General features: G+C 45.9%; 1 long non-coding RNA gene, 4 other non-coding genes and 1 pseudogene across 5 annotated transcripts; 2 read left to right on the top strand and 4 right to left on the bottom strand.

The window, feature by feature from the left end:
- The first annotated feature begins 2,632 nt into the window (after window positions 1–2,632).
- Window positions 2,633–2,804, top strand: LOC133147045 (U2 spliceosomal RNA; annotated as a pseudogene).
- A 30,502-nt stretch (window positions 2,805–33,306) lies between these two features.
- Window positions 33,307–33,379, bottom strand: trnat-ugu (transfer RNA threonine (anticodon UGU)). Its single transcript has one exon. It is a non-coding gene; the product is annotated as a tRNA-Thr (tRNA).
- An 8,548-nt stretch (window positions 33,380–41,927) lies between these two features.
- trnas-gcu (transfer RNA serine (anticodon GCU)) lies at window positions 41,928–42,009 on the bottom strand. The gene has a single exon. It is a non-coding gene; the product is annotated as a tRNA-Ser (tRNA).
- A 6,343-nt stretch (window positions 42,010–48,352) lies between these two features.
- LOC133147035 (uncharacterized) lies at window positions 48,353–49,555 on the bottom strand. The gene is made up of 3 exons (XR_009711488.1): window positions 49,283–49,555; window positions 48,827–49,175; window positions 48,353–48,666 (listed from the first exon to the last, which is right to left on the bottom strand). It is a non-coding gene; the product is annotated as an uncharacterized LOC133147035 (long non-coding RNA).
- A 3,420-nt stretch (window positions 49,556–52,975) lies between these two features.
- Window positions 52,976–53,057, bottom strand: trnas-gcu (transfer RNA serine (anticodon GCU)). Its single transcript has one exon. It is a non-coding gene; the product is annotated as a tRNA-Ser (tRNA).
- A 9,398-nt stretch (window positions 53,058–62,455) lies between these two features.
- On the top strand, window positions 62,456–62,527 carry trnaq-cug (transfer RNA glutamine (anticodon CUG)). Its single transcript has one exon. It is a non-coding gene; the product is annotated as a tRNA-Gln (tRNA).
- Window positions 62,528–72,089: the final 9,562 nt, after the last annotated feature.

Here is a 72,089-nt window from a genome sequence, read left to right as displayed (position 1 = left end):
AACCCCACTCTGTTTCTCTCAATAAATAAGCACCTGACGAGGCCTGAGTCAGACTTCATTCGACCATCGCTGTAAGCACAGCGACGAGTGAACTCTCCGCCTGCAGGTGTCTAAAATGACTTGCTTGACTCCAGTGTGGTTCTTGCAAAATAAGTTAGAGCGAGCAACACCCTAACATTTTGGTGCCGAAACCCGGGACCCTCATACCCGCCATCTGGCTGACGGAGGAGGACGTGCTGCATTGTCGACAAGCCAGCGTCCTTTAGGGGGACCTGGAAAAGAAAGTCCTGGGAAGAGAATTTCTTCGCTGGGCCAGCATCTTAGGTCTGCCTTCGTCTGCCAGAGGTGGATTGACGGGTTCCCGCAATGCAACGGACCAGGGGTCAGGTAAGTTAAAAAATTGTGAGGTTGTGAAACGCGTAAAAGGTGCACGGGAGACAGCTTGGGTTCAAGTCCCAGTGGAAGGAACGGGCTAAGAAAAAACAGAGCTTCTTTTTCTTAATTGAAGGAGGGCGTAGATTCTTTTTTTTTGTCCGTTCTTCCAAGCTGTGTTGGAAGGTTTTCTGGCTTGGGTTAGAGTCCCAGTGGAAGGAACGTGCTAAGAAACACGGAGCTTCTTTTTTGTTAATCAAAGAAGAGCGTAGATTTTTCTTTGTATGTTTTTCCGGCCAAAGAACAGCTTGGGTTCAAGTCCCAGTGGAAGGAACGGGCTAAGAAAAAACAGAGCTTCTTTTTCTTAATTGAAGAAGGGCGTAGATTATTTTTTTTGTCCGTTCTTCCAAGCTGTGTTGGAGGGTTTTGCACCCATCCTGGATAGGCTTAGGAATAAAAAGCGTTGGTGTTTGTGTGGTTGAGAGAGTGCGACTGGTAGGATAAATTGACTGCAAAGAGAATTTGGTGGAAGGTCAATTTAAACCTGCATCCTCAAAGAAAAGAAAAAAAAAATTGTAAAAATTGTATAAACCTAAAATACCAAATTAAGATGGGAAATAAGAACGGTAGATCTCTAGCTCTTGAAGAAGATGAGAAGTTCATGGCGAGTAAATGTCTTAATTGTATGCAATACATGCCGAACTGGAAGAAAAAGTATGGTGTAGAAGGTAGGGATGGGCGATACCAATGATTTTGGAATCGATCCGATACCAAGTATTTCCTACCCAAAATACCCGATATTCGATCCGATATCGATACCGGAAGTGTAATTTCCCGCCAAAAAAACAATTTAAATGCAGTGGCATTCTTGCTCTTGGAGAGTCATCTATTGAATTTTGTAGAAAAAAGTATTACGTCATGTACATGTATTATTTACCTTTTTAGACATTAGTGCATTAGTGGAAGATGCATATTAATAGTATAACTTTAATAAAAAGGAGCTATTCTTTACTTTTTTCTCTCTCTCTCTCTGTTGTTGGGAAAAAGTTTTGTCTTTTAGTATAATCTAAAAAGAGACATGGTACCAACAGAGATGCAGGGCTTAATCGTCATGAGCAGCAAAACTATCAATTTGTAAAGCCACTGGATACTTACATTTAATATTGTAATACTTTAGTGTTGTTTATAGAAAGTGGAGTTACAAATAAAACGTATGGCGTTCGACCACAAATTGAAAAGGGGAAAACTTTATTTATAAATGACTGACTAAAGCGTAGTAATTATTGCTTCAAATAGCACATCAACCACAAATGCTTACGATTTTTGGTTAGCACCTGATACCTGGATATGTCTTGCCTTTCTGAAACGCTGCTTCTAAGTTACTTTGGTACCTTAGATTTTCCGTCGCTGCCTTAGTGTCTGCGGCACGTTTCAACTGCAGCTCTTCATGAACCGTGGGGTGAATTTTGCTTAAATGTTTTGTCAAGTTTGTGGTGTTGCCACAATATTTAATTGTTTTGTGACATATTTCACATTTTGTTATTAAGTAAAATATAATATCCCCAAACCAGACTTCTCTTGCGTTCGGACTGGGCCGCCGCCGTCGCCATGCTTGTTTGTGTTTGTTTGGATTGGAACGGGGGGCGGAGGAGGAGGGCTTGGCTTGTGAGAAAATGAGTACGGTGAGTCGGTCTCAGGGGTTCAGCAGAGCCTCCACTGCGGAGGTCCGAACACACCTGATTTATAAATTTGTGATAACGCATATCTGAACTGGTCTCGCAAAGGCAACAGCAGAAGTCCTACTGATTTGCTGGTATGTCATTTGTCGTGAATTCATACATTGTGTTGGTTTTATTCTTTCAACAAGGTGGTGTTCATGCACTTCTGGATGAGTTCCGCTCTATTCTTCTGGCCCAACTCTTTCGGCGCAGCCGTTAGGTAGATATGATGACCATGGAAAGTTCTTTGTGAATGATCAATCTTTTCCTTTCATGTTCATCGGGACTACACTTTTAATAGGTACCTACACTGTGTATTTGGATAGAGACTGCTGAAAGGGGACACATATATGCCTTGTGAACTACATGCATTGCTGCGGGTGAAGAAGTGTGAACAAATAAGTCAGCAGACAAGTTTGGGGATTCATTAGTGCCCAGAAGAGAAGCACTCTGTTCCGTACTGTAACCTGTTAAGTTTGTTCCCAGTTCTTTACAGTTTACCAGTTCGTGACATGTAAGCGAATCCGTCACTCGTATACTCCATCGCTCCTCTGCCTTTTGGCTCAAATCAAGTGTAGTATCTGTTCTTGGGTTTGGGGGATTAAGAGAGCTGACCATAGAAGAGAAAAATGTAACAATAAAAGTGGTGATTTTACCCTTGCTTTTACTAATCAGTTCTGTTTTCATCCCAACAATGAAGGTGATTTTAAAATTGGAATGAGCCATTTTTTACTTCATCTGGAAATCCAAGTTGGAGAGACTGAAGAGGGACACCATGAAGAAAAACAAAAAAAAGGAGGAAAAGGAGTGCCGGACTTAAAGCTCTTCCTCGGAAGCAGATATGTTGCCCTGCACCTGCGAAGCGCGCTCCTTACACCAAATGTCACGTACCGGCGCCACCTGTGACAGGACCACGCCCCCCTATCAGCCGAATCGCCGCCACCTGCCACAGGCTCAGGGACAGCGCTATATCAACGCCGCCAGCGCAGACCCGAGTGTCCGTCTGTCGCATGATATTGCTTCGCTCTCCGGTCCACGATCCGGTCCATGAAGAATCGAAGAAACCGCAGAACAGCTTGTTCTTCCCAGCCTGATCGCCGATCCAGCGCTAGTTCCAGCTACTCCCACCGCAATAAAGTCTATCGCTACGCACTTGGCTGTACTGTCCAATCCCTTACACCAAATGCACCGAAAAGCCAAGCAATAACACGATTCTGGATGGGCTCATACCTCCGGAAACTAAAGCTAAAAACCATTGACCAAAGAATTCCTGTGTCTTTTAACCTGCCACCTTCTTTTTCCTTAATCAAGAAGTTTTTGAAGAACTTTAAATTACATAGAGCAAGAAAATAGTGAAATTTTAACAAATCACAGATCTATGATCTCTGTCCTACAGGAGCGGGAAGCGGTGTGTCCAGTGCGCGGCCTTGCAGTTTGGCGCAACGTCAACCACCCCGCCCTCTCGAAACAAACTTCGGGACCTGTCATGGATGGTGGCCCGTGATGTCCTCCCAGTCAGGTCGGTTATGCACTCTCGGGGCATGTCAGCGCTCTCAACGTGCCCCTGATCTGGCTGTGGCGCCCAGGAGTCAGTGTGGGACCTGCTCTGGTAGTGCAGGGCTGCCGTAGACCTGTGGGCGACCTGCAATTCCCCGCAAGGAAAGCGCTGAATGCAGACCTTGTACTCTATGGGGTGAGACCGTTGAAAATGAAGCAAGAAGACTTTACAAAGCAGTTGCTGACCTTTGCTGCCATCAATGACGCCATGTGGACTTCCAGAAACTAACTGGTAAGGAAGCACAGACAGATCCCCCCCCCAGCCCGTGGCTGTGCTCCAAATGGCTGCAGCAACTCTCACAGCTGCACACGGCAAGCCTAGGAGACATCGACCAGGTATTGCAGTACCTCCAGGAATGGTGCACCCCCTCTACTGGTTAAATCAATAGTTCAAAACCAAAACCATTTCAATCCGTTCGTTTCATTCTTACAGGATTAAGCAGTCAATTATGACTTGATGGGGTCTGATCTCAATGTAAGATGTTGGGATTCGAGGCTTTCCCACCAAACGGTTTGCAAATAGGTTCATTTCTCGAGGCTTCATGTGAACCCCCCCCCCCCCTTGCTGGTCAAAAAGAGTAATTTATTCCATGAATGAGAATTACATTCACCTTTATATTTTGCTTCATGTAGCCTGATCAAAATGAATAAAACTTCTCTCTGTATGTGCATTCACGTGTAACATTGAAGGAGGTGGACGTGTGTTTCAATATGTAAATAAATACCATCGTTGTCTATTAAGAAGCTAAAAGTTGATGGAACACATTTTTTTGTTGGGATGCTGTGTTTTAACAAGGAAAGACTGATGTGCTTATGGATGAAGATGACTTGTACTTGTGATTGTGCTTGTAAACAGTAAAGAGGAGTGCGTGTGTAATTGAGGGCGGTGGTTATTGGTTTTATTCAAAAACAATATTTTTTGCCAAATTACAATAGACTGACATGTGTCCATTCAAATGCAAACCACCAGAATTTAAACTGCATTGATAAACGAGGCCCCTCCGTTAGTCCTCACCTTACCGTGGTGGAGGGGTTTGCGCGCCCCAATGATCCTGGAGCCATGTTGTCTGGGGCTTCATGCCCCTGGTCGGGTCACCCATGGCAAACGGATCCTAGGTGAGGGGCCAGACAAAGCACAGCTCTCACAAGCCCCTTATGAAGAAAAACATATTTGGATTTCGTTTTTCCTCCCCCGGGCGCGGGTTACCGGGGCCCCCCTCTGGAGCCAGGCCTGGAGGTGGGGCTCGAAGGCGAGCGTCTGGTGGCCAGGCCTTCGCCCATGGGGCCCGGCCGGGCACAGCCCGAAAAGGAAACATGATTCCCCCTTCCCATGGGCTCACCACCTGTGGGAGGGGCCAAATGGGTCGGGTGCAGTGTAAGCTGGGCGGCGGCCAAATGCAGGGACCTTGGCGGACCGATCCCTGGCTGCAGAAGCTGGCTCTTGGGACATGGAATGTGACCTCTCTGGCTGAAAAGGAGCCCGAGCTGGTGTGCGAGGCAGAAAAGTTCCGACAAGACATAGTCGGACTTGCCTCCACACCCATTTGGGTTCCGGTACAAGCTGGCCCTGGACTCTCTTCCACTCTGGAGTTGCTCACGGTGAGAGGCGTTGAGCAGGTGTGGGTATACTTATTGCCCTCCAGCTGGGCGCCTGAACATTGGAGTTCACCCCAGTCAACGAGAGACAACCCTAACCTTAACGCCTTCGGGTGGGGAGATGGGTCCTGACTGTTGTTTGTGTCTATGCACCAAACGGCAGCTCAGAGTACCCACCCTTTTTGGAGTCCTTGGAAGAAGTGCTGGAGAGCGCTCCGTCTCGGGACTCTATCGTTTTACTGGGTGACTTCAATGCTCACGTGGGTAATGACAGTGAGACCTGGAAGAGCGTGATTGGGAGGAACGGCCCCCCCGAACTGAACCCGAGCAGTGTTCTATTATTGGACATCTGTTCTTGACCCAGATTGTCTGCAACAGGACACCCTAGGCCACAGTTCAATGATCGACTTTGTAGTCATGTCATCGCATTTGCGGCCGCATATTTTGGACAGGGGCGGAGCTGTCAACTGATCATCACCTGGTGGTGGGTTGGCTCCGACGGTGGGGGAAGATGCCGGTCCGACCTGGCAGACCCAAACGTATTGCTCCGGCAGAGCTTTTCCCACGTTCCGGAGGAGGCGGGGGATATTAAGTCCGAGTGGACCATGTTCCGTGCCTCCATTGTTGAGGCAGCCGACCGGAGCTGTGGCCGTAAGGTGGTTGGTGCCTGTCGTGGCGGAAATCCCCGAACCCACTGGTGGACACCGGCGTTAAGGCATGCCGTCAAGCTGAAGAAGGAGTCCTATCGGGCCATTTTGGCCTGCGGGACTCCGGAGGCAGCTGGCAGGTACCGGATGGCCAAGAGGTACGCGGCTTCGGCGGTAGCTGAGGCAAAAACTCGGGCGTGGGAGGAGTTTGGCGAGGCCATGGAGAACGACTTCCGGACAGCTTCGAGGAAATTCTGGTACACCATCCGGCGTCTCAGGAGGGGGAAGCAGTGCACCGTCAACACTGTTTATAGTGGAGATGGCGTGCTGCTGACCTCGACTCGGGACGTCGTGAGTCGGTGGGGAGAGTACTTCGAAGACCTCCTCAATTCCACGACACGCCTTCCATTGTGGAAGCAGGGCCTGGAGACTCTGAGGTGGACTCTCCAATCTCTGGGGTCGAACTCACTGAGGTAATTTGATGCAAGGCGCCGGGGGTAGATGAGATCCGCCCAGAGTTTTTAAAGGCTCTGGATGTTGTGGGACTGTCATGGCTGACACACCTCTACAGCACTGCATGGACATCGGGGATGGTGCCTCTGGATTGGCAGACTGGGGTGGTGGTTCCCCTCTTTAAGAAGGGGGACCGGAGGGTGAGTTCCAACCATAGGGGAATCACATTCCTCAGCCTCCCTGGTAAGGTCTATTCAGGGGTGCTGGAGAGGATGGTCCGTCGGGAGGTCGAACCTGTCACTGGCCAAGCAAGATACCTGGGCCAAGTTTGAGAACCAGTTAGTGTGCTCGAACCTCATAGCTGGTGTAAGTGCTGGTCTTGGAAAGCAGGATCGAGTCCTGATTTTGATTCTCCTTTATGTACAAGTTTGAATGTTGTCAGGGTTTTCCAAACTATCATGATCGTTATTTATTATTTTGGAATGTATGTAACCAGTAATAAATAACCTAGCTTGTCCCATCCTACACAATGTCGTAAAACATCCCCTGCTATGTTTTGACTAGAGGTCAAGGGCTTTCTCTCCATCCAGTCCACTCACACCCCCACCCTGTTTCTCTTAATAAAAATGCTCTTGCGGGAGGCGAGAGTCAGACGTCATTCGATCATTGCTGTACGCACAGTGACGAATGGACTCTCCGCCTGCAGGTGCCCAGAAAATGACTTAATTGTCTCCCATGCGGTTCTTGCAAAATAAGTTAGAGTGAGCACCACTCTAACATTCTGCTGCCGAAACCCGGGACCCTCATACCCGCCATCTGGCTGACGGAAGAGGACGTGCTGCATTGTCGACAAGCCAGGGTCCATTAGGAGGACCTAGAAAAGAAAGTCCTGGGAAGAGAATTTTTTGCTGGGCCAGCATCTTAAATCTGCCTTCGTCTGACAGAGGTGGATTGACGGGACCCGGCAGTGCAACGAACCAGGTGACAAGTAAGTTAAAACCCTAAAGTTGTGTGATTGTGTTGTTGTGAAACGCGTAAAAAGTTAAAGGTGCACGAGATATACGGCTTTGGTTTGTCCGAGCTATGAGATACGGCTTTGGTTTGTCCGAGCTATGAGATACGGCTTTGGTTTGTCCGAGTTATGAGATACAGCTTTGGTTTGTCCGAGCTATGAGATACGGCTTTGGTTTGTCCGAGTTATGAGATACGGCTTTGGTTTGTCCGAGCTATGAGGTACGGCTTTGTTTTTTCCGGGCTATGAAACAGCTGGGATTCTAGTCCCAGTGGAAGGAATGGGCTAAGAAAAAAACAGTTTATTTTTCCTAATTGAAGAAGGGCGTAGATTCTTTTTTTTCCGTTTTTCCAAGCTGTTTGGGAGGGTTTTACACCCATCCTGGATAGGCCTAAGAATAAAAAGCGCTAGAGTTTGTGTGAATGAGAAAGTGTGACTGGTAGAATAAATTGACTAGATAGCAGTTCTAGCATTGATCAACGGCAATAATACAGGCTAGTTATTGTTGAAAGGTCAATTTAAACCTGCATTGAGGATCCTCAAAGAAAAAAAGATTGAAAAAAAACTGGAAAAACTAAAATTAAGATGGGAAAAAGGAACGATAAATCTCTAGCTCTTGAAGGAGATGAGAAGTCCATGGCGAGTAGATTTCTTAATTGTATGCAATACATGCCGAAGTGGAAGAAAAAGTATGAAGTATAAGGAAAGTTGAAATGTAACAAAAGATAGAAAGTTGAAAAGTGATGAGGTTGCGACTATGTTTGTCAGGCTGGAAGACAATGAGGCCACAGTGCGCAGGCGCACTGTCCCGGTTGCAGCGCAAGCAGAGGAGCAAGGGAGGCATTCCGCTCGTGCGCAAAACTTGTATACAACAACTATGCAGTGGGCCAGACATGCTAAAAAAGTGATCCAAAAAGGCAAAAGTTCTGATGTATTTCATCTAGATGATGATGGTAATGATCTAGATGAAGATACAACGGTCTTCTTCCAAAGTTCCCAAAGGGGGAGAGGAAGAGTTAGAGACCAACAAGGCCGCAGGCCGCCATTCAATTCAAACTCCACATCAAATTTGGACTGTTGGAATTGTGGGGAACGGGGACACTTGGCAAGAGTGTGTCGTCGTTAAAAACAAAACCAATCAAAGGGCGGAGGAAGAGGCAGAGGAAAAGTAACGTTTTAAGTTAAAGTTAAAGTTAAAGTCCCAATGATCGTCACTCACACATCTGGGTGTGGTGAAATTTGTCCTCTGCATTTAACCCATCCCCATGTGATTTTGATCCATCCCCTGGGGGAGAGGGGAGCAGTGAGCAGCAGCGGTACCGCGCTCGGGAATCATTTGGTGATCTAACCCCCCAATTCCAACCCTTAATCCTGAGTGCCAAGCAGGGAGGCAATGGGTCCCATTTTTATAGTCTTTGGTATGGTTTTCAGCATGACAAGCTTCCTCCACTTTGACTCCTCATGCTAATACAGAGAAAGAAAGAATAGATGCCAATATGACAATGCTGTTTGTATGCCCAATGGCAAATGACCAGAGATCAAATTGTGTGTGTACACTAAAGTTAAAATTTGCAAATCATGTGGTAAATAAATGGAACTTGCTTCTAGAAGATAAATGAAAGATTTAGAATGTACTGTCCTCGTGTGCGTGGGAGGGACCAGCTCATGATCGACCACAGGAAATGGCCAGCCTGTGACGAATCATTGGTGCTGGGACCCACCTTACGCGCGTGAGAGCTGTGCATGTGTGTTAAAATGATGAAAATTGGCTAAACTTTTAGTGTAAAGAAATTTGCTAGACTGTGGTCTATCCAATTTGCACCGCAGAACAGAAACGATTTGGAAAGATAAAAATGAGAGGAAAAGAGAGAAATCTGTTTGCGAGCAGAAATTGATCCCCACTAGTGCATGTTAAGTGTTGAGCCCTCATGAGAAATTTGAAAAGAAGAAAAAAAAAATGACAAAACATACTTTCAGGAATTGGAAGAAGCAAAATTGTGAATTTAAGACATTGCAATGCTACAATTAATAGGAATAATTGATTGATGGTTTTCAATATGCGAGCTAAATCTGAGAGATTGAGTTCTTCAAATTTGAAAAACAAAGAAAAAATTAGGATTAATTTGCCAGTAGTTTTTATGAGTTGAGGTTTTTTTTTGGGGTTGGTGGATTGTCCTATCAGGAAGCCTGAGTTGAAAATGGTATATTAATGTTGTGTGGTGAGCTTGGTTAAACTGGGTCCAATGTGATGGAAAGACTCCTTTTTGGAGACTGTGTGTGAGATGCAAATGAGCATTGATGAATGATTCCCTGAATGAAAGGAAAATACAGGTTGAATGGTTGAAGTTGTTGGTGACTACTATGGAAAATTAGTAGAGCGACTTTGATGAAAGAGTGATTTTGAGTACCGTATTTTCCGGCCTATAAGGCGCACCGGACTATAAGGCGCACCTTCAATGAATGGTCCATTTTAAAACTTTATCCTTATATAAGGCGCACCGGACTATAAGGCGCACCATTAATGCATCATGTCAGATTTTTAATCCAAATCAAATCATTCTCCATTTTATCTTTTTTATTTCAACTTCAGACAGAACAAATTACTTTATAATCATAAAATAATGATCCATAGTCTTTTTGAGTCATGATTCATAGTCTTCAGCGGGCCACTTATGATTGATTTCATGACACAATGCTTTGGGCCAGTTTAAATTTAGGAATTTGGTCCATATATAAGGCGCACCGGACTATAAGGCGCACTGTTGGTTTTTTAGAAAATTGTAGGTTTTTAGGTGCGCCTTATAGGGCGGAAAATACGGTAAGTTAAATGCTAAAAAGAGAAACGTAGCTTTTGGATTGATAATTAACGAGAGAGAGAGGTGTCATACTGTGGTAAATTTTTATTCTGGTATCATGCAATGTATATCTCACTAGTAAGCCTAAGTGTGACTGGGTCATGTTTCGGGTCAGGTTCGTGCGGGATTGTTTGGGCCTTGGTCCATGATCTCATTGGCATGAGACACATCTGGTTTCCATTAACAACTGACGAGATATGCACCCGAGTGAGGAAAGGGGGGCTAACTCATAAATAATGAGGAGATATTGGGAATAATCTGTTGGTCCTTTCTTTAAGACCCTTTAAATGGTTTCCTGGTGTAGATAGGTTAGCAACACGAGAGATTTAGATGTTCAAAAGAAAGACAGTTAAAAGAAAACAACATTATTGATTTGGACAATTGCAGGCTAACAGGAGCATGAAAAAGAAGAGCTAAGAAGCAGGATCCAATTTGATCAGGGAGATTGGAAATTCACAGCACCATATTCTAAGTCACATTTTTGAACAATCATGACACAAGTAATAACGTTTGAGAGATCAAGACATAGATCAGGGCTAGATGTGGAACGCAGACCTCGTTGAGTTAATTTTGAATAATGGTACTGAAAACATGGCGGCTCGGTGGCGCACTGGGTAGCACGTCCGCCTCGCAGTTAGGAGGGTGCGGGTTCGATTCCACCTCCGGCCCTCACTGTGTGGGGTTTGCATGTTCTCCGGAGTGCCCAGAGAAAACCCACGCGGGCCCGGGGACCGGGGACCGGGGACAGAAAACCCACGCGGGCCCGGGGACCGCGTGGGTTTTCTCCGGGCACTCCGGTTTCCTCCCACAACCCAAAAACATGCTTGGTAGGTCGATTGAGCACTCCAAATTGTCCCTAGGTGTGAGTGCGAGTGCGTATGGTTGTTTGTCTCTGTGTGCCCTGCGATTGGCTGGCAACCGGTTCAGGGTGTCCCCCGCCTACTGCCCGATGACGGCTGGGATAGGCTCCAGCACGCCCGCGACCTCCGTGGGGACTAAGCGGTACAGAAAATGGATGGATGGATGGTACTGAAAACACAATGTGCTGTGCCATTAAATTGGAACTATAGACGAAACGTAGCTCGGAAATAGGATGAGTTGCAGGACTTACAATATAAAGACGAGATCGCTGTTACTAGGAGAATTTGAAGTTTGGTAAACAAACGTTACTAGCGAATTGATGGCAGCAGCAATTGCGACACATGGGCCTTGCCATGTGTCGACAGGAGGGATGAAGTCCATCATACATCAACAATTCACTACCTTTGGTTTAGATGCTTACTTAAAACAAAATTGTAAAGCATGTCCTGTTTGTGTGAAACATAATCCACAAGGAAATATGAGACCTAAGAGAGGCTAATTTCCAAAACCATCTTGCCCATTTCAAATGCACATGGATTTTATTGAGCTCACACAAAGTGGACCTCACAAATACTGCTTAGTGATGATTGGTGCATTTTCCAAATGGGTGGAAATAGTTCCATCTAAACGAGCAGATGCCTTAACAGTGGCAAAAGCCATCTGCAAAGCCATCATACCGATTATATAAGTACGCTCAAACTGAAAGATGTGTCAAATGCAAATTCACTGCCGCCTGATCTTTCCTCCTCACAGGTCGACAACCCCATTAAAAGAAAGAACTGGGTCAGCCCACGGTGGAAGGGACCATTCCAAGTCTTGCTGACTACCCCCACCACAGTGAAGATCGCTGAACGGCCCAGCTGGATTCACCTCAGCCACTGCAAGTTGCAGAGTGTGCTGGACCCCTAATTCGGAGTGGTGGGGAAGGCTGACTTCAAAGTGGTCCTATCATTTAGGGTGGGTGGTCTCAATGTTGGTGAGGAAAACAACGATCCCCACTCCGCTAGGCGAGGGGATGTCCCGGTGTCTGTGCCATCCTAGTAGCAACAGGGCTCCATATGGCAGATGGATCCTCTGCTGCGTTGTGGTTGGAGCGTGCTATGGTCTATGGACTCATTTGAACAGACCAAGTGACAATGTTGACCGTGGAAAACGACGGTCCCACGATGAGAACTTTGAGGACTGGTCATGGGACCCCAAAAACCCATACGAAACCAACACGTGGTACCGGTACGTCAAGTTCACTGTGAGAGCCCAGACACAGGAGGGGTGTTATGTTTGTTCAAAACTCCCCCCTTCCTCCACGCAAGTTCATTTGGAGGCCAGAGCAATGAATGAGGCAGATCGTGGCCAGAGTGCCTAGACTTAGTGAAGCGCTATATGATAATTACTCCCACTTCAGAAGGGTTAACACCTTTTGAAATCATCCATGGGAGACCATATAGACTACCTGTGTTCCCTGCAGATGTGCAAAAAGCAGATGAAGAACAGTCCTTGGCAGACTATATGATAAGGACGCTCAAACTGAAAAATGTGTCAAATGCAAATTTACTGCCGCCTGATCTTTCCTCCTCACAGGTCAACAACCCCATCAATCCAGGAGACTGGGTCTACATCAAGGTTGTTAAAAGAAAGAACTGGGTCAGCCCATGGTGGGAGGGACCATTCCAAGTTTTGCTGACTACCCCCACCGTAGTGAAGGTCGCTGAACGGCCCAGCTGGATTCACCTCAGCCACTGCAAGTTGCAGAGAGTGCTGGACCCCTAATTCGGAGTGGTGGGGAAGGCTGACTTCAAAGGGGTCCCATCGTTTAGGCTGGGACGTCTCAATGTTGGTGAAGAAAACAACCATCCCCACTCCGCTAGGCGAGGGGATGTCCCGGTGTCTCTGCCATCCTAGTAGCAACGGGGTTCCACATGCGAGGTGGATCCTCTGCTGCGTTGTGGTTGGAGCGTGCTAGTGTCTATGGAACCATCTGAACAGACAGTTTTGACCGTGGAAAACAATCGTCACACAATGAGAACTTTGAGGACTCGTCATGAGATCCCGGAAACCCATACAAAACCAACACTTGGTACCGGTATGTAAAGGTCACTGTGAGAGCACACACACAGGAGGGATGTTATGTGTGTGTTCGAAAACGCCTCTTACTCCACACAAGTTCATTTGGAGGCCAGAGCAATGAATGTCACTGAAACGAAATGTATGGCATCCATGGGAGGAGTTGGATAACAACACCGTGCTGTCACAGACAGTGACGCTACCCCTACCGCCCTGGACTCGCAGAAATGAATCTGTGATTGAACTCTTTTGGATTGATCCCAATGTAACTGTTGGAGGACGACAGATGCCACAAGTGGCCTAAACAAAAAGGCTACCTGGAATGGACTACACGTGTTTCATCCAAGAAAACAAGACCCACGAATGCATTAACGACAACTGCTCTCCAGGAGGAAACTGGATGGGAGCTTTGGACATCACCGCTGTGTGCCAGGATGGGAGAGCCATTTCAAGGCGTAAGGGCTCTCCTACCAACATGGCTGCACCATCGAACGGAACATACTTCATACAGAATGGCTGGTGGCTTTGTGGTCACAAGGTTTACCCGATGCTGCCAGCCAACTGGACAGGAATGTGTGCACCAGTGTGGGTGACAGACCACACCTACAGGATACGACATCGTCAGCTGGCGACAGCACACAACTCTTCTGGACGTCAACGCAGGGTGGTTGCAACCTTTGACCCTCATGGCCCTGTCTGGGGTGCGAATGTTCCAGACGACCATAAAGTATGGTCCGTTGGAGACAAAGTTGTTCATGCGCTTTTTCCCTGGGTCAGAGTTGGAAAACATTCACTCTTCATCGAGACACTGAACTATTGTTTTCAATCCTTTCCGAATCTCTCACTACAAGTCAACGATGGACAAAATAGAGAGATTCAGGCTATTAGGCTGATGGTCTTGCAAAACAGGATGGTTCTGGACTTGTTAACGGCAGCACAAGGCGGTGTGTGCCACATCATTGGGACTTCCTGTTGCACATACATTCCGGGAAAAAATGACACACACATCTACGACGCCATGGCTTCACTGAAGAACTTACAGCAGGTCATGTCGAATGACAAAGTTCCACAACAGTGGGGTTTCTTTTCATGGCTATTCTCTCGCAACTGGTAGCAACTGCTGTTGAAAATTGTGTCTCCTGTGCTGGTTGTGCTGGTGTTGTTGTGCTTGTTTACGACCTGTGTTATCCCATGTTTGAAGTCTGCTGTGACGAGGGTTGTCACTTCTACCGTAGCGCAAGTACATATACAACTTCTTGGTCGTGATGGATGTGATAACCATAATGAAACGCAGATTTCGTAGGTGCTGTTATACTGTGCGTGTTTTACAGAAACTTGATGATTTGACCATCGAAAATGCTTCGCAAGAGATGGATACAATGATGTACTGTTTCTGTGTTTTTCTTTTTCTTTTTTATTGGTAGCTTTCTGGTCGCCTAAGGCAGAGGGACCGTGTGAGACTTTTCCTACATATTAACATCGGCCACCAGGTTTTTAGATCACACAATAAGTTTGAACTGGAGTATTGAGGAAAATCCTCGTCTTCACTTGAGATTGTTGCTATCATTGTTTGTTGTTTTTGTCATGTTTCACCCTACACTAGGGGTGTCCAAAGTTTTTGCAAGGAGGGCCATATTTAGTAACATGAAGGGGCCCGACGGCCAATATTTTTTGTCGCTTCACTTCCGGGGGTCGGCGGCGCTAGTGGGACGGCAAACGCTGTGCGTTCCCTTCTCTTCCTTGGGGGTTGCTAGTGAGACGTCCAACGCTGCGCGTTCCCTTCTCTTCTGGGGGGTGGGGGGGCTGCTAATCGGACGTCAAGCGCAGCGCGTTCGCTTCTCTCCCGGGGGGGCGGGGGGCTGGGGTCTAGTGGGACGTCAAATCGAACGTTCGCTTCTCTTCCGGGGGGTGGGGGGCTAATCAGACGTCAAGCGCTTTGTGTGGCGGGCTCCATCTACTGTGGAAACTGAGAAGTGCTCAGGCTGTTGTGCGGGCCACATTCAATTATGTTTTCAGAATTTGCTGCGGGCCAATAAAAACTGGACCGCGGGCCGCGGTTTGCCCGCGGGCCATAGTTTGGACACCCCTACCCTACACGTTCCCCAACCTGTCCGCTTCGTCTCTGTTTTTTATTGATCTTTTTTATTAGTGTTTTTATTATTTTTACTATTCTTCTTTATATTTTCTTGCTTGTGTTTGTGGATTGGGTTGACATAATCACGTGATAAAACACAAGGGATATGTCAGGGTTTTCCAAACTAAGATAAGATAAGATAATCCTTTATTATTCCCTCAATGGGGAAACTCCTATGTTAGCAGCAGTACACTTAACATATACACACACACACGCATGCGGGGAAGGGGGTAAAAGATTTTAAAGAAGTAGAAGGTATATATAATTGTTGTCTCTGTGTGCCCTGCGATTGGCTGGCAACCGGTTCAGGGTGTCCCCCGCCTACTGCCCGATGACGGCTGGGATAGGCTCCAGCACGCCCGCGACCCCAGTGGGGACTAAGCGGTACAGAAAATGGATGGATGGATGGATGGACAGTGTATACAAAATACACAATACACAATATGCAGTGGAGATAAAAAAAATATTAGGTAAAAAAAATAGTGCAAAAAACAGTGCAAAGAAAGCAGGTAGAAGAGTGTGAGGTAGACAGATATTGCACATAGTGTGATTGCACATATGGTATTGCACGTTATTGCATGTTATTTTGTCCGTTAGCTACGGTGATCGGCCTGGTTGTGCAGTCTGATGGCAGCAGGGAGGAAGGACCTGCGATATCTTGATCGTATGATTATGTTGGAATGTATGTAACCAGTAATAAATAACCTAGCTTGTCCCATCCTACGCAATGTCGTAAAACATCCCCTGCTATATTTTGACTAGAGGTCAAGGGCTTTCTCTCCATCCAGTCCACTCTCACCCCCACCCTGTTTCTCTTCATAAAAATGCTCTCAGACGTCATTCGATCAAAGTCAAAGTCAAAGTCAGCTTTATTGTCAATCTCTCCACATGTCACAACACACAAAGAGACCGAAATTACGTTTTCTCTATCCCACGGTGACGAGACATATAACACGATAGACATACAAGTACGCGACACAATATAAAAACAAGAAGGCAAAAATTCAACAATAAATAGTAAGAGTGATGAATAAATAATAAATAAACAGATAACACAATAAATAAGAGGAGCAAAACGGAGCCAGCAAGCATAGCGCAAAAGTAAAAATATCATAAACAAGAAGGCACAAACAATAAATAATAAGAGTAATAATAAATAATAAATAAACAGATAACACAACAAATAAGAGCCAGTGTGCATACAGACAGTACAGACAGTAAAAGTACAGGACGCTACGCAGAACGGGGGAGCGAGTTCAGGATCCTAACAGCCTGGAGTATGAAGCTGTTTGAGAGTCTGGTGGTGCGGGAGCGCAGGCTTCTGTACCTCCTCCCAGAGGGCAGAAGCTCGAACAAAGAGTGAGCGGGGTGACTCACATCACTCACAATCGTGGTCACCTTGCGGGTGAGATGGGAGGTGTAAATGTCCTTCAGGGAGGGGAGCGAAGCACCAGCAATCTTACCAGCCGTGTTCACTATGCGCTGCAGGGCCTTGAAGTTGTAGTCAGTGCAGCCGCCACCCCAAACAGCAATACAGCTGGAGAGGACGCTCTCAATGGTGCCGCGGTAAAATGCAGTCATGACGGCCGGAGGAGCGCTCGCTCGCCTGAGTTTCCGCAGGAAGTACAGGCGGCGCTGGGCTTTTTTTGCCAGTGATGCGGTGTTGGTGGACCAGGAGAGATCCTCACTGATGTGCACCCCCAGGAACATGGCGCTGCTCACTCTCTCCACCACAGCACCGTCGATGGTCAGTGGCAGGTGTTGGGTGTGACCCTTCCGGAAGTCCACAACAATCTCCTTGGTCTTGTCGACGTTCAGCAGGAGGTTGTTGTCCCTGCACCACGTGGTCAGAAGGTCAACCTCCAGCCTGTATTGAGTCTCGTCTCCCTTTGTGATGAGACCCACCAGAGTCGTGTCGTCAGCAAACTTCACTAAACGGTTGTCGCTGTAGGTTGCAGTGCAGTCATGCGTCAGGAGGGTGAAGAGCAGCGGACTGAGCACGCAGCCTTGGGGGGCCCCCGTGCTCAGCGTGATGCTGGCGGAGATTTTGTCGCCAACACGTACTACCTGTGGCCTCTGACAGAGGAAGTCCAGTAGCCAGTTGCAGAGGTACTGAGGCCCAGCGCGTCAAGTTTGCTGATGAGGCGTTGTGGCACAATGGTGTTGAAGGCAGAACTGAAGTCCACAAACAGCAACCTCACATACGAGTCCCTTCTCTCCAGGTGGGTGAGGGCCGAGTGGAGGGCAGAGCAGATGGCATCCTCAGGGGACCGTTTGGCTCGGTACGCAAACTGGAAGGAGTCAATGGTGGGGGGGAGAACGGATCGGATGTGCTCCATGACAAGCCGCTCAAAGCACTTCATGATGATGGGCGTAAGTGCCACGGGGCGATAGTCATTGAAGCAGGACGGAGCGGGTTTCTTCGGCACAGGTACGATGGTGGCAGCTTTGAAACACGACGGGACGATGGCCTGCTGCAGGGAAGTGTTAAAGATGTCTGTGAAGACATCCGTCAGTTCACCAGTCCTTCAGTCCTTCAGCGCTCGACCCGGGATGTTGTCAGGGCCCGCCGCCTTACGGATGTTGATAGCGGAAAGCGCCCTCCTCACGCTGTCGGCGGAGAGGCACAGGGGCAGCTCGTGTGAAGGGGGAGTGGCCTTCAGCGGCCAAGTGCTGTTCTGAGCGTCGAAGCGAGCAAAGAAGCGGTTGAGGTCATTGAGCAGACGGACGTCGCCTTCACAGCTCTGCGGCGCGGGCTTGTAATCCGTGATGGTCTGAATGCCCTGCCAAAGGCTCCGTGCGTCCCTGCTGTCCTTGAAGTGGGCGGTAATTTTGCACGAGAACGCCCTCTTTGCTTCTTTGATGCCCCGGGACAGGTCGGCCCTCGCAGTCCTCAAGCCAGCCTCATCCCCCGCTCTAAAGGCTTTGTCCCTGGCCCTCAGCAGCCTGAAGACAGCCCCTGTCAGCCATGGCTTCCGGTTAGCCCGAGCGACGATGGATTTTGAGAGAGTCACAACATCAATGCACTTCCTGATGTAGGAGGAAACAGAGTCAGTATACTCCTCAATGTCTGTCCGATCGTCGCAAGTGGCAGCCCTCCTAAACATGTCCCAGTCAGTAGAGCCAAAGCAGTCACGCAGTGCATCAGAGGCACCCTCAGGCCACACCCGTACCTGCTTGCGAACCGGCCTGGACGCTCTCACCATTTGTCTGTATGCGGGCAAAAGCATAACAGTGATATGGTCAGAAGGTCCAAGATGGGGGAGGGGGGCGGCTTTGAAAGCTCCTTTGTGTGAAGAGTAGACCCGGTCCAGGAAGCTGTCGCCACGCGTAGGAAAATTAACATGCTGGTGAAGCCTCGGAAAAACAGACTTCAGGTTAGCATGCTTAAAATCCCCAGCGAAGATGGTCAAACCGTCAGGGTGCGCTGTCTCTTGTTCACTGACAGCCTGGTACAGTTCACTAAGAGCCGCGATCCTGTCGCCTTCGATGTTGGAAGGCGGGATGTAAACCGCGACTAGCAGAATCACGGTAAATTCCCTTGGCAGGTAAAAAGGACGGCACTTAATGATCACGAACTCCGCCAGTGGTGAGTAGTGCTTGCATACCACTACAGAGTCTCGGCACCATTCGTCACGGATGTAGACGCATATTCCACCTCCACGAGATTTACCCCCTTTCACAATGGCCCGGTTCGCCCGATAGCACGCTAGCCGCTCCAGATGTACGGCAGAGTCCGGAATGTTGACAGTCAACCAAGTCTCAGTGAACACGAGCACACAGCAGTCCCGCAGTCATTGCTGTACGCACAGTGACGAATGGACTCTCCGCCTGGAGGTGCCCAGAAAATTACTTAATAGTCTCCTATGTGGTTCTTGCAAAAGAGTGAGCACCAAATGTGACAACAGCCATGCCTAACGAGCAAAAGGACAAGGTGTGTTCTTTCATCAAAAAAGATGTGGCCAAAGAGTCTGTCAGAAGGGACATTTAAAAACACATGCAAGAACACACACAGGTGAGAAACGTTTTTCCTGCTCAGTTTGTGGCCAAAGATTGTTAGGGTTGACAAATTACAGTGGAGCCTCGGTTTTCAAACGTCCCAGTTCTCGAACAAATCAGTATTTGAACAAAAAATTCGAGATTTTTTTGCTTCGGATGTCGGACGAAATTCGGTGGTTGAACCTCGCGAGATGAGCCGAGAGGACCCGCATGCCAACTGACTCCGTTCGTTATTACATTCTCGTTATTCTGAGGATTGCATTAACTCTAATCACGCCTCCAAAGTAAGCAAGTGGGAGCAGTAAAGCCATCCTAAAACACAAAGACGCTCCTAAAGCAATGCGACAGTGAGCGCCCGGCGCGCTGCGGTTGCCAGATCGGACCAAATTAAGCTCCCTGCGCACTGAGGTCCACTTAAATTTTGGAAAGTCCATTAGGACTTCCATCCATCCATCCATCCATCTTCTTCCGCTTATCCGGGGTCGGGTCGCGGGGGCAGCAGCTTCAGGAGGGACTCCCAGACTTCCCTCTCCCCAGCCACTTCATCTAGCTCATCCCGGGGGATCCCAAGGCGTTCCCAGGCCAGCTGAGAGACATAGTCTCTCCAGCGCGTCCTGGGTCGTCCCCGGGGTCTCCTACCGGTGGGACATGCCCGGAACACCTCCCCAGGGAGGCGTCCAGGAGGCATCCTGATGAGATGCCCGAGCCACCTCATCTGGCTCCTCTCAACGTGGAGGAGCAACGACTCTACTCCGAGTCTCTCCCGGATGACCGAACTTCTCACCCTATCTCTAAGGGAGAGCCCGGACATCCTGCGGAGAAAACTCATTTCGGCCGCTTGTATCCGGGATCTCGTTCTTTCGGTCACGACCCATAGCTCGTGACCATAGGTGAGGGTAGGAGCGTAAATCGACCGGTAAATTGAGAGCTTTGCCTTTTGGCTCAGCTCTCTCTTTACCACGACGGACCGGTACAAAGTCCGCATTACTGCCGACGCTGCACCGATCCGCCTGTCGATCTCGCGCTCCATCCTCCCCTCACTCGTGAACAAGACCCCAAGATACTTAAACTCCTCCACTTGGGGCAGGATCTCATCCCCGATCCAGAGAGGGCATTCCACCCTTTTCCGATCGAGGACCATGGACTCGGATTTGGAGGTGCTGACCCTCATCCCGACCGCTTCACACTCGGCTGCGAACCGCTCCAGTGAGAGCTGGAGATCACGGCCTGAAGAAGCCAACAGCACCACGTCGTCTGCAAAAAGCAGAGACGCGATGCTGAGGTCCCCAAACCGGACACCCTCAACGCCTCGGCTGCGCCTAGAAATTCTGTCCATAAAAACTATGAACAGAATCGGTGACAAAGGGCAGCCTTGGCGGAGTCCAACCCTCACTGAGAACGAATCCGACTTACTGCCGGAAATGCGGACCAAACTCTGGCATCGGTGATACAGGGACCGAACCGCCCTTACCAGTTGGCTCGGTACCCCGTACTCCCGAAGCACCCCCCAGAGAACCTCCCGAGGGACACGGTCGAACGCCTTCTCCAAGTCCACAAAACACATGTGGACTGGTTGGGCGAACTCCCATGCACCCTCGAGGATCCTGCTGAGGGTGAAGAGCTGGTCCACTGTTCCACGGCCAGGACGAAAGCCACACTGTTCCTCCTGAATCCAAGGTTCGACCTCCCGACGGACCCTCCTCTCCAGCACCCCTGAATAGACCTTCCCAGGGAGGCTGAGGAGTGTAATTCCCCTGTAATTGGAACACACCCTCCGGTCCTCCTTCTTAAAGAGGGGAACCACCACCCCAGTCTGCCAATCCAGAGGCACTGTCCCCGATGTCCACGCGATGCTGTAGAGACGTGTCAGCCATGACAGTCCCACAACATCCAGAGCCCTTAAGAAATCCGGGCGGATCTCATCCACCCCCGGGGCCTTGCCACCGAGGAGTTTTTTAACTACCTCAGTGACTTCAACCCCAGAGATTGGAGAGTCCACCTCAGAGTCCCCAGGCCCTGCCTCCACAATGGAAGGCGTGTCGGTGGAATTGAGGAGGTCTTCGAAGTATTCTCCCCACCGACACACGACGTCCCTAGTCGAGGTCAGCAGCACGCCATCTCCACTGTAAACAGTGTTGACGTTGCACTGCTTCCCCCTCCTGAGACGCCGGATGGTGGACCAGAATCTCCTCGAAGCCGTCCGGAAAGCATTCTCCATGGCCTCGCCAAACTCCTCCCACGCCCGGGTTTTTGCCTCAGCAACCGCCGAAGCCGCGTTCCGCTTGGCCATCCGGTACCTGTCAGCTGCCTCGGGAGTCCCGCAGGCCAAAACGGCCCGATAGGACTCCTTCTTCAGTTTGACGGCATCCCTTACCGCCGGTGTCCACCAGCGGGTTCGGGGATTGCCGCCACGACAGGCACCAATTGTTAGGGTGGTGCTCACTCTAACTTATTTTGCAAGAACCACTTGGAGACAAGTTAGTCATTTTGGGCACCTGCAGGCGGAGAGTCCATTCGTCACTGTGCGTACAGCAATGATCGAATGACGTCTGACTCTCGCTTCCCACAAGACCATCTTTATTAAGAGAAAAAGGGTGGGGGTGACAGTAGACTGAATAAACAAGTTAAAGCTCTTGACATCTAGGTAAACAGAGCAGGGGATGTTTTACGACATTGTTTAGGATGGGACAGACTTAGGTGGTTTATTACCGGTTACATACCAACGTAAGCATAAAACTAATCTACCTAAGTTATTTATTACCTGTTATATACATTCCAACATAATCATAGATCAAGATAGTTTGGAAACCCTGACATCTCCCTCCTGTTTTATCATATGATTATGTGAACCCGATCAATCAAACAGAAGTAAGTAAGTAAATATAAAGAAGAATAGCAAAAATAAAAAAAAACAATAATAAAAAAGATCAATAAAAAACTGAGATCACAGCGGACGGGTTGGGGAGCGTGTAGGGTGAAACACGACAAAAACAACAAACACCGATAGCAACAACTTCCAGTGAAGATGAGGTTTTTCCTCAATACTCCAATCCAAACTTATTGTGTGGTCTAAAAACCTGCTGGCCGATGTTAATACGCAGGAAAAGTCACACACGGTCCCTCTGCCTTAGGCGACCAGAATGCTATCAACAAAAAAATAAAAAGAAAAACACAGAAACAGTACATCATTGTATCCATCACTTGCGAAGCATTTTCGATGGTCAAATCATCAAGTTTCTGTAAAACACGTCCAGTATAATAGCACCTACGCAATCCGCGTTTCATCATGGTCATCACATCCGTCACGACTAAGAAGTTGTATATTTACGTGTGCTACGGTAGAAGAGACGACCCTCGTCACAGCAGACTTCAAACATGGGATAACACAGGTCGTAAACAAGCACAACAACACCAGCACAACAAGCACAGGAGACACTAGTTTCAAAAGCAGTTGCCACCAGTTGCCAGAGAATAGCCATGAAAAGAAACCCCACTGTTGTGGAACTTTGTCATTTGACATGGCCTGCTGTAAGTTCTTCAGCGAAGCCATGGCGTCGTAGATGTGTGTATCATTTTCTCCAGGAATGTATGTGCAACAGGAAGTCCCAATGATGTGGCACACACCACCTTGTGCTGCCGTCAACAAGTCCAGAACCATCCTGTTTTGCAAGACCATCAGCCTAATAGCCTGAATCTCTCTATTTTGTCCATCGTTGACTTGTAGTGAGAGATTCGCAAAGGATTGAAAACGATAGTTCAGTGTCTCGATGAAGAGTGATTGTTTTCCAATTCCGACCCAGGGAAAAAGCGCATGAACAACTTTGTCTCCAACGGACCATACTTTATGGTCGCCTGGAACATTCGCACCCCAGATAGGGTCATGAGGGTCAAAGGTTGCAACCGCTCTGCGTTGACGTCCAGAAGAGTTGCGTGCTGTCGTCAGCTGTCGATGTCGTATCCTGTAGGTGTGGTCTGTCACCCACACTGGTGCACACACTCCTGTCCAGTTGGCGGGCAGCAATGGATAAACCTTGTGACCGCACAGCCACCAGCCATTCTGTATGAAGTATGTTCCGTTCGATGGTGCAGACATGTTAGTCGGAGAGCCCTCCCCAACTGAAATGGCTCTCCTATCTTGACACTCAGTGACGATGTCCAAAGCTCCCATCCAGTTTCCTCCTGGAGAGCAGTCACTGTCAATGCATTTGTGGGTCTCACTTCCTTGGATGTAACACGTATAGTTCACTCCAGGCCGCCGCTCTGTGTAGGCCACCTGCGGTAATGTTCGTCCTTTAACAGTCACATTGAGATTTGTCCAGAAAAGCTTATCACAGGTGCCTTCCACAAGTCCAGGGCGGAAAGGGTCGTCATCACTCACTTTGACGGCAGGGTGTTGATATCCAACTCCTCCCATGGATGCCATGCATTTTGCTTCAGTGACATTCATTGCTCTGGCCTCCAAGTGAACTTGCGTGGAGGAAGGGGGGAGTTTTGAACACACATAACATCCCTCCTGTGTGTGGGCTCTCACAGTGAACTTAACGTACCGGTACCACGTGTTGGTTTCGTATGGGTTTTTGGGGTCCCATGACCAGTCCTCAAAGTTCTCATCGTGTGACCATCGTTTTCCACGGTCAACATTGTCACTTGGTCTGTTCAAATGAGACCATAGCACGCTCCAACCACAACGCAGCAGAGGATCCATCTGGCATATGGAGCCCCGTTGCTACTAGGATGGCAGAGACACCGGGACATCCCCTCGCCTAGCGGAGTGGGGATCGTTGTTTTCTTCACCAACATTGAGACGTCCCACCCTAAACGATAGGACTCCTTTGAAGTTAGTCTTCCCCACCACTCCGAATTAGGGGTCCAGCACTCTCTGCAACTTGCAGTGGATGAGGTGAATCCAGCTGGGCCGTTCAGCAATCTTCACTGCGGTGGGGGTAGTCAGCAAGACTTGGAATGGTCCCTCCCACCGTGGGCTGAGCCAGTTCTTTCTTTTTACGACCTTGATGTAGACCCAGTCTCCTGGATCGATGGGTTTGTCGACCTGTGAGGAGGAAAGATCAGGCGGCAGTAAATTTGCATTTGACACATCTTTCAGTTTGAGCGTCCTTATCATATAGTCTGCCAAGGACTGCTCTTCATCTGCTTTTTGCAAATCTGCAGGGAACACAGGTAGTCTATATGGTCTCCCATGGATGATTTCAAAAGGTGTTAGCCCATCTGAAGTGGGAGTAATTCTCATATAGAGCTTCACTAAGTCTAGGCACTCTGGCCAAGATCTGCCTGTTGTTTCCATGCATTTTTTCAACCTGCTTTTGATAGTGGAGTTTGCTCGTTCAACCAGACCAGCGCTCGCAGGATGCCAAGCGCAGTGGTTTTTTAATGTCATCCCAAGGTGTACAGCCATGTTCTGTACAACTTGGTTCACAAAGTGTGGACCATTGTCACTGTAAATGGTTTGGGGGATGCCATGAGTCGGTATGATGGCTTTGCAGATGGCTTTTGCCACTGTTAAGGCATCTGCTCGTTTAGATGGAACTATTTCCACCCATTTGGAAAATGCATCAATCATCACTAAGCAGTATTTGTGAGGTCCACTTTGTGTGAGCTCAATAAAATCCATGTGCATGATTTGAAATGGGTAAAACGGTTTTGGAAATGAGCCTCTCTTAGGTCTCATATTTCCTTGTGGATTATGTTTCACACAAACAGGACATGCTTTACAAATTTTTTTTAAGTAAGCATCTAAACCAAAGGTAGTGAATTGTTGATGTATGATAGACTTCATCCCTCCTGTCGACACATGGCAAGGCCCATGGGTCGCAATTGCTGCTGCCTTAAAAAGTGATTTTGGTAAAACAGGTTTGTCATCGATGCGGTGGATATTATCTGTATCCATCATTGCACCTTTTGTCGTCCACATTCGTTTTTCCACCATTGGAGCATTGCCCTGCATATCTGTCAGTATAGTTTTATCTATGAGTTGTGTGTCCTCTGAATCTATTAAAAAGAATTCATGGCCATGTTTCCCTGCTGCTGCTTCTTTAGCAATTTTGTCTGCTAATCTGTTTCCATTTGAGACTTCATCTGTGCCAGTGGTGTGAGCAGCACATTTACACACAGCTAGTTTAGCAGGTAAATGAATAGCCTGCAACAAGTCTTTTAACAAGGAGGCATGGGTAACCGGCTTACCGGTCGATGTTGTCATCCCTCTGCGCTCCCATTGTTTCGCAAAATAGAACAGAGTAGAAAACGCATACTGACTGTCTGTGTATACAGTGACTTCCTTATCTTCTGCTAATTGACAAGCTCTTGTTAGCGCAATTAGCTCAGCAGCCTGCGCTGACCTGTTGTATGGAAGCTTCTCTGCTTCAACAATCTGGTTTGGCAATCCCACAATTGCATAGCCACTTTGATTGTTCCCTCTAGGATCCTTTGAACATGATCCATCCACAAACCACTTTTCTCCTTTGTCAAGTGGCGTGTCACTTAAATCTTCTCTGGGCAGCTGTAGATGTTCTGTGGCATCCAAACAGTTATGTGGTGTACCATCCCCCGGCAACGGAATCAACGTTGCTGGGTTAAGGACTGTGCACCTCTTTATCACAATGTGTGGTTGTGACAGAAGTGTAGCAGTGTAAGATAGGTGTCTGGCTGGTGACAAAAAGCTCATTTTACTTTGCAGTAGCAACACGTCTACAGCATGTGGAACTAGCAGCTCCATTTTGTGAAAAAGCACCACATCTGCAGCCTGTCTCACTGCAAGCGCTGCCGCGCACACTGCTTGGACACAGTCTGGCAAAGATTGAGCCACTGGATCCAATTTTTTTGAATAAAATGCAATTGGTCTTAGTTTGCTGCCATGACTCTGCAGCAACACTGAGGTCATAAAACCATTCCTGCAGTCTGCTGTTTGCACAAAGGTTTTATTGTAGTCTGGCAAGATAAGAGTTGTAGTTTCTATCAGAGCCTGTTTCAGCACCACAAAAGCATCATCTGCCACTGGTGTCCACATAATTTTTTCTGTCATTGCCATGGGGACTCCATGCACAATGTTCAGCAGCGGTTGTGTCTTTTCCGCATAATGTGGGATCCATGCTCTACAGTAATTGCAGAGTCCCAAAAATGACATTTGTTTTTTTGTTTCAGGTTTCGGTGCATCTGCAATGATCTGCTTTCTGGTTCTCTGTATCTGTCTTCCAGAAGCTGACAAAGTGTGACCTAAATAGTTCACCTCCTGTCTGACCCATTGTAGCTTGTGCTTGCTCACTTTATTCCCTGTTTTGCAGAGAAAGTGTAACAACGCTAAGGAGTCTTCCTTGCAAGCAGCTTCAGTTTCAGAGGCTATCAGGAGATCATCTACATAAACTAGAAGTTGGCTTTTGTTTGACATCTGAAAATCAGCCAGACAGGCCATGATAGCTTGAATGAAAATAGTTGGACTATCAGCAAATCCCTGTGGCAATCTGGTGTACGTATAGCTTTGTCCTTTAAAGGTAAACGCAAACCAAAACTGTGAGTCTGGGTGAATTGGCACTGAGAAAAATGCATTGCTAAGATCAATTACTGTGAAAAACTTCTGGTTAGGTTTCAAAGTGTTCAGAAGTGTGTGTGGGTCAGGCACATTAGGTGCTCTTGTCTGCACTGCATCATTCACTGCTCGTAAATCTTGTATCATTCGCCAATCAATTTTATTGGCCTTTTGGACTGGAAAAATAGGAGTGTTGCAAGGAGAATCCGAGCACTTCCTAATGATTCCTCCTGTCAAAAGATCATTTATAACAGGGGCAATCCCGTTTATTGCCTCCTGTTTTAAAGGATATTGCTTAACTCTTGGACGCCAATCTGATCTTGGTTTGATCTGTACCGGTGGAATGGATGTTAAAAGTCCTACATCAGATGGCCCCTTTGTCCACAGTTTTTCAGGAAGCCCAGCCAATTCCCCCTCCTCCTTCTCATTCAAACAAATGTCAACTAGTCAGGTTAGCGCACAAGCGCATGCCCTACCAACAGCTACTTCACACACTGTTTGCTTCCACATGTCACAACTGGTACTGTAGCTCCACCCATCACCTTCGTCCTCATAATCAGTGACAGATCTAGCAAGTTTAATTCGGCAACCCACATCTGCCCATGTTATACTGTGAGGTTTGAACAATGAAATGTGGGGTACAGCTGACAACTTGTATTTGTCTTTCTGAGGAGCGGGCAGGAGCACAGCAGCAGCTGCAAATGACCCGCGATCTGTGTACAGAGCAGTGATTGTTAAAGTTACTTCTGTGTCACTGAGAAAACTTTCAATATACTCATCATGTGGATCAGTGAGGATATTCATGGTGACATGTAATTGATTACAAGTCATTTCTGATTCAGGTCGGGACAATTGTTTTCGAGCTTCACTCAGCAATCTGCTTGGTAGCTTGGGATTCCGTTCGGGAGTGATGTCATAGGAGCAGGAAATCTGTTCACCTGCTTGTGCAGCATATGAGTCTACATCTCTCACTCTACATGCTCGCATGCCATCCTTTACTGGAATTATTGCAATTCCCAACCGAGTCATCAGATCTCGTCCCAGCAGGTTTATGGGACATTTTGGGGATAGAACAATCGAGACTGAGGCTATGACTCCTGTTTCATCATCTCTCACTACAACTGGATTGGAGATACTCTCCTTGTGTACCTGCCCATCAGCAGATTTCACCCAAATTGTATTTTGGGAGGCCTTCAGATTAGGGACTTTAGTTTTTATTACGGTTTTACAAGCTCCGGTATCACACAAAAACTCAACTTCACTTCCTCCAATGTTTAAGGTAACATATGGTTTTTCTTTTAATGCACTCAGAATGTCCCATGCTGTATGAACATCTACTATTTCTTCCTCTGTAGGAGCACAAGAGGTCATAGGGGGGCAATCTAGTCATGCTGAGAATTTGGCTTTCCCTCTGCCCCTTCCTCCACCCCTTGATTGGTTTTGTTTTTTTCTAAAACACTCTTTTGACCAGTGTCCACGTTTCCCACAGTTCCAACAGTTGTCAGAATCTTGTAGGGGTTTTGAATTGTATGGTGGCCTTCGACCTTGTTGGCCTCTACCTCCTCTGCCCCTCTGGGACCCTTGGAAGAAGACTGTTGTATCTTCATCTAGGTCATTAACGTCTAGATGAAATACATCAGAACTTTTGCCTTTTTTTATCACTTTTTCAGCATGTCTGGCCCATTGCATAGTTGTTGTCACACTTGCAATATCTACTTCCACCAAATGTTTCCTCACCCAGTTGCCTATTTCAGGGCGGAAATTAGTAAGGAGCGCATTTTTAAGCTGTTGCTGATAAGCACTCTCAGCTGCATCATTGAATGGGATGCCACTATGCACCCTGAATTCTTTTTCAAATCTCAAGCGAAAATCATCAGTATCTTCCCCAGGCTTCTGTTTTATTCCTGCCAAATGACCATAATTCGCTCGTCTTTGAAATATTGTTCGCACTCTTTGCACAAGATCATTCCATTGTGCTGCATACTCCCCTCCCAATTGATTTCCCTCAACGGGATAGGGAAAAGGCCCTTGATTATTTCTACCTGTGTAATTTCCTCTAACCTTTGCCCAGTCTTTTCCCAAGGAAGACATTGCAGCTTCTCCTGCCTCATGTCCATTCAGTCTATAGGAATGTATGATGCCAGCCATGTCTTCTGCCCATTTTTCTGGGTCTTCAGCAACAGGGGTAACCCCTTCAACTGCTTTCCTTGCCTCTTCCAAAGTCCATGGCCGAAAAACATATGTATGTGGAGGTTGGCCTTCCCCTACAATAGGGTTTGGCACTTGGATCATTGGGCACACATCAACATTGTCTAAATTTTGGGAAAATCTAGCAGCAGTGGTCAAACTTCTTGTTTGTACAGGGCTTCTAATCATTTGACCCTGACCTTTTTTGCTGTTATATGGGGGAGGGCGCAGGTCTGTTAAGCTTGGATACAAGTTTTGCGCACAAGCGGACAGCCTCTCTTGCTCCTCTGCTTGCGCTGTATCCGGGACAGTGCGCCTGCGCACTGTGGCCTCATTGTCTTCCGGCCTGACAAACATGGTCGCAGCCTCATCACTTTTCATCTTTCTATCTTTTGTCTTTTGGATTTGTTCTCTTCTCTCTTGTGAAGCATTCAACCATATTTTAGCACAAATCAATTCTTTCTCTTTTCTTTTCTTTTTCAGTCCCTCTGACTTCCTGTTCACGCTCTTCTCCAAGACCTCAACCACTATCTTCCACACTTCAACTTTCAACCTCCCTTCTACTCCATACTTTTTCTTCCACTTCGGCATGTATTGCATACAATTAACAAATTTACTCGCCATGTACTTCTCATCTCCGTCAAGAGCTAGGGATTTACAGTTTTTATTTCCCATCTTAATTTGGTATTTTAGGTTTATACAATTTTTTTTTTTTTAAATTTATTCTTTTTCTTTGAGGATCCTCAATGCAAGTTTAAATTGACCTTTGAACAATTACTAGCCTGTATTATTTTCGTGGATCAATGCTAGAACTGCTATTTAGTCAATTTATCCTACCAGTCACACTTTCTCAACCACGCAAATTTCTTATCCCTGCCAACGCGAAGTCCTCTTTTAAAAATAAAAGAGCTGCCTCATCCGGATAGGGGACTCTACAACACCCCTTCCTTCCCTGGGAACTAAAGACAACCGTCCAGTTACCCAGCCCTGCCAACGCGAAGTTGTCCCCTTAGAACAGTGGTTGTCAAATCAGGGTACACGGAGGTACGTGAGATTTGACAAAAATATTTTGAAAACCACTGCTCCAGAAGAGCCACTTCATCCAGAGGGGGACTCTACAACACCCCCTCCTTCCACAAGACTTCTTATCTTCTGTCTTGCCTATTTTTATTCCTGTGCACTTTTACGCGTTTCACAACAACACAATCCCACAACTTTAGGGCTTTAACTTACTTGTCTCCTTGGTTCGCTGTTCAGCCGGATCCCGTCAATCCACATCTGTCAGACGAAGGCAGACTTAAGATGCTGGCCCAGCGAAGAATTTCCTTCCTAGGTCTTTCTGTACCAGGTCCGGCTAAATGGACGCTGGCCCGTCGACGGTGTACAGCGTGTCGTCCTCCGTCAGCCAGATGGCGGGTATGAGGGATCCCGGGTTTCGGCACCAAAATGTTAGGGTGGTGCTCACTCTAACTTATTTTGCAAGAACCACTTGGAGACAAGTTAGTCGTTTTGGGCACCTGCAGGCGGAGAGTCCATTCGTCACTGTGCGTACAGCAATGATCGAATGACGTCTGACTCTCGCTTCCCACAAGACCATCTTTATTAAGAGAAAAAGGGTGGGGGTGACAGTAGACTGAATAAACAAGTTAAAGCTCTTGACATCTAGGTAAACAGAGCAGGGGATGTTTTACGACATTGTTTAGGATGGGACAGACTTAGGTGGTTTATTACCGGTTACATACCAACGTAAGCATAAAACTAATCTACCTAAGTTATTTATTACCGGTTATATACATTCCAACATAATCATAGATCAAGATAGTTTGGAAAACCCTGACACCAATGACCTTACGGCCGCAGCTCCGTTCGGCCGCCTCAACAATGGAGGCGCGGAACAAGGTCCACTCGGACTCAATGTCCCCCGCCTCCCCCGGGACCTGGGAAAAGTTCTGCCGGAGGTGGGAGTTGAAGCTCTTCCTGACAGGGGATTCCGCCAGACGTTCCCAGCAGACCCTCACAGAACGTTTGGGTCTGCCAGGTCGGACCGGCATCTTCCCCCACCATCGGAGCCAACCCACCACCAGGTGGTGATCAGTTGACAGCTCCGCCCCTCTCTTCGCCCGAGTGTCCAAAACATGCGGCCGCAAATCCGATGACACGACTACAAAGTCGATCATCGAACTGCGGCCTAGGGTGTCCTGGTGCCAAGTGCACACATGGACACCCTTATGTTTGAACATGGTGTTCATTATAGAAAATCCGTGTCGAGCACAGAAGTCCAATAATAGAACACCGCTCGGGTTCAGATCGGGGGGGCCGTTCCTCCCAATCACGCCCTTCCAGGTCTCACTGTCATTGCCCACGTGAGCATTGAAGTCACCCAGTAGAACGATGGAGTCCCCAGAAGGAGCGCTCTCCAGCACTTCCTCCAGGGACTCCAAGAAGGGTGGGTACTCTGAGCTGCCGTTTGGTGCATAGACACAAACAACAGTCAGGACCCGTCCCCCCACCCGAAGGCGGAGGGAGGCTACCCTCTCGTTCACCGGGGTGAACCCCAATGTGCAGGCGCCCAGCCGGGGGGCAATAAGTATACCCACACCTGCTCGACGCCTCTCACCGTGGGCAACTCCAGAGTGGAAGAGAGTCCAGCCCCTCTCGAGAGGGCTTGAACCGGAACCCAAACTGTGCGTGGAGGCAAGTCCGACTATATCTAGTCGGAACTTTTCTGCCTCGCACACCAGCTCGGGCTCCTTTCCAGCCAGAGAGGTGACATTCCATGTCCCAAGAGCCAGCTTCTGCAGCCGGGGATCAGACCGCCAAGGTCCCTGCCTTTGGCCGCCGCCCAGCTCGCACTGCACCCGACCCCTTTGGCCCCTCCCACAGGTGGTGAGCCCATGGGAAGGGGGACCCACATTTCCTTTTCGGGCTTTGCCCGGCCGGGCCCCATGGGCGAAGGCCCGGCCACCAGACGCTCGCCTTCGAGCCCCGCCTCCAGGCCTGGCTCCAGAAGGGGGCCCCGGTGACCCGCGTCCGGGCGAGGGAAATCTGTTTCCATATATATTCTTCATCATAAGGGGCTTTTTGAGCCGTGCTTTGTCTGGCCCCTCACCTAGGACCCGTTTGCCATGGGTGACCCTACCAGGAGCATGAAGCCCCAGACAACATGGCTCCTAGGATCATAGGGGCACGCAAACCCCTCCACCACGATAAGGTGACGACTCATGGAGGGGCCATTAGGACTTTAAAAATATTTTCTAAATTTTAGCGACGGCTCTGTCGCAATAATCCGACCAGCACGGTGCAGTTGCGTGTTCGGCGCTGCGCTGCAGTTACGTGATCGGACAAAAATGCGCAAATGGAAAAAAATTGTTAAAAAAGACAGGTTTTTTTGCTTGGAATAGATAATTTTTTTTTCCATTATTTGTAAAGGGAAAACATTATTTGGAATTCGAACGATTCACTTCTGGAACAGCCTTCTTGAACGGATTGTGGTCGAAAACCGAGGCTCCACTGTTCTTGATCGTATGAATATGTTGGAATGTAGACTATATTGATTAACCAGTTGCTGAGGGGAACAAACTCCCCCTCCTGCCCTGTTTTCTCTCAATAAATATGTCCTTATATGTTCAGAGTTTCTGAATAGATATTTGAAAGAGTAATATGGGAAATTACTTTAAAATATATGTAGTCTCCGCTCAGCATCTGTTGCCATTTAAATTATGCCGGTTTCAAGGCTGAATTCGTGTGTCACATGACGTGCGTTCGCGTCGCACCAGAAGTCATGTCATGCAGCCTGATAATTGGCAAAAAAAAAAGTATTTCTGAGGATGCAGCCTGTGAATTGAGACACAGCGAGTGAATCTTTGTTTGCAAGACTAGTTCTCTTGCTAGCAATGAGGCTTTAACACCTACCGCTAATCAAAAATTCAAACACACTACAACCAAGCAGGGTTAGCAGATGTAGCTGTCTGTCAGACTCTAGTGGGAATTTAACTCACACCCTCTGAGTTACAATTCTAATGCTCTTATTAATGAGCTACGCGGTCTTGCCTGGCAAAACTGTGTCAACCTTTTAGAAGATTGACCAAAAGAAACGCTTGAAAATGTAGTCTAAACAGGACTGTAAGCCAGTGATTCTCATCCAGTGTGGACACATTGGTGTGCCGTCTGAAATTATAAAATTTCCCTTAATATCCTCAAAGACAATAACAACTCATCACATAACTGCTGGTCACCAGTACTATGGACAAGATAAGTGGAATTACACCCTCAACTCTTATATGTCAAGCTTGCGCAGTAAATGTTTAGTATACAATCAGGCCTCAGTGAGAATTGAACTCACGACCCCTAGTTTACAAGACCAGTGCTCTAACCACTGAGCTACAAGGCCTGTTCTGCTGTGGTTGATTATAAACTATAAATTATTTAACTACAATATTACAAAGTGGAAATCAGGATGTCACCACGTTTACCTCCCATGCTACTATTCTGCGACCAAGCAAGGCTAGATAGCTTGGCCAAGTTTGAGAATCAGTTAGCGTGCTTGAACCTCTGGTTGAAGCTGGTGGTTGAAGCTGGTGGTTGAAGCGCTAGTTTTTATGTACAAGTTTGAATGAGACAACAGCCAGGAACAGCCATGATTAATGAGAAACAGGAGGCCGGGCCAGAGCAACTTTGATAAAAGAGGAGGGGAAAGAGAAGGACGAAGAGGATATCTACAGTATGCCCTCAACTTGTCTTGAGTCAGAAGTTGATATTTTATACCAAACACTGGAAATGTTCTCAGTCTTGGAAAATGTTTGCTCATAAGAGGAGTTTGAAACTACACCTAAGAATACACACAGAAGGGAAACGTTTTTCCAACGATTCTCTCAGAAGAGGCACTTAACAAGTCACATGAGAACCCAGACTGGGGAGAAACGTTTTTCCTGCTCAGTTTGTGGCCAAAAATTCTTTCAGAAGGGTGACTTGCAAACACACACAAGAACCCACACCAGTGAGATATCCTTTTCCAGATCACTTTGTGGCCAAAGATTCTCTCAGAAAGTAAACTTAAAACTACATGCAAGAACACACTCAGCTGAAAAAATATTTTTCCTGCTCAGTTTGTAGCCAATCTTTCGCAGAACTGTCACCTAAAAATAATGACAAGAACACACACAGTTGAGAAACCTTTTTCCTGCCCAGTTCCTGGCCAAATATTCTCACAGAAGGGTGACTTAAAAACACACACAAATACCCCCACCCATGAGAAACCTTTTTCATGCTCAGTTTGTGGCCAAAGATTCGGTCAGACGGGACACTTAAAAACACATGCAAGAGTACACAGGACAGGAACCGTTTTCCTGCTCAGTTTGTGGCCAAAGATTCTATCAGAAGGTAAACTTAAAAACACATGGAAGAACACACACAGGTGAAAAATTTTTTTCCTGCTCAGCTTGTGGCCAAATATTCTCTCAGAAAGTAAACTTAAAATCAAATGCAAGAACACACTGGTGAAAAACCTGTCTCCTACTCACTTTGTGGCCAAAGATTCTCTCTGAAGAGAAACTTCAAAATCCACTAATTGTCGGACACCACGAGCGGTTACCTAATATGCAAGCCCCTTTTTTTTTGTTTGGCGCCACTGTGAGTGGCAGCCCCGCAGCAGTGTTCTCTCTTTTCCTCTTTATTTCCTTCCTTTCTCCTTTTTCTTTCTTTCTATTTGTCCATTCGGCAATGCTGGTGCCATCTATCACAACTCGGTGTGTGCAGATTGTTTCGGATCGGATATTTTTTTCCCTGGGAGATGGGATGGCTGGACACATTGGTCGAGACCGGCGTGACTCTACGATGGCCATCCTGCTCATCCGGCCGTTGCTGACCAGATCCCTCGCCTTGGCCTCGCAGCCGCGACCCGTGTGGGAGGTCCGCTCCCTCATGCTCGTTGAAGCCAATGATCTTCGCCGTACCAGCCCCATGGTGACTATCTGCACGTGCCCCGACTGGGTGCCCAGGACGCTGCTCACACGTTTGCCTGTTTTGTGATGTTTTACCGATTTACGACCACGGTCCATTGGGCGGCGTTGAACTTGACTGCCCTTACACCTGTTTATGGACCCTGTGGAGGGTATTTTGCGTGTTTTGGGGTGTTCTTTGGAATTGAAGGGGGCTGGTTGGCCGGTGTTACTTTTTTCTTTTGTCTTGTTGCTTTGGTTTGATGGCTGAGATTCAAGAGTTTTTTTTTATTCAAGAGTTTTTATTCGCCATGTTTGAGCGTGCCAAACAAGGAATTTAACTTCGGTAAAAACACACCCTCAACATTTAGGTGACTAACAACATTCAGGACGTGAATAATGGCAAAAACAGTGTAGACAAATTCAAAAAGGTGTGAAGAGCTGAAGAGATGTTATTGCACAGTAATGTCTCTGAGACTCTATGAGTGGTCTGAGTTCATCAGAGCAACAGCCTGGGGGAAGAAGCTGTCTCTGTGTCTGCTGGTTTTGGCGTACCGAGCTCTATAACGCCGTCCGGAGGGGAGTAGTTCAAACAGACTGCAACCTGGGTGAGAAGGGTCTGTAGAGATGTTCCTTGCCCGATTCCTGGTCCTAGACAGGTACAAGTCTTGGATAGATGGGAGGTTGATTCCAATGATCTTTTCTGCAGTTCTGATTGTCCGTTGTAGTCTGTGCTTGTCTTGTTTGGAGGCCGATCCAAACCAGACAGTGATGGACGTGCAGAGGACAGACTGGATGATGGCAGTGTAGAAGGTCTTCAGAAGCTCTCGCGGCAGGTTGAACTTCTTGAGCTGTCTCAGGAAGTACAGCTTCTGCTGGGCTTTCTTCCGGACAGAGTCTATGTGGCCAGTCCATTTCAGGTCCTGAGAGATTGTGGTTCCCAGGAACTTGAAGGTGTCTGTGGAGAGATTAGTATTACTGCGGATAGTGAGGGGTAAAAGTGGTGAAGGGTCTCGCCTGAAATCCACTGTCATCTCCACGGTCTTGAGCGGGTTCACCTCCAGATGGTTTTGACTGCACCAGTGGACCAGACGCTCCACCTCCTGTCTGTACGCAGTCTCATCACCGTCCTGGATCAGTCCGATGAGAGTGGTGTCGTCTGCATACTTCAGGAGCTTCACAGGAGAGTCACCTGAGGAGAAATCATTGGTGTAGAGAGAGAAGAGCAGTGGGGAGAGGACGCACCCCTGAGGGGCTCCAGTGTTGGTGGTCCGGGTGTCAGATGTGATGCCCCCCAGCCTCAAACGCTGTCTCCTGTTGGTCAGGAAGCTGGTGATCCACTGACAGGTGGAGGCAGGCACCGCAAGCTGGATGAGCTTCTGTTGGAGGATGTCAGGGGCGATGGTGTTGAACGCCGAGCTGAAGTCCACGAACAGGATCCTGGCGTACGTTCCTGGGGTGTCCAGGTGGTGCAGGATGTAGTGCAGTCCCGTGTTGACCGCATCATCCACTGACCTGTTTGCCCGGTAGGCAAACTGGAGGTGGTCAAGCAGGGGGCCCATGACCTCCTTCAGGTGGTTCAGCACTAACCTCTCGAACGATTTCATGACCACAGATGTCAGTGCGACGGGTCTATAGTCATTCAAACCTGTGATGGCGGGCTTCTTGGCCACTGGAACGATGGTGGAGCTCTTGAAGCACGAGGGCACCTCACACAGCTCCAGAGAACGGTTAAAGATCCGTGCAAAGGTGGGCGCCAGCTGCTCAGCGCAGACTTTCAAGTAGGAAGGTGACACGCCGTCTGGGCCCGGTGCCTTTCTGGTCTTTTGTGTCCGGAACAGCTGGCGCACTTCCTCCTCGCGGACCTGGAGTGCCGGCGCGGCCTCTGCAAGAGAGTGAGTGGGTGACAACGCTGATACAGGTGTGGACAGAGCAGTTGTGGGTAGAGGTGAGTATGTAGATTGTGCTGCCAGAGGTCCCGTTGTGTGAGAGGACAGATAAAACCTGCAGTAGAACTTGTTTAGCTGGTTAGCAAGCCTTGGGCTCTCTACAGGACGGGGGGTTCGTTTCTTGTAGCCCGTGATGCTCAGCAGACCTTTCCACACCGTTGAGGGATCAGGATTGGCAGAGAGGTGTCTCTTCAGGTTCTCCCCGTAGCACCTCCTGGCTTTCCTGACCTCTCGGTTCAGTGTGTTTCTGGTCTGCCTGAACAGCTCGCGGTCGCCGCTCCTGTAGGCCTCCTCCTTGACTTTGCGCAGCCTCCTGAGGTTCGGTGTAAACCAAGGTTTGTCGTTGTTGTACGTGCAGAAGGTCTTAGTCTGCACACACAGATCCTCACAAAAACTGATGTATATGTGACAGTGTCAGTGAGTTCATGAAAGTCTGAAGTTGCAGCTTCGAAAGCTCCCCAATCGCTGCAGTCAAAGCAGGCTTGGAGGTCCTGCCTTGACTCCACTGTCCACTTCCTCACAGTCCTCACCACAGGCTTAGAAGTTTTTAGTTTCTGCCTGTAGGCCGGGATCAGATGAACTAGACAGTGGTCCGAGAGTCCTAAAGCTGCACGAGCCGCAGAGTGGTATGCATCCTTGATCACGGTGTAGCAGTGGTCCAGAGTCTGTGCCCCTCTGGTGGGACACGTTACGTGCTGTCTGTATCTGGGGAGTTCGTGTGTGAGGTTCGCCCTGTTAAGATCACCCAGAACAATGATTAGTGATTCTTCTATATCAAACAAATTTGTTTGATATAGAAGAACCAGAGAAGTAATTGAAAAAGAAAAAACAAGATGAACCTAGTACAACCAATGATTAGTGAGTTTGGTAGAAGTTTCTCCATGTCTGTTACCTGGTCAGCCAGCATCTGCGTGGCTTCACTCGCACGTGCGTGTGGTGGGATGTAAACAGCCGTCATGACGATCGAGGAGAACTCACGTGGTGAATAGAACGGCCGGCAGTTTATGAAAAGTGTTTCTAGGAGAGGGCTGCAAAACTCTTTCAACACCGTGACATCAGTACACCAACGTTCATTAATGTAGAAACAGAGACCACCTCCCTTTGATTTTCCGGAGAGCTCCGCGCTGCGATCTGCTCGCATTAGCCTGAACCCGGCTAGCTCCACGGCGTGGTGGGGGGTTTGTTCGCTAAGCCACGTTTCCACAAAGCACAGCGCAGCGGATCTGCTGAAGTCCGTGTTCCTTGAAGTGAGGAGCAGCAGTTCATCCATTTTGTTCGCCAGGGAGCGGACATTCGCCAGATGAATTGACGGTAGGGCAGAACGGAACCCTTTCTGCCTCAGCCTTACGAGTGCTCCGGCTCGCTTTCCGCGCCGCCGTCGTCGCGCTAGCTTGTACAGCACCGCCGCTCCGGCTAGAATCTCCGACAAACAGTCTGAATCGGAGAGAACAGGAGAGAAAATACCAGAAGAAGTCTGTCCGATGTTTAACAGAGCTTCTCTGGTAAAAGTGATCCGGGATGGACAGCAGAGGACACAGAAAACACACAAAATAAGACAAATAAACAGAGAGCGACTCACCGTGGCTGCCATCCGCGGCGCCATCATATGACGTCACTGAGTTGCGCTCATGTCATCTGGGTGTCTTTTACATACCAGCTCTATCAAAGTCAAAAGTCAAAGTCAGCTTTATTGTCAATCTCTCCACATGTCACAACACACAAAGAGACCGAAATTACGTTTTCTCTATCCCACGGCGACTGGGGCCTGAATTTCCCCACTCCCGGGGATCTATAAAGTTTCAATCAATCAATCAATCAATCAATCAATCAATCAATCAATCAATCAATCAATCATCTGTCTTGGTTCCTGTTCGAGTGGTGCTCACCAACTTATTTTGCAAGAACCACATGGGAGACAATTAAGTCTTTTTGGGCACCTGCAGGTGGAGAGTCCATTCGTCAATGATCGAACGACGTCTGACTCTCGCTTCCCGCAAGAGCGTTTTTATTGAGAAAAACAGGGTGGGGGTGACAGTGGACTGGATAGAGAAGAAAAAGCCCTTGACCTCTAGTCAAAGCATAGCAGGAGATGTTTTACGACATTGTGTAGGATGGGACAATCTATGTTATTTATTACTGGTTACGCACCAACATAAGCATAAAACTAATCTAGCTAGGTTATTTATTACTGGTTACATACATTCCAACATAATCATATGATCAAGATAGTTTGGAAAACCCTGACAGCTCCCACAATTGTCATGCTGTTATGTTTTGTGAGTTGTTTTTGTCTTGTCCTGTTTGTCGTATTGTCACTTCCTGTTTTGTTTTGGTAACTCTCCTCTCGTTTCAGTTCGTGGGTCCTTCCTCTGTGTGTCAGGCTACTTGTCTTCCCTGATCCCAATTGTGTGCACCTGTGTCTTTGGTCCTAATTGTCTGCACCTGTGTCCTCACCTTTCTATGTGTATTTAGCCAGCGTCTTCCCCTTGTCTTGTGCCAGTGCGTCTGTTGGATTTTGTCCACAATTTAGGGAGCGCGCTATCTGCGCCTCATGGCCATTGCCAATCACCTGTTATCCAATTTACTCACTGCATGCTCGTTTGATTTCTTCAGATTTAGGAAAATGCTAAGACACTGAAGCAGAAATTAGACTTACACAGGTTGGTTGAGTTCAATCACAATTCTTGTTAAGAAAGCTCTGTTTTCAGGAAAGTACAATACAGCGCTGGGCCTTTCAAGAGCAGAGAGTCTCCATTCAGAAAACGCCACATTCAAGGTTCTTTGGTCAGCTTATATTCATTTCCACATGCCAATGTGGGCCGAGTTTGTTGGGTGATGAGTCAGGGGGTGTGGCAAGTTCGCAGGAGATTCTGATTTCATGGGAGTGGGTGGTGGTTATGAGCGATTCAGTGTGTGTGGGGGCTGTTGTCTTCCATCCCGTCTTTCGGCCTTGGCGATCATCTTTGGCCGAGTCCTTGGCTGGCTCCCTCTGGCACCTGCTGGTTTTTATCTCCAAGTGACCTTCCTGTAAACATTCCCCTCCATTCTTGCACATAGACTGTCTCACCTCATCCTCTCATAATTATTTCAATTTTGTCATTTTGTACGAAATTATGTGAGCTTTTTGTCTGTGACATCATTAATCTATTAATGTTCCTTGACTATGCAAAGTTTGTTCTTTTGATACTCCATGTCTTTGCTTACGTCATTATTTTCTTAGTTTAATCATGCTTCCAACCATATATTTTCTTTGTTAGGCAAAATATTTCCCTCTGTCCAGAACGTTCAGTAGTAATCGAAAATTGGCGTCTAGCATTAGTCAAACCATAAAATACAATCAAGTACTGAACATTTTTAGACGACTTTGGCAGTGTCCGTGATTTAGAGAATCATCAGGCATGCATTAAACAGTTCCTTAAGGGTCATTAAGCTATTCAAGCAATATATCAAAAAACATTTGTTATTTCAAAGTGCTCAGAAATATATATCAGTTCATAAAGTTATAAAAACCTTTGTCATTACCACCTATCAAAAATGTCTAGTTATGTCTTCTTTATTGAGTTGGTGTGTAGGTATAATTATATGCTTAAAATGTTTCTTTTATTGATTGAATATGTGAATATACTTTTCTACTTATGTACTTTATTCAATGAGGTTTGAGCATATCTGTTTTTGTAGCTAGGCAGGACTTTTTGTATTTTGACCCCATTCCTTCACGTCTTGTCCCGTCTTGAGCACCAGCGATCGCGTGAGTAACAGATATCGCTTTAGAGAACCTAGTTTAGAAGATACCTTTTTTTTGTCAAGCCTGAGCGCTGTTTTTCAATTTTGTTTTTTGCCACCGTGTTTTCCCTCGTTTTGAGGTGCTTTTGGTTTTTGCTGTCTTCAGCCTTGTTTTCCCTCTTTTTGAGGCGCTTTTGGTTTCTTTGTGCTGTCTCCAGCCTGTTCGAATAAATACCTTTTGTTTGCACTCTGCATCCGAGTCCTCTCCCTGATCCAAGCCTGACAACAATAGCTCATACAAGATGTCTCCCGGGTCTCTTAGCTGGCTCGTGTCTTTGTTTGTTAGCCTTGGAAACTCCTCTATCTTGTTTAGCAGTGTGTCCTCAATTGCTTCTGAGGAACGGTGACACTCTTCAAGCCGTTCCCAAATCATCTTTACGCCTCCAGCGGGTACTGCATGAACCCTTTTCACCTGTTCTGCAGATCTTGGATCTAGCCACCTTGTTAGTAGGTCGAACTCCTCTCTTTCTGATAAATTTAAGTCTTTAGTCGCGCCAATAAATGATACTTTCCATGTCCAATAGTTTTGCGGTTTGTCGTCAAATTGCAGTAAACCAACGCTGACGAGTTACCGTATTTTCACGATTAAAACGTGCACCGTAATAAAAGGCGCAGTCTCAGTTATGTGTGCCATGACTGTGTTTAACACACATATGGCGCACCGCATCATAGGGTGCGGGTTTTATATATACAATCCACGCCCCTTTAACGTTCTCATGGCGCTCTCAACTACGTCCGCCTTACAACAACACACACAAACAAACACATACACACACACACACGCACACAAATACACACACGCAGCAGTGACTCTCCAATACACATCGATACCAAATGATCAGGTGTTGCTTTCCCGCCTTTTCCGGACAGTATAAAAGCTTCTTACCTGGAGATGGAGGATGTTGTTACATCTGCTGAAGTGCCATGTGTACTGACCCCCATTAAACAACCCAAGATCTTGCCAATAAAGAACAAACCGTTACCCCACATCTTAGTTTTCCTGACCCAACAACGGACATCATCAACAACACTTATCCCACTTGCTTCCTTTGGAGGCATGATTAGAGTTGTTGCAATCTTCAGAGTAACTAGAATGTAATAACGAACGGAGTCAGTTGGCATGCGGGTCCTCTCGTGAGGTTTGACAATCGAATTTCGTTCGACATCCGGAGCAAAAATTTCTCGAATTTTTTTTCAAATATTGATTTGTTCGAGAACCGGGACGTTCAGAAACCGAGGCTCCACTGTAAAAGAATGTAACATTAACTTTCGACGAGGATGGGATTTGAACCCATGCGTGCAGAGCACAATGGATTAGCAATCCATCGCCTTAACCTCTCGGCCACCTCGTCTTGCTCATATGGCATTGACAACACGTTGTGCCGAGATACTTTGTGTGAAAATCCGACGAGTATGATGAAATGCTGAGTGGAGAGCACAATGGAGTAGCAACCCATCGCCTAAATATCTCAGCCATCGCATCTCATGCATGAGTTGTATGGGCGACATGATATGTCATGTACGGGGTAGTATAAGCTACAAGGTAAAATGATACGATACTTTAGATGTGAAATGAAGAAGAGCTAAGCCACAGAAGAAGTGACACTGTCAGCAAAGAAAAACATTTTTTCAATGTTGTCTCACCCCGAATCTTTGGGATCATCGGCTCTGCGCAGTTGGATAGTTCCACTAACATTTTAACATCAACATTCTTTCATGGTCTGCCTGGGTATCTCGGCTGAAGATCCTAAAGAAAAGAACCTAAATTTCTTGTATGCTATTGCATGACTGTATAGCCTCCGGCCGTCATGACTACATTTTACCGTGGCACCATTGAGAGCGTCCTCTCCAGCTGTATTGCTGTTTGGGGTGGCGGCTGCACTGACTACAACTGGAAGGCCCTGCAGCGCATAGTGAACACGGCTGGTAAGATTATTGGTGCTTCACTCCCCTCCTTGAAAGACATTTACATCTCCCATCTCACCCGCAAGGCGACCACGATTGTGAGTGATGTGAGTCACCCCGCTCACTCTTTGTTTGATCTTCTGCTCTCTGGGAAGAGGTATAGGAGCCTGCGCTCCCGCACCACCAGACTCAACAACAGCTTCATACTCCAGCCCCCCACACCTCACCCTACACACCCCCAGAACCCCACCCCCCTTCTCTAATCCACCCCCCACTTCCCACCCTCCTCCATATCCCTTTCTCCCTCCCCCCCTCCACTGCCCTTCTCATCACACATGAATGAGAGGATTGAACGGGCAAACATCAATATAGCCAGCCCCCATCGATGCTCCACCCAGGATCCCCAAACCGACCTGAACGAACCCAGCCCCCATCGATGCTCCACCCAGGCTCAACCCCTCCCCATAAGCAAACTGAACAGCTCTCTACACAAACCCCCTTTCCCTCACCTAACTCCCCCCATACGTCCCCCCTTGTCCCATTACTCCCCGCAAGCCAGAGTTCTAAAGAAAATTCCTCACCCAAAAACAGCAAGAACAAGGTCACACAGCAACATACTCCAGAAGCTATCACAACGCTGATCACTCCTAGAATAAACAACCCTATCATCATTTGTTCCGTCCCTGGATCAAACCTGATACCCATCCGTCAGAAACAGCTCCAGAAATCAAAACACTCCACCAGAACCAAAACAATTCGAGCGGCCCTGCTCAATATTAGATCATTAGTCAATAAATCACTTCTCATCAATGACCTCATTACGAGTAATGAATTAGATATCATGTTTCTTACAGAGACCTGGCTTGATCTAGATAACAGAGAATATATCCTTAATGAATCAACTCCACCTAATTCCAACTGCATTGACGCCCTCAGAATCGGAAAGAGAGGGGGAGGCGTTTTCCTAATCTATTCTGATTTGTTTCAATGTAAACGGACGTCATTTGGAGATTGTCTTTCGTTTGAGTATCTTGCAGTTGTAATGAAGTCTTCTCCCCCTGTCCTACTTATGGTTGTATACAGACCCCCAGGTTATGCTAATAACTTCTTCGTCGAATTCTCTGAACTCCTCGCTATAATCTCCTTGGAACATGACTGTATATCAATAGTAGGTGACTTTAATATTCACATAGACAAACTCAATGATAATAACATCAAAGAACTAAACGACCTCCTTGACACCTTCGACCTATCCCAGCATATCTCTGGACCTACACACAACAGAGGCCATACACTAGATTTATTCATAACCAGAGGTCTTGAGTCATCTTTCCTCTCAGCAGTCGATATTGCCTTATCTGATCACTTCTGCATCTTTATCGAAATGAAGGTCACCCCTATAGCTCTCAGTCAACCACAAACCATTAAAAAGCGGCACTTTAATCAGGCCACTAGTACACTATTTATGGAGGCCTTCTCGCAGGCCCCTACCCTTCCATCAGAATCTGTCAATGACCTCCTAGAAAGCACCATGGACATACTCTCTCTCTGTAAAAGATAAAAAAGAGAGTCTAGAAAAGCAGAACGCAAATGGCGGAAAACTAAACTTCACATTCATCATGATATTTACAAAGACAGCCTTAAATCCTATAACCAAGAACTAAAAAAACCCCAGACAATCTTTCTTTGCTGACATAATCAACAAAATCACAAATGACGCTCGTACTCTCTTTGCCACCATTAACAGGCTAACAAACGCCCCCCCTCCAATTGCCCCTGATTTCCTATCCACTGTCAAATGCAATGGATTTGCAACCTTCTTCAAGGATAAAATTAAAAACATCAGATTAGCCATCAGTAAAAGGACCTATGGCACCAATGCACCAACTGAAAAGGTGCCTAGTAAACATGACCCAATTTAATATCATTGACCAAAAACAACTAGAAGAAACAGTGCAAAGCCTTAAATCCTCAACATGCTGCCTTGACACCTTGCCAACAAGCTTTCTAAAAAAATGTCCACAAATGCCTTGCCCCAGACCTACTGCAGATAATAAACACTTCTCTACTTACAGGCATCTTTCCACGATCTTTGAAAACTGCTGTTGTGAAGCCCCTATTAAAGGAGCCTAATCTTGACCACTCCATAATCAGCAATTTCAGACCAGTATCAAATCTTCCTGTTTCAAGCAAAATACTCGAAAGAACTGTCTATCAACAACTCTGTGCCTTCCTATCCTCCAATAACATACTAGATCCCTTCCAATCCGGTTTCCGACCCCATCACAGCACCGAAACTGCGCTTCTCAGAGTTATCAATGACATCCGAATGAACACGGATTCAGGTAAAATCTTAATTCTAGTGTCACTAGACCAGGGGTGGGCAAACTTTTTGACTCGCGGGCCGAACTGGGTTCTAAATTTGGACCGGTGGGCCGAACCAGGAGCAGATGGACGTAGGCTTTGTGTGAAGTCATATAAGCGACCTGCAAAGGTCATTGCATAAAAGATTTTGGCCTTTAGTAGGTAGTAAAGCATGGATATTCCAAACAAGTTTTTTGAAAACAAATGCATTTATTAACAGCATTAAAAAAAAAAAAAAATTCACAAAAAAACCTGCTATCAGTGATTCTCATAAAATACGACACTGTTATTATGAATAACAGAATAACGTCACGTCGCGTACGTCGGGCCAAATTGGCGACTCTTTTAAACGCTCGGCACTGTGTTCACCTTGCTTTTCCTTGGGGGACTCATTTTAATGGAAAGATTCCAGGGGAAGGTTTGTGGCTGGCTTTAGCGCAAAACTGCATCTGAAAGCTCAGCGCGCGAATTACAAGAATGCTGTCGTCAAAGCCCACGCTCTAAATTCGGGACTGATACGAATAGAGCGAGAGTGCGCCATGTCCGTACTACTGAGTACGTACACGCACTTGTGAGTGTGCACCGAGCTTTCTGACACGGCTTCTGGTAGTAAATGCGCATGCGAGCGCTTCGCCATCTACTGGGGAAACGCAGTCATTGCAGGCAAAATGACCCAAAAAAAAAAGTTTAATAATACAATTTGTTCAGGGTTGGCGGGCCGGATTAAACGGTCCCGTGGGCTGGATGTGGCCCGCGGGCCGTAGTTTGCCCACCCCTGCACTAGACCTTAGTGCTGCGTTCAATACGGTTGACCATGAAATTCTATTAGACAGACTGGAAAACTGGGTGGGTCTTTCCGGCAAGGTTCTTGACTGGTTCAGATCCTATCTGCAAGACAGGAACTACTTTATCTCTATCGGCAATTTCATCTCTGACCTGACCAATATGACATGTGGGGTACCCCAAGGCTCAATCCTAAATCCGGTCCTATTCAATCTCTACATGCTCCCAATTGGCCCAATACTCCAAAAAACAACATAGCCTACCACAGCTACGCAGATGACACACAACTTTACATAGCCCTCTCATCGGATGACTATACCCCTATAAATACACTATACCAAACCATTGAGCAAATAAATGACTGGATGTGCCAGAATTTCCTCCAACTAAACAAGGACAAAACAGAGATAATTGTCTTTGGCGCTAAAGCAGAAAGGCTCAAAGTCACTGCTCAATTAAAATCCCTAGCCCTTAAACAAAAGGAACAAGTACAAATTCTTGGCATTATTATTGAAAATGTGCCTTCTTCCAGCTAAAAAAAATAGCAAGGCTCAGAGGCTATACATCCAAACAAGATCTTGAAAAATTAATTCATGCCTTCATATCTAGCAGATTGGACTACGGGAACAGCCTCTTCGAAGGCCTACCAAAGAAAGCTATGAAACAACTACAGCTCATTCAAAATGCTGCTGCTCGAGTTCTAACAAGAACCAAGAAAGCAGAACACATTTCACCAATACTCAAGTCCCTACACTGGCTACCAGTATGCCATAGAATAGATTTTAAGATTCTGCTAATAGTTTATAAATCTCTAAATGGGCCAGGGCCAAAATACCTCTCTGAACTGCTCCAACACTATGAACCTTCTAGATCACTTAGGTCATCGGGAACAGGCCTGCTAATTGTTCCCAGGTACAAAACAAAACATGGTGAAGCTGCTTTTTGCCATTATGCCCCCCATAGCTGGAATAAACTCCCAGAGGACATTAGATCTGCCCCTACTGTTAGGGTTTGCAGAATATCTTTATCGTATGATTATGTTGTAATGTAACCTGTAATAATTTAACTAGCCTGTCCTGTCTAGACAAAAGTAGTTGACCAAAGTGCTAAGATCTTTTCAACTGATTGACTAGACGCAGAGGAAGCAATCAAAGTTGCTTTGTTTACAGAAAGTCGTAAAAGGCCCCCTGCTATGCTTTGATCAGCAGGGGAGCGGCTTCACCCCCTCCTGTGTGTTCCCACACCCCCACTTTCAACCCCACTCTTTTTCTCTCAATAAATATGCACCTGAAAAGGCCTGAGTCAGACCTCCATTCGACCATCGCTGTAACCACAGCTATGAATGGACTCTCCGCCTGCAGATGTTTAAAATGACTTACTTGACTCCTGTGTGGTTCTTGCAAAATAAGTTAGAGTGAGCACCACCCTAACACCTACCCTACCCATCTTTAAATCTAAACTTCATCTAAATAAAACTTCAAACTTTTTTATTCTCTTTTGCTTTCTAGCTGCTTCTAAAGCAATGATGTTGTTTTTGTTTCTGTTTGTTTATTATAATCTAAAATGTTCTTAAATGTTCTTAAATGAATTTATGCCAGGCTCTGACCTGATGTGATTCTGTTCTATAATCTATCAATGACGTTGTAATCTATTTTTTTTAAATGAATTTATGTACCGTATTTTGCGCCCTATTAGGCGCACCGGGGTATAAGGCGTACCTTCAATTAACGGCCCATTTTAAAACTTTGTCCATATATAAGGCGCACCGAACTATAAGGCGCATAAAATAGAAGCTTTACTGCAACAAACTGAGGTTGACTAGGGTTGCGGTATGCACCCACTAGCCAATAACCAATGAGCCCTCTGTAAACAATCGCGTTTCTCAAACGATCTCCTATAAAATTATTGGAACTGACTAAAGTTCGATCTAACGCATTGGTACTACTTACATATGTTTCCCTTCCATATCGATCCGTAGATTTACTCGAAACATTAACAGAGCAGCCTATTTTGACATGAAGTAGCCTCACGCGTATAGCAGCTATCATTATAGCATTAGCCATCCGCAATTTCCTATGAGCCTCAGCTCGCAATCTCCCATGAGCCTCAGCAAAGTGTAAACAATTGCGTTTCTCAAACGATCTCCTATAAAATGATCAGAACTGACTAAAGTTCGATCTAACGCATTGGTACTACTTACCTATGTTTCCCTTCCATATCGATCCGTAGATTTACTCAAAACATGAACAGAGCAGCCTATTTTGACATGAAATAGCCTCGCGCGTATAGCAGCTATCGTTATAGCATTAGCCATTCGCAATTTCCTATGAGCCTCAGCTCGCAATCTCCCATGAGCCTCAGTAAAGTGTAAACAATCGCGTTTCTCAAACGATCTCCTATAAAATGATCAGAACTGACTAAAGTTCGATCTAACGCATTGGTACTACTTACCTATGTTTCCCCTCCATATCGATCCGTAGATTTACTCGAAACATGAACAGAGCAGCCTATTTTGACATGAAATAGCCTCGCGGGCACAACAGCTATTCGGTGACGGCCCCTGACTACAGTTACCGTAATGTTGGGAAGCGATGCGACCTTGTAATTTACTAGTCGTACTAAAACGTACTAAAACAGTGTCAGTGAGTTCATGAAAGTCTGAAGTTGCAGCTTCGAAAGCTCCCCAATCGCTGCAGTCAAAGCAGGCTTGGAGGTCCTGCCTTGACTCCACTGTCCACTTCCTCACAGTCCTCACCACAGGCTTAGAAGTTTTTAGTTTCTGCCTGTAGGCCGGGATCAGATGAACTAGACAGTGGTCCGAGAGTCCTAAAGCTGCACGAGCCGCAGAGTGGTATGCATCCTTGATCACGGTGTAGCAGTGGTCCAGAGTCTGTGCCCCTCTGGTGGGACACGTTACGTGCTGTCTGTATCTGGGGAGTTCGTGTGTGAGGTTCGCCCTGTTAAGATCACCCAGAACAATGATTAGTGATTCTTCTATATCAAACAAATTTGTTTGATATAGAAGAACCAGAGAAGTAATTGAAAAAGAAAAAACAAGATGAACCTAGTACAACCAATGATTAGTGAGTTTGGTAGAAGTTTCTCCATGTCTGTTACCTGGTCAGCCAGCATCTGCGTGGCTTCACTCGCACGTGCGTGTGGTGGGATGTAAACAGCCGTCATGACGATCGAGGAGAACTCACGTGGTGAATAGAACGGCCGGCAGTTTATGAAAAGTGTTTCTAGGAGAGGGCTGCAAAACTCTTTCAACACCGTGACATCAGTACACCAACGTTCATTAATGTAGAAACAGAGACCACCTCCCTTTGATTTTCCGGAGAGCTCCGCGCTGCGATCTGCTCGCATTAGCCTGAACCCGGCTAGCTCCACGGCGTGGTGGGGGGTTTGTTCGCTAAGCCACGTTTCCACAAAGCACAGCGCAGCGGATCTGCTGAAGTCCGTGTTCCTTGAAGTGAGGAGCAGCAGTTCATCCATTTTGTTCGCCAGGGAGCGGACATTCGCCAGATGAATTGACGGTAGGGCAGAACGGAACCCTTTCTGCCTCAGCCTTACGAGTGCTCCGGCTCGCTTTCCGCGCCGCCGTCGTCGCGCTAGCTTGTACAGCACCGCCGCTCCGGCTAGAATCTCCGACAAACAGTCTGAATCGGAGAGAACAGGAGAGAAAATACCAGAAGAAGTCTGTCCGATGTTTAACAGAGCTTCTCTGGTAAAAGTGATCCGGGATGGACAGCAGAGGACACAGAAAACACACAAAATAAGACAAATAAACAGAGAGCGACTCACCGTGGCTGCCATCCGCGGCGCCATCATATGACGTCACTGAGTTGCGCTCATGTCATCTGGGTGTCTTTTACATACCAGCTCTATCAAAGTCAAAAGTCAAAGTCAGCTTTATTGTCAATCTCTCCACATGTCACAACACACAAAGAGACCGAAATTACGTTTTCTCTATCCCACGGCGACTGGGGCCTGAATTTCCCCACTCCCGGGGATCTATAAAGTTTCAATCAATCAATCAATCAATCAATCAATCAATCAATCAATCATCTGTCTTGGTTCCTGTTCGAGTGGTGCTCACCAACTTATTTTGCAAGAACCACATGGGAGACAATTAAGTCTTTTTGGGCACCTGCAGGTGGAGAGTCCATTCGTCAATGATCGAACGACGTCTGACTCTCGCTTCCCGCAAGAGCGTTTTTATTGAGAAAAACAGGGTGGGGGTGACAGTGGACTGGATAGAGAAGAAAAAGCCCTTGACCTCTAGTCAAAGCATAGCAGGAGATGTTTTACGACATTGTGTAGGATGGGACAATCTATGTTATTTATTACTGGTTACGCACCAACATAAGCATAAAACTAATCTAGCTAGGTTATTTATTACTGGTTACATACATTCCAACATAATCATATGATCAAGATAGTTTGGAAAACCCTGACAGCTCCCACAATTGTCATGCTGTTATGTTTTGTGAGTTGTTTTTGTCTTGTCCTGTTTGTCGTATTGTCACTTCCTGTTTTGTTTTGGTAACTCTCCTCTCGTTTCAGTTCGTGGGTCCTTCCTCTGTGTGTCAGGCTACTTGTCTTCCCTGATCCCAATTGTGTGCACCTGTGTCTTTGGTCCTAATTGTCTGCACCTGTGTCCTCACCTTTCTATGTGTATTTAGCCAGCGTCTTCCCCTTGTCTTGTGCCAGTGCGTCTGTTGGATTTTGTCCACAATTTAGGGAGCGCGCTATCTGCGCCTCATGGCCATTGCCAATCACCTGTTATCCAATTTACTCACTGCATGCTCGTTTGATTTCTTCAGATTTAGGAAAATGCTAAGACACTGAAGCAGAAATTAGACTTACACAGGTTGGTTGAGTTCAATCACAATTCTTGTTAAGAAAGCTCTGTTTTCAGGAAAGTACAATACAGCGCTGGGCCTTTCAAGAGCAGAGAGTCTCCATTCAGAAAACGCCACATTCAAGGTTCTTTGGTCAGCTTATATTCATTTCCACATGCCAATGTGGGCCGAGTTTGTTGGGTGATGAGTCAGGGGGTGTGGCAAGTTCGCAGGAGATTCTGATTTCATGGGAGTGGGTGGTGGTTATGAGCGATTCAGTGTGTGTGGGGGCTGTTGTCTTCCATCCCGTCTTTCGGCCTTGGCGATCATCTTTGGCCGAGTCCTTGGCTGGCTCCCTCTGGCACCTGCTGGTTTTTATCTCCAAGTGACCTTCCTGTAAACATTCCCCTCCATTCTTGCACATAGACTGTCTCACCTCATCCTCTCATAATTATTTCAATTTTGTCATTTTGTACGAAATTATGTGAGCTTTTTGTCTGTGACATCATTAATCTATTAATGTTCCTTGACTATGCAAAGTTTGTTCTTTTGATACTCCATGTCTTTGCTTACGTCATTATTTTCTTAGTTTAATCATGCTTCCAACCATATATTTTCTTTGTTAGGCAAAATATTTCCCTCTGTCCAGAACGTTCAGTAGTAATCGAAAATTGGCGTCTAGCATTAGTCAAACCATAAAATACAATCAAGTACTGAACATTTTTAGACGACTTTGGCAGTGTCCGTGATTTAGAGAATCATCAGGCATGCATTAAACAGTTCCTTAAGGGTCATTAAGCTATTCAAGCAATATATCAAAAAACATTTGTTATTTCAAAGTGCTCAGAAATATATATCAGTTCATAAAGTTATAAAAACCTTTGTCATTACCACCTATCAAAAATGTCTAGTTATGTCTTCTTTATTGAGTTGGTGTGTAGGTATAATTATATGCTTAAAATGTTTCTTTTATTGATTGAATATGTGAATATACTTTTCTACTTATGTACTTTATTCAATGAGGTTTGAGCATATCTGTTTTTGTAGCTAGGCAGGACTTTTTGTATTTTGACCCCATTCCTTCACGTCTTGTCCCGTCTTGAGCACCAGCGATCGCGTGAGTAACAGATATCGCTTTAGAGAACCTAGTTTAGAAGATACCTTTTTTTTGTCAAGCCTGAGCGCTGTTTTTCAATTTTGTTTTTTGCCACCGTGTTTTCCCTCGTTTTGAGGTGCTTTTGGTTTTTGCTGTCTTCAGCCTTGTTTTCCCTCTTTTTGAGGCGCTTTTGGTTTCTTTGTGCTGTCTCCAGCCTGTTCGAATAAATACCTTTTGTTTGCACTCTGCATCCGAGTCCTCTCCCTGATCCAAGCCTGACAACAATAGCTCATACAAGATGTCTCCCGGGTCTCTTAGCTGGCTCGTGTCTTTGTTTGTTAGCCTTGGAAACTCCTCTATCTTGTTTAGCAGTGTGTCCTCAATTGCTTCTGAGGAACGGTGACACTCTTCAAGCCGTTCCCAAATCATCTTTACGCCTCCAGCGGGTACTGCATGAACCCTTTTCACCTGTTCTGCAGATCTTGGATCTAGCCACCTTGTTAGTAGGTCGAACTCCTCTCTTTCTGATAAATTTAAGTCTTTAGTCGCGCCAATAAATGATACTTTCCATGTCCAATAGTTTTGCGGTTTGTCGTCAAATTGCAGTAAACCAACGCTGACGAGTTACCGTATTTTCACGATTAAAACGTGCACCGTAATAAAAGGCGCAGTCTCAGTTATGTGTGCCATGACTGTGTTTAACACACATATGGCGCACCGCATCATAGGGTGCGGGTTTTATATATACAATCCACGCCCCTTTAACGTTCTCATGGCGCTCTCAACTACGTCCGCCTTACAACAACACACACAAACAAACACATACACACACACACACGCACACAAATACACACACGCAGCAGTGACTCTCCAATACACATCGATACCAAATGATCAGGTGTTGCTTTCCCGCCTTTTCCGGACAGTATAAAAGCTTCTTACCTGGAGATGGAGGATGTTGTTACATCTGCTGAAGTGCCATGTGTACTGACCCCCATTAAACAACCCAAGATCTTGCCAATAAAGAACAAACCGTTACCCCACATCTTAGTTTTCCTGACCCAACAACGGACATCATCAACAACACTTATCCCACTTGCTTCCTTTGGAGGCATGATTAGAGTTGTTGCAATCTTCAGAGTAACTAGAATGTAATAACGAACGGAGTCAGTTGGCATGCGGGTCCTCTCGTGAGGTTTGACAATCGAATTTCGTTCGACATCCGGAGCAAAAATTTCTCGAATTTTTTTTCAAATATTGATTTGTTCGAGAACCGGGACGTTCAGAAACCGAGGCTCCACTGTAAAAGAATGTAACATTAACTTTCGACGAGGATGGGATTTGAACCCATGCGTGCAGAGCACAATGGATTAGCAATCCATCGCCTTAACCTCTCGGCCACCTCGTCTTGCTCATATGGCATTGACAACACGTTGTGCCGAGATACTTTGTGTGAAAATCCGACGAGTATGATGAAATGCTGAGTGGAGAGCACAATGGAGTAGCAACCCATCGCCTAAATATCTCAGCCATCGCATCTCATGCATGAGTTGTATGGGCGACATGATATGTCATGTACGGGGTAGTATAAGCTACAAGGTAAAATGATACGATACTTTAGATGTGAAATGAAGAAGAGCTAAGCCACAGAAGAAGTGACACTGTCAGCAAAGAAAAACATTTTTTCAATGTTGTCTCACCCCGAATCTTTGGGATCATCGGCTCTGCGCAGTTGGATAGTTCCACTAACATTTTAACATCAACATTCTTTCATGGTCTGCCTGGGTATCTCGGCTGAAGATCCTAAAGAAAAGAACCTAAATTTCTTGTATGCTATTGCATGACTGTATAGCCTCCGGCCGTCATGACTACATTTTACCGTGGCACCATTGAGAGCGTCCTCTCCAGCTGTATTGCTGTTTGGGGTGGCGGCTGCACTGACTACAACTGGAAGGCCCTGCAGCGCATAGTGAACACGGCTGGTAAGATTATTGGTGCTTCACTCCCCTCCTTGAAAGACATTTACATCTCCCATCTCACCCGCAAGGCGACCACGATTGTGAGTGATGTGAGTCACCCCGCTCACTCTTTGTTTGATCTTCTGCTCTCTGGGAAGAGGTATAGGAGCCTGCGCTCCCGCACCACCAGACTCAACAACAGCTTCATACTCCAGCCCCCCACACCTCACCCTACACACCCCCAGAACCCCACCCCCCTTCTCTAATCCACCCCCCACTTCCCACCCTCCTCCATATCCCTTTCTCCCTCCCCCCCTCCACTGCCCTTCTCATCACACATGAATGAGAGGATTGAACGGGCAAACATCAATATAGCCAGCCCCCATCGATGCTCCACCCAGGATCCCCAAACCGACCTGAACGAACCCAGCCCCCATCGATGCTCCACCCAGGCTCAACCCCTCCCCATAAGCAAACTGAACAGCTCTCTACACAAACCCCCTTTCCCTCACCTAACTCCCCCCATACGTCCCCCCTTGTCCCATTACTCCCCGCAAGCCAGAGTTCTAAAGAAAATTCCTCACCCAAAAACAGCAAGAACAAGGTCACACAGCAACATACTCCAGAAGCTATCACAACGCTGATCACTCCTAGAATAAACAACCCTATCATCATTTGTTCCGTCCCTGGATCAAACCTGATACCCATCCGTCAGAAACAGCTCCAGAAATCAAAACACTCCACCAGAACCAAAACAATTCGAGCGGCCCTGCTCAATATTAGATCATTAGTCAATAAATCACTTCTCATCAATGACCTCATTACGAATAATGAATTAGATATCATGTTTCTTACAGAGACCTGGCTTGATCTAGATAACAGAGAATATATCCTTAATGAATCAACTCCACCTAATTCCAACTGCATTGACGCCCTCAGAATCGGAAAGAGAGGGGGAGGCGTTTTCCTAATCTATTCTGATTTGTTTCAATGTAAACGGACGTCATTTGGAGATTGTCTTTCGTTTGAGTATCTTGCAGTTGTAATGAAGTCTTCTCCCCCTGTCCTACTTATGGTTGTATACAGACCCCCAGGTTATGCTAATAACTTCTTCGTCGAATTCTCTGAACTCCTCGCTATAATCTCCTTGGAACATGACTGTATATCAATAGTAGGTGACTTTAATATTCACATAGACAAACTCAATGATAATAACATCAAAGAACTAAACGACCTCCTTGACACCTTCGACCTATCCCAGCATATCTCTGGACCTACACACAACAGAGGCCATACACTAGATTTATTCATAACCAGAGGTCTTGAGTCATCTTTCCTCTCAGCAGTCGATATTGCCTTATCTGATCACTTCTGCATCTTTATCGAAATGAAGGTCACCCCTATAGCTCTCAGTCAACCACAAACCATTAAAAAGCGGCACTTTAATCAGGCCACTAGTACACTATTTATGGAGGCCTTCTCGCAGGCCCCTACCCTTCCATCAGAATCTGTCAATGACCTCCTAGAAAGCACCATGGACATACTCTCTCTCTGTAAAAGATAAAAAAGAGAGTCTAGAAAAGCAGAACGCAAATGGCGGAAAACTAAACTTCACATTCATCATGATATTTACAAAGACAGCCTTAAATCCTATAACCAAGAACTAAAAAAACCCCAGACAATCTTTCTTTGCTGACATAATCAACAAAATCACAAATGACGCTCGTACTCTCTTTGCCACCATTAACAGGCTAACAAACGCCCCCCCTCCAATTGCCCCTGATTTCCTATCCACTGTCAAATGCAATGGATTTGCAACCTTCTTCAAGGATAAAATTAAAAACATCAGATTAGCCATCAGTAAAAGGACCTATGGCACCAATGCACCAACTGAAAAGGTGCCTAGTAAACATGACCCAATTTAATATCATTGACCAAAAACAACTAGAAGAAACAGTGCAAAGCCTTAAATCCTCAACATGCTGCCTTGACACCTTGCCAACAAGCTTTCTAAAAAAATGTCCACAAATGCCTTGCCCCAGACCTACTGCAGATAATAAACACTTCTCTACTTACAGGCATCTTTCCACGATCTTTGAAAACTGCTGTTGTGAAGCCCCTATTAAAGGAGCCTAATCTTGACCACTCCATAATCAGCAATTTCAGACCAGTATCAAATCTTCCTGTTTCAAGCAAAATACTCGAAAGAACTGTCTATCAACAACTCTGTGCCTTCCTATCCTCCAATAACATACTAGATCCCTTCCAATCCGGTTTCCGACCCCATCACAGCACCGAAACTGCGCTTCTCAGAGTTATCAATGACATCCGAATGAACACGGATTCAGGTAAAATCTTAATTCTAGTGTCACTAGACCAGGGGTGGGCAAACTTTTTGACTCGCGGGCCGAACTGGGTTCTAAATTTGGACCGGTGGGCCGAACCAGGAGCAGATGGACGTAGGCTTTGTGTGAAGTCATATAAGCGACCTGCAAAGGTCATTGCATAAAAGATTTTGGCCTTTAGTAGGTAGTAAAGCATGGATATTCCAAACAAGTTTTTTGAAAACAAATGCATTTATTAACAGCATTAAAAAAAAAAAAAAATTCACAAAAAAACCTGCTATCAGTGATTCTCATAAAATACGACACTGTTATTATGAATAACAGAATAACGTCACGTCGCGTACGTCGGGCCAAATTGGCGACTCTTTTAAACGCTCGGCACTGTGTTCACCTTGCTTTTCCTTGGGGGACTCATTTTAATGGAAAGATTCCAGGGGAAGGTTTGTGGCTGGCTTTAGCGCAAAACTGCATCTGAAAGCTCAGCGCGCGAATTACAAGAATGCTGTCGTCAAAGCCCACGCTCTAAATTCGGGACTGATACGAATAGAGCGAGAGTGCGCCATGTCCGTACTACTGAGTACGTACACGCACTTGTGAGTGTGCACCGAGCTTTCTGACACGGCTTCTGGTAGTAAATGCGCATGCGAGCGCTTCGCCATCTACTGGGGAAACGCAGTCATTGCAGGCAAAATGACCCAAAAAAAAAAGTTTAATAATACAATTTGTTCAGGGTTGGCGGGCCGGATTAAACGGTCCCGTGGGCTGGATGTGGCCCGCGGGCCGTAGTTTGCCCACCCCTGCACTAGACCTTAGTGCTGCGTTCAATACGGTTGACCATGAAATTCTATTAGACAGACTGGAAAACTGGGTGGGTCTTTCCGGCAAGGTTCTTGACTGGTTCAGATCCTATCTGCAAGACAGGAACTACTTTATCTCTATCGGCAATTTCATCTCTGACCTGACCAATATGACATGTGGGGTACCCCAAGGCTCAATCCTAAATCCGGTCCTATTCAATCTCTACATGCTCCCAATTGGCCCAATACTCCAAAAAACAACATAGCCTACCACAGCTACGCAGATGACACACAACTTTACATAGCCCTCTCATCGGATGACTATACCCCTATAAATACACTATACCAAACCATTGAGCAAATAAATGACTGGATGTGCCAGAATTTCCTCCAACTAAACAAGGACAAAACAGAGATAATTGTCTTTGGCGCTAAAGCAGAAAGGCTCAAAGTCACTGCTCAATTAAAATCCCTAGCCCTTAAACAAAAGGAACAAGTACAAATTCTTGGCATTATTATTGAAAATGTGCCTTCTTCCAGCTAAAAAAAATAGCAAGGCTCAGAGGCTATACATCCAAACAAGATCTTGAAAAATTAATTCATGCCTTCATATCTAGCAGATTGGACTACGGGAACAGCCTCTTCGAAGGCCTACCAAAGAAAGCTATGAAACAACTACAGCTCATTCAAAATGCTGCTGCTCGAGTTCTAACAAGAACCAAGAAAGCAGAACACATTTCACCAATACTCAAGTCCCTACACTGGCTACCAGTATGCCATAGAATAGATTTTAAGATTCTGCTAATAGTTTATAAATCTCTAAATGGGCCAGGGCCAAAATACCTCTCTGAACTGCTCCAACACTATGAACCTTCTAGATCACTTAGGTCATCGGGAACAGGCCTGCTAATTGTTCCCAGGTACAAAACAAAACATGGTGAAGCTGCTTTTTGCCATTATGCCCCCCATAGCTGGAATAAACTCCCAGAGGACATTAGATCTGCCCCTACTGTTAGGGTTTGCAGAATATCTTTATCGTATGATTATGTTGTAATGTAACCTGTAATAATTTAACTAGCCTGTCCTGTCTAGACAAAAGTAGTTGACCAAAGTGCTAAGATCTTTTCAACTGATTGACTAGACGCAGAGGAAGCAATCAAAGTTGCTTTGTTTACAGAAAGTCGTAAAAGGCCCCCTGCTATGCTTTGATCAGCAGGGGAGCGGCTTCACCCCCTCCTGTGTGTTCCCACACCCCCACTTTCAACCCCACTCTTTTTCTCTCAATAAATATGCACCTGAAAAGGCCTGAGTCAGACCTCCATTCGACCATCGCTGTAACCACAGCTATGAATGGACTCTCCGCCTGCAGATGTTTAAAATGACTTACTTGACTCCTGTGTGGTTCTTGCAAAATAAGTTAGAGTGAGCACCACCCTAACACCTACCCTACCCATCTTTAAATCTAAACTTCATCTAAATAAAACTTCAAACTTTTTTATTCTCTTTTGCTTTCTAGCTGCTTCTAAAGCAATGATGTTGTTTTTGTTTCTGTTTGTTTATTATAATCTAAAATGTTCTTAAATGTTCTTAAATGAATTTATGCCAGGCTCTGACCTGATGTGATTCTGTTCTATAATCTATCAATGACGTTGTAATCTATTTTTTTTAAATGAATTTATGTACCGTATTTTGCGCCCTATTAGGCGCACCGGGGTATAAGGCGTACCTTCAATTAACGGCCCATTTTAAAACTTTGTCCATATATAAGGCGCACCGAACTATAAGGCGCATAAAATAGAAGCTTTACTGCAACAAACTGAGGTTGACTAGGGTTGCGGTATGCACCCACTAGCCAATAACCAATGAGCCCTCTGTAAACAATCGCGTTTCTCAAACGATCTCCTATAAAATTATTGGAACTGACTAAAGTTCGATCTAACGCATTGGTACTACTTACATATGTTTCCCTTCCATATCGATCCGTAGATTTACTCGAAACATTAACAGAGCAGCCTATTTTGACATGAAGTAGCCTCACGCGTATAGCAGCTATCATTATAGCATTAGCCATCCGCAATTTCCTATGAGCCTCAGCTCGCAATCTCCCATGAGCCTCAGCAAAGTGTAAACAATTGCGTTTCTCAAACGATCTCCTATAAAATGATCAGAACTGACTAAAGTTCGATCTAACGCATTGGTACTACTTACCTATGTTTCCCTTCCATATCGATCCGTAGATTTACTCAAAACATGAACAGAGCAGCCTATTTTGACATGAAATAGCCTCGCGCGTATAGCAGCTATCGTTATAGCATTAGCCATTCGCAATTTCCTATGAGCCTCAGCTCGCAATCTCCCATGAGCCTCAGTAAAGTGTAAACAATCGCGTTTCTCAAACGATCTCCTATAAAATGATCAGAACTGACTAAAGTTCGATCTAACGCATTGGTACTACTTACCTATGTTTCCCCTCCATATCGATCCGTAGATTTACTCGAAACATGAACAGAGCAGCCTATTTTGACATGAAATAGCCTCGCGGGCACAACAGCTATTCGGTGACGGCCCCTGACTACAGTTACCGTAATGTTGGGAAGCGATGCGACCTTGTAATTTACTAGTCGTACTAAAACGTACTAAAACATTGTGGCAGAGCACTGTGTACAACCAGTATGGATCAACAAATTCATCACTTGATCCATAAATATGGCGCACCGGACTATAAGGCGCACTGTCGACTTTTGATAAAAATTTAGGTTTTTACGTGCACCTTATAGGGCGGAAAATACAATAAATGCTATGCATTGCTTCACCTGCTTTCAAAAATTTGTTTTGTAAAGCACTTTGAATTGCCTCTGTGTATGAAATGTGCTATATAAATAAATTTGACTTTGACTTTGTTACCAAACAGCCTTCTGTTGAACACAAGCTTCCAGACATTACGTCCAACTACGTTTCAACATCAACTTTATTTCATAAAGTTCTTCCTAATTCATCTTGGCGAAACTCCCTTAGGCGTTCCCATTTTTTTTTTTAGGCCTGGCAGCGGTAGACACACAATTATGACTCTGAAAGGACACGTCCAAACCGGCTATGATATCAGAATAATCACTGAAATGCAGTCCTCAGGTCCATGTCATATTCGCTACCAATCGGAATGTAACGAAACTGTTTCTACCCAGTCACGAACTGGGGACTTTTCGCGTCTTAGGCAAACGTGATAATCACTACACTATGGAAACATCTGCTAGAGTGGTGCACCTTACTTACTGGACCAAAGGTGAGGGCTGCTGGGCACCAAGCGCACCCGAACCATCACTATTTGAGATCTTTACGGTTACTCCATCATTTATTCACATTTGGCGAAACCTCCCCAAATCCCCACTCAAATATGCAAAGCATACGATTCGACATGAAAGCAAATCCATTTGTATCATGTAAGGACTTTTGACTTGTGATCTGGTGCTCCCTGTGTGGAGTTTGTAGGTTCTCCGGGTTTTCCTCCCACATCACAAAAACATGCTTGGTCAGCCGATTTAGTAATCCAAACTGCCCATAGGTGTGAGTGCCAGTGTGAATGATTGTTGTCTCTGTGTGCCCTGCGATTGTCTGGCAACCAGTTATAACGTGTCCCCCGCCTACTGTCCGATGACTGCTGGGATAGGCTCCAGCACGCCTGCGACCCCTCGCAGTACCGATAGTGGACGGAATGGATGGAATTGAATGCCGATCAGTTTAGGGCCTGAAGAGGGAGCAACAGCAATATGCAGATACTCCTATTAGTTTATACAAACATATCAATCAATGTGTAAATAATTTACCCAAACACAGTTGCTCAATCAGAGCACAGACACAGCACACAGAGCTTTGTGACTTTCACTTACACATAGGCAGTGAGCACAGACACGGCACACAGAGCTCAGTTAAGTTCCATGACACATAGTCACAAAACAGTCAGTATATAACAGGACATTCAGGTGATAACAGAACAGACCTTATCCTTCCCTTCCGTTCCCTTCCTAGTTCCTGCTTTTGGTCAGTATAAAGCCTTCTGATTTGAAGTTTGACGTTGTTGTTTCATCTGCTGAAGTGCCTTGTGCACTGACTGCCATTAAAAAACCTAATATCTGTTACAAAAACTGTTACTCCACATTTTTGTTTTCCTTGCTTAACGATGGACACCTTGAACAAAACGCAACAGGCCGTTTTAGCTATACTATTCACGGCCTCGGCTCGGCAAACTGAGGCTCAATTCCCCGATGCGGAGTCTAAAATCAAAAGGATCATAAGACTTGTTTCCAACCAGGGACCTTCAGCGTGTGAGGGAATGTGATAACCACTACACCATGGAAACTGCGCTGACACATAGCCTTTTGAAGAGCCTGGCAAAAGTTAAACAAAAGTGCGAAACCTGGTTTTCACCCAGTCTCAAATCAGGTACCCTTTAGCGAAACGACGCAGCCTGGGCTCGGCAAATCGGGCTTCAATTCCCCGACGTGTTTATTTCTTTGTATGGAAAAATTGCTTTTGCTGGCACAGTTTTGAAAAGCAAATCAAAAAGTTTATAAGTGCCTGCTTTCTTCCTCACTCACTTTTGTTGAACTTTTGCCAGGCTTCTCAAAATGCTTTGGACTTCACAGCAGTTTCCATAGCGTAGTGGTCATCATGTTCTTCTAAGACGCGAAACACCCCCTTTGAGACTGGGTGGAAACAACATTTTCTAAATCTATTTGTCAGTGTTGTCTGCTTTGCAAAGTGTGCCAGGGACACCTCGGCAAACAGGAGCCATATAGTATTTGATAAAGTAATCACATGTTCTCCGAGTTACAATGTCAACTGGTGGAACTTACTTTAGATCTTGGATGGTTTTAAAGCTAATGCTCTTCTGGATTACCGAGTAATCGGTTGAGACCGGCGTAACTCTACGACGGCTTCCTGCTTATCCGGCCGGTGCTGACGGGTCCCTCGCCTTGGCCTCGCAGCCTCGTGCTCGTCGGAACCAACGACTTTCGCCGTGCTAGCCCCGTGGTGTCCATCTGCACGTGCCCAGGACGCTGCTCACACGTTTGCCTGTTTTGTGATGTTTTCACCAATTCACGACCACGGTCCATTGGGCGCCGTTGAATTGGACTGTCCTTACACCTGCTTATGGACCCCATGGAGGCTATTTTGTGTGTTTTGGGGTGTTCTTTGATATTGAGGGGTGCCGGTTGGCCGCTGTTACTTTTTTTCCTTTGCTTTGATGGCTTTTATCTTTCGCACTTACTGGCTTTCTTTGTGGCGCTGTTGTGTGGCAGCCTTATGAGAGCCTATTGAGTTGCGCTCATGCCTTCTGTGTCTTTTGTATACCCGCTCTGTGGTATGGATTCTGATTGGGCCTGAATTTCCCCACCCCCGGGATCAATAAATGTTCAATCAACCAATCAATCAATCAATCAATCAATCAATCAATCAATCATTTAGTCAATGTTGGCATGGTGTGATTGTGAGCACTCTGAATCTAGCAATCCAAGTTCAAGTCTTGGTGGAACTTCCAATTTGTAGTCATTTACATGAAACAATTGGAAATTCCAATTCAGTACTTTGTGGACAGCCCTATGAGTGTGTCAGCCCTGCCTCCACTACTTCTGTCAATTTCGTAAAATGGGGACCTTAGTTAGTGCATTGTGCTAAGAAAAATTATGCTCCTCCGTCTGTCACTGCCAGGGTTCTATGGTGTAATGGTGAGCACTCTGGACTCTGAATCCAGTGATCCGAGTTCAAGTCTCGGTGGGACCTCAAATAATTTGTCATTTAGCTGGGAAAAATTTGCAAAATGGTGATAGCTTGTGTGCTGCCCCATGAAATTGTATGCTTCCCTACACCTGAGGGTTCCATGAGCGCTCTACACTCTGAATCCAGTGATCAAAGTTTTAGTCCCGGTTGGACCTCAAATCTTTGGTCATATACATATACGTCGTATGCAAAGGTTTGGGCGCCCCAATCAATTTCAACATTTTCTTTATAAATCCTTGGCTGTTCGCATCAGCAATTTCAGTTAAATATATCATATAGCAGACAGACACAGTGATATTTGAGAAGTGAAATGAAGTTTATTGGAGTTAACGATTTGTCAAGAAGAATGGTCCAATATTCCTTCAACCAGAATCCACACTCTCATTGGAAGCTTTCGGAAGTGTTTAGAGCAGTGGTTCCTTGTTGGAGGTACCGAATCCCACCAGTTTCATATGCGCAATCACCGAACCCCTCGTTAGTGAAAAAATGTTATATATTTTTTTCAAATTCAAGACATAGATGTTTTTTACTGGCACACAAAATGAGCCGTGCATGAACATCACCTTGTTCAAAGAATAAAACCAACATAATGCATGAATTCACGTCAAATGACATACCAGCAAATCAGTGTGACTTCTGCTGTTGCCTTTACGAGATCAGTTCAGATATGCGTTATCACAAATTGATAAATCAGGTGTGTTCGGACCTCCCCAGTAGAGGCTCTGCTGAACCTCTGAGACCGACTCACCGAACCCCTAGTTTGACCGATTAAAGGTTCAGGACCCCTGGTTTATAGGCTGTTATTTCTGCAAAAGGAGGATCTACTAAATATTGATGTCATTTTTCTCTTGGGGTGCCCAAATGTATGCACCTGCCTACTTTTGTTGAAATAATGATTCCACACTGTCTGCAAATCCTATAAACTTCATTTCACTCAAATATCACTGTTTACCACCGCCGCCATCCACCGTGCTTGGATTCGGGCCATCTGATTGGTTCCTTTCGGTTCGTTTCTTGGTTCGGTTCAAATCCGGGTTATGGCATAATTAAATTACCTTGTTGAATTTGTCTGCTGGTCACTTTTGCTAAACAGCCTTCCTTTGGACAATGACAGTTTTCCACACAAGTTTACAGTCAATACAGTGTTGTAGGGCGAGTGGCGCAATGGGTAACACATGATGGCAGATTTAAGTGATGTTTTATGTATGATGAGAAACAAAATAGCAGACGGAAGAGACCCAAGGTCAATTAACTCAAGCCGTTTCATTGCAATTGATAGCCCATATGACATGCACCTCAGATTAAATGGGGCTAGTTCAGGGGTCGTCAACCCACGGCTCCAGAGCCTCATGCAGCTCTTTAGCACAATCCTAGCTGCTCCCTGTAGCTCTTGCAAAAATGCGTGAAAATGGAAAAAGCTGTTTTTTTTATATATATGTTTTTAGATGGTAATCATGACACAAACATTCTTATTCTGTAGAAAATGTATGTAGTTGTGAATATATTAAAAATACTGAATTTTAGAATGGCGCAAAATTGCGACACAGCACAGGCGAGTTGTAAACAAACAGGTGTTTGAGTGACGGGCCATGGATTCTAAAGGCAAAAAGAGAAAGATTGCTGATAAGAACAGAGGGTTTAAGAAAGAATGGACTCAACTATTTGCTTTCATTACCAATGCTGAAGGATTGCCTGAATGTTGGATTTGCAATGAGAAGTTGTCAAATATAACAAAAAGAGCAATTTGGAGTGACATTTTCAGCTAAAGCATGCTAAATTTGCTGCCGATCACCCAGTTGGAACTGAGAGGAAAGGTGCAATTTGAGGAACGAAAAAACAGTTTCAAGAAATAGATTGCATCTCCAAACTCTACGACTGCTGCAAGTTTTGTTGCAGCCCAGGAGATAATAAAGCGCGGAAAACCATTCACCGATGGCCGATGAAGGACTCATTCGTTAAAATATCAGTGCCTATTTTCGGACTTCAAAAACAAAACCAAGATCATTCCAAAAATTAAAGACCTGCCTCTCTCAGCAAAATCAGTGAACGAAATGGTAATTCGAATGGCAAACAATATTACCGATCAGCAAATCATGGATTCTGGATTATCGATATGGCTTTCTTCCACCGGGAACGGTCCATGGCCATCTCGTGGTTGATGCCGAGTGCCTTCATGTCGGCTGCCACGGTCGTCTGCCAGGTCTTTTTAGGTCGGCCACTGGGTCTTGTTCCCTCTACGTTATACGACATAACTTTCTTCACCCAGTCGTTCTCGTCCTTCCTCACTACATGTCCGTACCATCGCAGTCTGCCTCTCCTCATCTCATCCACTATGGCCTCCACTCCCATCTTCTTTCTCAGCTCTGCACTGGTCTTTTCCTCCCTCATTGACACACCACACATCCATCTGATCATCCTCATTTCTGATCTGTTTAGTTTGTCTTTGTGTTCTGTTTTCAGGACCCATGCCTCACTTCCGTACGTCATACCACTTCTGACGCAGGCTGAGTACACTTGGCCTCTCATCTTCAGGGATGGGGCCTTAGATCTTAAGAAGGGCATGAGTTCATGATACTCATGTATCAAGGACATCAATTCAGCTCCAGCTTTCTCAATTGCCTGTGATGAGTTGTGTGACATGACGGATATCGAACAGACAGCTCTGGTATGCAGGGACGTGAACTCTAATGGGCCGCAAGAAGAAATTTATACCACTAAAAGGCCAAAAACGGGGGGAGGACATCTGCGAGGCTGTGCTGCAGTGTTTAAATGACAGCGATACACACTGGCAACCTGATTTCAGACGCTACAGACGGCACACCGAGTTTGAGAGGGTCGCAAAAGTTTGTGACTTTACGACAGAAAGCATTGGATCGAAATTTGCTTGCATTCCATTGCATAGTGCACCAAGAGGCGTTGTGTGCGTAAACATTCCCACCAGAGTGTATGGAGGTAATGAACCTTGTCATCCAAATTGTGAAGAAAATAATCGCAAAAGCATTAAACCACCATCAGTTCCGTGAATTGCTAGATGAAGTTGAGAGGGAATATGCCGATCTCCTGCTGCACAACAAAGTCTGGCGGCTATCCAGGGGCAACGTTTTGCGTCGCTTTGTATTTGTAGCCTACTTAATTATTTTAATAGTAGGCATACAGGTCGTGTATTGACAGTCTATATTATCTTATAAAAGGTTTTTAGATTTTTGCCGCTCTAGACAGGTATGGTTTTTTTTTATGTGTGGGGGGGGGACAACATGGCTTTTTGAACATTTTGGGTTGCCGACCCTTGGCCTAACACGTGAAAGATCCCCAGTTCGAGACTGGGTGGAAACAGCTTCCTCTACTATTTCTTGTCATTGCTGGTTCCTATGCAAAGTCCATGACACATTGAAACGATTTTGCGCTGCAATTATGTTGTGGTACCTGATTTGAGACTGGGTGAAAACTGGCTTCTTTCACTCACTTTAGATGGAACCATGCTGACTCTGATACATTCCATTTGGTAGTTCTTAGCTCTGTCTAAATTCATATCACGTGTCACGCAAATGCAGCCTGTAAATGATGCGCCAGCTGTGTTTCAAAGTAGGCCTGATTCGATAGTTGAACCCAATACCTCTCGCACCCTTAGCGAGAATCATTCCCCTCGACCAACGAGCCCCGTATCAAATTAGCTGATGCCGTTACATTCCGATTGGTAGCTAATATGACATGGACCTGAGTACTGCATTTCGGTGATCAATGAATTTTGATAAATATCATAGCCAGTTTGCGCGTATCCTTTCAGGGTCATAATTGTATGTCTACCGCCGCCTCGTGGAAGCCAGGCCTAAAAAAAGATAGGAATGCCTGAGGGAGTTTCACCAAGATGAATTAGGAAAAACTTTATGAAATAAAGTTGATATTAAAATATAGGTGGACGTAATGTCTGGAAGCTTGTGTTTAACAGAAGGCTGTTTGGCAACAGTGAACAACGGACACATTCAGCAAGGTAATCTAATTACGCCATGACCCAGATTCGTTCCGGGGATGCTGTTTTAGGGTCTTTTCCTTAGGATCTTCAGCCAGGACACCCAGGCTGTCAGGGTTTTCCAGATTATCTTGATCGTATGATTATGTTGGCAGACCATGAAAGAATGTTGATGTTAAAATGTTGGTGGAATTATCTAACTGCGCAGATCCGATAATCCCAAAGATTTTGGGTGAGACAAAATTGAAACAACGTTTTTCTTTGTTGACAGTGTCACTTCTTTTGTGGCTTACCTCTTCTGGGTTTCACATCTAAAGTATCGTATTATATTACCTTGCGGCTTATACCACACCGTACATACGATACCATGTCGCCCATACAACTCATGCATGAGATGTGGTGGCTGAGATATTCAGGCGATGTGTTGCTACCCCATTGTTCTCTCCACTCATCATTTCATATCACATCCTCGCCAGATTTTCATTATCTTCACATCCAAAGTATCTTGGCACAACGTACATAATGTGATGTGTCAACACAAGTTGTCCACGACGAGGTGGCCGAGAGTTCAAGGCGATGGATTGATAATCCGCTGTGCTCTGCACACATGGATTCCCATCCTCGTCGAAGGGTGGTTTTAAATCTGTAATCTGTCTTGTATTTGACTCAACATAGTAATGTTCGTACACTTTGGCGGCTCGGTGGTACACTGGTTAGCACGTCCGCTTCACAGTTTGGAAAGTGCAGGTTTGATTCCACCAACGGCTGTTGGATGTTGTTGATGATGTCTGTTCATGGGTCAGGAAAACTAAGATGTGGAGTAACGGTTGGTTCTTTATTGGCAAGATCTTGGGTTGTTTAATGGCGGTCAATGCAAATGGCACTTCAGCAGATGTAACAACACCCCCCATCTCCAGGTCAGAAGGTTTTATACTGTCCGGAAAAGGTGGGAAAGCTTCACCTGACCATTTGATATCTACGTGTATTGGAGAGTCACTGCCCTGTGTGTGTGTGTGTTTGTTCCATCAGCACAGGGCGTGTGATGCGTCAGTGCAGTAGTGTTGGAGTCGTAGTGCCTGTAGTTTGTGCATGCTGCATGCTGCCTCTGCTTGCCACTTTTCTGCTTTCAGCTACCGCCACCGGCTAGCCCTCTGTTTCCGGGAGTGAAAAGAGGAGCGGAGTGTATAAGCCTCCTCAACCGGTACACAGCCTCTCCATTGCCAAGACTTGCACACGCCTCCTCGTGGCCACACACGGCAACTGGCACCTCGTGGTCCCAGGCTAAGTTGTGCAGGATCTCGGAGCAGCAGTGGGCCCCAGAGATGTGGCATGTAGGCCCACCGGTGTGTGGACACGCCCTACTGCCCATCAACCACTGTGGGTAAACAGCTCCAGCTATAGCTAAATAGTGAAGACCTCAACGGTGGACCAGGCGGAGGATGATGGCTGACCTAAGGGGTGGCGTCACAACAGCTGGGAAGGCGGATGAAGGCTGCAGCAGAAGAGGGTCACCAGTCGTCTTGGTCTCCTTGCCACTGGACCCCGATCTGTCAAGGACAGTGTGGTGACTGTCGGTGCACCAGTCTCCTCACTCTAAACAAAGTCACGCACAGGCGTCTTTTTCAGGGAATCCACCTTACATCCCGGATTAAAGTCCTTTGGCGACCAGTAAGTGGCAACGGGGTCAGGATTGTGAAGTCTGGAAGCCCCTAGTCACAAGCTGGCACATCAGGCGGTGGATGTTAGATGATCGTTGGGCTCTTGGACCGAGGCAGAAAGAGCTCTTTGGTAGCTGCATACACGACTGAGCAGCCCTTTTTAGGATCCACTCTGCTCACCCCTGAGGGGGAAGGGGCTAGAAAAGGTGCCCTAAACATAGCCTCACGACTGGATTACCGCGTTCAGAGCGATCACCAATATGCGGTTGAAAACACAGAAACATGAATTTTAGAGCATGTGTAACACCTATATCGCTTTGGACAGTGCTTACAGTAATTTAGATCATGGACCAATTCTAAGTTCGGCTATATTTGCAGTGGTGATAGAGTGAGCAGAATAAATGACCACAGACCAAAGTTTGAATTGAACTGCCGGCTTATTTTAGAAGAGAAAAATAGAGAAAAATAGTTGACATACAATTTACAACAATAGACATACAATTCACATTTAAACTCAACGTTAGTTGAAGAAAATAAGTTTCCTTTCAGTAAACCTTTCAGTTTAAATGATTTCAATTAAAACCCGGGTTGTTTTATTAATTCTAAGGTTCAATCGGTTTAGTTACCTCACTTTGTGTTGTTTGAATAATATTCAATACAAGTAAGTAATTCGAAACAATAATAAATCTAATTTGAGTTAAGTAAAGCCACTTTTAAATTCCCTCGACTTCACTGGTTTTGTTCACACCAATCAATATTTCAATAACACCATTTCAGCATCATCGTACATATAGTTCACAAAAAAATTAAAGTGACAAAATGTACAAAACTCAAAACAATTCAGCAAAAGACTGAACGACTTTCGTTATCCAAATGTCTCTATATCCCTTCAGTTTGTTTCTCTTGCTTTGTTCCTGAAGAGTCAATCAATCCTTTCCGAAATCCACCTCGGTGTAGCAGTGGGGAAAAAAATATGGATAGATCCTACCAGGTTCGATGAACCTCGTCCAGCAAGTGCTCTCCGCTCCTGCGTGAGAAAAAATTCAAAGGCCTCTTTGGTGGCTCGCCATCTTGCGACTCGCACAAGAAATCAGCTTCGTTATTAGTTCAGAGGTTTCCGAACCAACTCTCGTGAATCCAGTCCTGTTCCGCACTTAGTGCATCACCAAGGTGAAAAAAAAGTTTGGAAACAGAAAAATAGGTCCATCAAATACAAAAAACTTCATACAATACTGTGTCACGTTCCCTCTCTCTCTTTAGTTTAACGGACTTACTCCCGTATCACCTTCGTCATCCTCTCTCCAAAAAAAACAAAAACGGCGGGAAAAGGAAAAAAGTAGAGTTCGCATTTCTGGTCACATGGGTTTTTTCCTACGTCATCATGTCCCTTCAAAATAAAAGTGAATGTTCACACTTTTGTCATTTTATCAACTACAAAACGTTAATAAAATAATAAATTTGTATTGTTTTAATATTTTACATGCTTTTAATCTGTGTTGGTCTGTTTAGAAGATATTTACAATGTACTTTCTTTTGACTGTTTTTATTAACAGGCTCTTATTTTACAAGGCTATGTTTAACAGGCTCTTATTTTACAAGGCTATGTTAATCTGGGTTACACCCTCCCTGCCTAAATCTATGCAAGTCCCTTTGCATAACGCATAGTTTAGAGTACTTTGATCTCATGGTTCTCCTCATGGTTCTCGATGTAATTTGTTACAGATTCGCTTAAGCTCTGGAACAACGATTGAACCAGGCTCACAAGAGGGGTTCCTAACTGAGGGTAGGTTAACCTTTTGGGTTTCGTTCTCTCTCGAGAAGATCTTCTGACAACTTGGTCAGATTCTGGGACAATTTCTTCATTGTCATCTGTCACAGTTTCAGTGTCATTTACTTGAGGTCTTCTTGTCTCCTCATGGTCAGTCTGGTTTAGATCCGGGGGATTTCCCTTTTCACTCAAGTGAGTACTGAGGTGATCTTTCCAGTTCCGGCAATATTTCAGTTTCAATGGAATCCTTTGGAGCATTATCAGACAACATCAAAAGCTCTGGAATTACATCATCATCTGGTTCATTCTGTTCATCAGTAAGATTGGAATGTGGTCTGGGAAGAACTACTTTATATTCCTCAAGTGACCTCGAGATCTCCCGTGGAGGACCCGAAGAGTAGTATAAAGGGTAGTTATCCTCTTCCTCAGAGTTGTAGTCAGGTTCAGGTTCTTCAGAGTCTGGTATTGGATGTTGTCGTGTGATTGGTCGACGGGGCTTCTCTGGGACGGCAGGAGAATTTGCAGGGACAGATGGCAGAAATCCGCATGGCAACAAAAGGTCTCTGTGCAGGGTCCTAGTAGGACCATTTTGATGTTCTGGTCTTACTATATACACAGGTAAGTTGTCCTTTTGACTCACAACCACATGGACCGTGGACTCCCATCTATCAGCCAACTTGTGTTTCCCCCTTATTCGGACATTCCTCACAAGCACACGATCACCAACAGTTAAGGCAGATTCAGTTACATGTTTGTCATATCTGCTTTTGTTTCGTTCAGCAACTTTAGCAGCATTTGTGATAGCCAGTTGGTAACTCTCTTGGAGGTGAGATTTGAGAGCTTTGACATACTGTGAATGAGATTGTCCCCGACGTTGGTTCCGAGGAAGATTGAAGGCAAGGTCTATTGGCAGTCGAGGTTGTCTTCCAAACATTAATTCGTACGGTGTAAACCCTGTGCTATCGTGTCTGGTACAGTTATACGCATGCACGAGTGGTTTTACAAAGTCATGCCAATGCCTCTTGTCTTCATCTTTGAGTGTACCTAACATGTTCAGTAAGGTACGATTGAATCGTTCTACAGGGTTTCCCCTGGGATGATAGGGTGAAGTCCTAACTTTTTGTATTCCAGCCAAGTTACACAGTTCTTTGATAGTTTTTGATTCAAAGTCCGCTCCTTGGTCACTATGCAACTTCTCAGGAAAACCATAGTGGATGAAGAAGTTTTCCCACAGGGCCTTCGCTACAGTTCGAGCTTTTTGGTTAGGCGTTGGAGTTGCAACAGCGTACTTTGTAAAGAAGTCTGTGATTACAAGGACATCTTTTGTAGAACTGCGGTCTGGTTCGATCGACAAAAAGTCAATACATACTAATTCCAGGGGTCTGGTAACTTGTATGTTTACCAAGGGTGCGGCCTTCTCTGGCAATGTTTTCCGGCAGACGCACCTCTGACAACTTTTAATCTTTTGCTCTATGCCTGCAGCCATTTTGGGCCAGAAGAATCTGGCTCTGATGAGGTCAAGGGTACGGTCAAACCCAAGATGGCCCATGTCGTCATGGAGACTTTTCAATGTCATGGGTCTGAGGCTTTCAGGAAGGACAAGTTGATACTGGGTTTCACCAAGTTTCCTCTTCCGATACAAAACATCATTCTGCAGCTCAAGTTTGTTTAGTTCACGCAGAAAGATGGAAAGTTGTGGAAGTTCTTTCCGTAGCATAGGAGAAGATGTTTCACCCGTTTCAAGCTGGTGTATGATTTCATTGATAGCAGGATCATTTCTTTGACTTTGTCTTAACTCCTCTTCCGAGATGCTTGGAATTACGGGGAGAATGTCACACTGGTGGAAGCTGTCAGGAACAGCATCAGCGGACATGGACAAAGACGTTACAAGTGGATATGTAAGAGCATCGTGGTCTGAGTTGAGAGATTGGAGGACTAGGTGTTTGTCACAGATTGCCCTCACTGCATGAGGAGGAACATCAGTGAAAGGATCGGCACCAGGTAAGTGATGTTGGACAAACTGGCGAATTCTCTCTTGTTCTTTTAGGGAAACACGGTCATTTATTGGCTCTGGGTGTGGACGGCGTGATAATCCGTCTGCATGAGCATTTTGATTTCCTGCTCTGTACCGGAGGTTGAACTCGAAGGTAGAGAGGGCAGACAACCAGCGAT

The sequence above is a fragment of the Syngnathus typhle genome, unplaced genomic scaffold (assembly GCF_033458585.1).
Source record: "Syngnathus typhle isolate RoL2023-S1 ecotype Sweden unplaced genomic scaffold, RoL_Styp_1.0 HiC_scaffold_27, whole genome shotgun sequence".
Taxonomy (NCBI): domain Eukaryota; kingdom Metazoa; phylum Chordata; class Actinopteri; order Syngnathiformes; family Syngnathidae; genus Syngnathus; species Syngnathus typhle.
The sequence above is the reverse complement of the archived record's forward strand: the minus strand, read 5'-3'. Positions and strand labels throughout refer to the sequence as shown.